The 72,089-nt window shown below is 39.8% G+C and overlaps 1 pseudogene; it reads right to left on the reverse strand.

Moving 5' to 3' along the window:
* Window positions 1-44,510: 44,510 nt before the first annotated feature.
* LOC122910193 lies at window positions 44,511-44,882 on the reverse strand (annotated as a pseudogene).
* Window positions 44,883-72,089: the final 27,207 nt, after the last annotated feature.

A 72,089-nucleotide genomic window follows, 5' to 3' on the forward strand; every position in this document is an offset into this window, starting at 1 on the left:
GGTGATTGTGAGATTAAATGAAATAATCCATTATAGCATTTAGTAAAGTGCTTATCTCTATGTATTCGTATTCCTATTAGTTATATATATTTTATGATCATCTCACAATGTTCCTCCAACAGAGAGATAATAATAGAAATGAAAACTGATATGGCAAGTATAAACTGAGCAAACTTTATGTTTATACTGTCCTAGAAATGTTAAGTGCATTTGTTGATAACATACCATCAGGTTTAACAATCTCTTCTTTAGATACAGTTAGGAAGCCTTAGTATGGAATCAGACACACTGCTGGGGGTTTTGCAAATATTAAATTACTTAACCCTACTGGCAACCAAAAAACATGACTCTTAACACTCTTCTGCGGACCCCGAGGAGCCACAGGATTATGTAGTCAGCTCCACTTCCAATGGATGGAAAGAAGAGCCAGTTTTCCAGGAGTAGGCTCAAGCTATAGCCAGCTCCTTTTTTCATGGTGATTCTTGCTTGTTAACCAATTCCTCTCCTCCCCTCCCTCAGACAGCACCTATCACACCAGGCAAGCCAATGACTCTTCCATGAGTAAAATATTCAGGACAAAAAATTTAATTGGGGTAAGAATATTAAACTAAAAAACAGTATACATTAGGGTGTTTCTGTTTTCTACCACATGAATAAACACAAGAAATAATTAACTTAGTAATTAGTTTTCTAACATGAAGGGCCAGAGCTCAATTAACCTACCAATAGATGAATAAAGATGAAGTTCATGGGGTTTGAGGGAAAACATTTCCCTTCACAAGTGGATTATCTAATCACAGGCAAAACCTCATCATTCCTTTCAGGAAGTGGTGATGAACAAAATGGCACAAGCTCATAGAGCCTTCTGTACAAAGGTACATCCCTTGAATAACATCATCAACGTGAATCCACCAAATGATCATATCATAGAGAATTCCAGGAATTTGGGTCCCAGATCTCAAAGATGCAATACCTTCTCCTTGAGAAAACTGGTAGTGCTACCTTAATCAAAGATGTACTCATGGAACAAAATCATCTACTCTTCCACTACACATATAAACCTCTCCCTGTGTCTAACGTGCCCATGACTGCAAGAATTACCGCTTCCACTCTTTCCCTGAAAGAACGATCTTGGGAGACAGGTTTTGAATCTCATGATCCTTTTTATTCAGGCTACGACACAACTAGTTGTGGACATTTGATCCATGGATAGCAAATCCATAGCCTGATATGGCCTGGGGCTGATAGCTGGGTCCACCCTGAAAAAATTATTACTAAGCCAATCATATTCTTTCTCTGAGGACATTAGATTAGAATCAGGGAACCAATAAGGTAAATACGAAAGAGAAAGGGAACACACAAAGAGAGCAAACAGGACAGTGGTCAAAACACAGTAATGGCAATACTCTTGGTAAGGCAGTTCTACTCAGTGCCTTGACACCAGACCTGAGATCTGAGCCTGCTTCAGTCCTCACACTTTTGTTGCTGTAAGAATTCACCTCCTTGGGCGCCTGGGTGGCTCAGTGGGTTAAAGCCTCTGCCTTCAGCTCAGGTCATGATCCCAGGGTCCTGGGATCGAGCCCGGCATCAGGCATCAGGCTTTCTGCTCGGTGGGAAGCCGGCTTTTCCCTCTCTCTCTGCTTGCCTGCTTCCTCCTCCTCTCTCTCTCTCTACCTACTTGTGATCTCTATCTGTCAAATAAATAAATTAAATCTTCAAAAAAAAAAAAAAAGAATTCACCTCTTTTACTGTGCGGTGAGGATGCCTACAACTGCCCTCTTCCTTTAATAGCTGAGTCAGTTTATGTGAGTTACTCTCCTCCACAACCAAGAATAACACTAAACAATTATGTCTATAGAAGCCCTTATAGTTCCTCTTCACAACTAAGATCACAAAGGGGAATCTACACCACATCCAGTGCGTTCTCGAAGATTCATTTATTCAGTCTTTTTTCTCTCTCCTCCCTCTCTTCTTCCTCCCTCTTCCTTCAACTAATACTTACTGAGGACCTACTGCCAGATGTTTTGAGGGATTTGGAAGTGTCCCTGGAGTTGTTCTTACCATGTGTCAAGCACTGTGTTAGATATTTAGAATGTACTGATGAACAAGACAGACAATATCCTTGTCTTCATGGAGCCTTTAGTATGGCTGGGAAGCCAAAATGCAAACAAGTTATTAAAGAATGTACTCAGAGAGCCAAAAGGAGGCTGAATTCTGGTGGGACCTGCCTACTTAGAGAGGTCCTCCCAAAAGATGTGACATCTCAGCTGACACCTGAAGGGACAAAAGGAATTTGCCAGTTAAATGGGACTGCACAAGAAGAGAAAGGTGGTATTATATGCAGAGGAAGAGACACGTGCAAGGTCCATTAGATCAGCAAGAAACCATCACCAGTCCTCCAAAACATGTAAGAAATGTGAAATGTATATAAGAACAAGAAACCAGATTTCAGTATGAGAACTAAAAAGGGTGAGGATGGACCCCCCCCCATGTTTTGATGAGGCATCAGTTTCAACTGGCAGCACCATTTTTTTCTTGTAGGTTCCAAAGACATCAAAGGGACTAGAGCAGAGGCTTAGAGGGTGGTTGGTGGTTGGGAAGGACTCAGCCACGCTGGGAGCGGAGATAAGGCATTCACACTTCATGCCTCAACCTTCATGCTATGGCAATTATCTTATGCTGTCCAGAGTCACTTAGACTGGAAAAAAAGCAATTATTTACCAAAACTATCATCAGGATCACAATTATCTTTACTTTGGGAGGACACTTAATAGTTTACAAAGTGTCTTAAATGCTTGATCTCAATTAACATTTACAACACTATGAGAACTGAGAGATATTGTCCCCAATATTCACCTGAGAAAACAGGTTCTCAAAGAATGGCTAAGCTAACAGAATGAACAAGAATAATTATAAATACAATCAAAGTCAAATATATGCCTGCAGAAAATGAAGACTCAAAGGAAAATCATGGTTCTGTACACACATTCCTTTGGAGACTATTACTTTTTTCCATTAACACATGACCCTTTTTTTTTTCTTACCTGGATCAGGAAGAGGCATAAATCCTCTCAGGAACACAGAACTAAGAATAATGTCTCTACTCGAGCATCAGGGCAGGATTGCTACCCTGCTCCTACCTGAAAGACTCCGAAGTGCCAGGTATAGTTGGGTATTAGGGTGTGGTCAGTAAGTGCCTGAGGTTGAGCCTATAAGGACCTTCATCTACAACCTGGAGAATTCAGCTGGATACATGTAGCTCTTCTAAACATAAACAATGTCTATAGATTATAACTTGAGAAAGATTAGGAAAAACCTCTCCCTACATCTTAAAAAAAGACACCTGAGAAGCAAGTGCCTATAACTCTTTCATGAGACCTGTTCCTTTAGTTTCAACATTGGCGTCTCTGCAATGTTCTTTGACAGGCAGATACTCCAAAGGCAAGTCCCTGGAGAGTCACTTATGCTATGGAATAAAACAAAACAACCATGCAAGTATGGTATATAGATAGAGGGGCTCCAAGAGGTATATGCAAAGAGAGCACAGATTTTCGACTTCAGAATTTTGACAAGACCCTAAATTGCAAGAGTTTGCCATAATGTTCTAAATCACTTTTTGATGGATTTTTTACTCTCTCCTTTTTCATCATCCCCAGAATCACCCAAATCCTTATCATCATTATCATCATCAGCAGCAGCAGCATCTTCTGAATTTGTTGAGCACTGTTTATAGCCCAGGCACTGTGCAAAGAGGTTTACTTTCATTAAGTCATTTAATCATTATGGCAACCCTTTGAAGGACGAACTATTATCAATCCAATTTATAGATGAGAAAAATGAAGCAAGCAAAGTTAAATAACTTGTCCAGGTTTACCATGCTAGTGAAGAATAAAATCAGGATTCAAATCCATAAGTAATACATTTTGCTTTGTTTCTGTATTTGTGGGGCCAAACACCAACTGTCTTAATAAACTTGGAAATGCATTAAGTGATGAGTCCAATACTATATTGGGGAGTTGCTCTTTATGAAAAGTGTATTTATTGATTCATATTCCAGTTGCATATGATTTTTGTCACTAATTGAGAGGCTGGAAAGTTATAATTAAATCCACATTAATGGAGCTCTGAAATTACATCAGACCCTCAATGACAGATTGCTGCTCATAATTTAAATAACTTGTATGTTAGAATTCCCTGTCTTGTTTATACTTGGGGGGGGAAAAAAAAGAGTTGTCTGACTCATGCACACAGATTTTTTTTTTTAAGAAAATAGGAAAAACGACCATAAAATAAGATTAAATTATTGGCTTGATAATCACAGTCTTTTCCCATGTATCTTAATTGAAAAGATCCTGATTTTTAATTAGAACCAACTTTATCTTGTTAATTAATAACCAACAGAAAATAAAACAATATAAAAGACAACTGATGTGTGTTATGTTCATCTCTAAATGCGGACACTCCTTGGCATTTTCAGAAAAGGCTTCAAAAATATATCTTAGTGGGTGAGATAAATACTGCAAAATAGGATAGTATCTGCCTTTTAACGTTTCTTTGAGGATTAAGAATAGTACAGGGGCGCCTGGGTGGCTCAGTGGTTTAAGCCTCTGCCTTCAGCTCGGGTCATGGTCTCAGGGTCCTGGGATCGAGCCCCACATTGGGCTCTCTGCTCAGCGGGGAGCCTGCTTCCCCCTCTCTCTCTGCCTGCCTTCTGCCTACTTGTGATCTCTCTCTATCAAATAAATAGATAAAAATCTTAAAAAAAAAAAAAAAGAATAAGGTACAGCAGGTGCCTGCCACATTGAAGGACGCAACAAAGTATACCATTTAAGAGAAGATGGTTTGGAGGGAGAGTGCTCAAATCTTGGCTTTGCCATTTCCTACAATTTTGTTCTTGATGAGTTAGTTAACATCCCTGAGCTTCGCAGTGAAATGGAAATGTTAGTCATATAGATTTGACATGATGATGTATTGAAGGCACTGAAATACCATCCCTCATATGAAACTTGCATGAGAAAAGTAGCTCTTCTTACTTTTCTCATTAGGGGTTTAAAATGGTGATATATTATATAATATTACATTATATTATATTATTGCTTTATTTTGTTATACATGATTGTAAATGCTATTAATATCAAGTAAGCAGAATGATGTTTGGAAAACATAGTTTAGAATTTAGATTCAGGGATGAAGATTATGCAAAGCAGCTGCTTTCATGTAAATAAAGTAGTAGCCCTACCGCTCCTGTATCAGATACACTGCAACTCTGGATTAGCTGGTCTCCTTTGGGAAGGCAGAATGGGTTGTTGCAGAAATGATATAATAAATTTGAGATGATGTCAAAGAATAAGAATTAGAGGAATCAGGCAATGTGACCTAGCAGTTATTTCTAGAGGGATGGAATCTGGGGCGCAGCATCATGTTATTAGAGGACTATGCCAAATGTCATTTGCAGAACTGAAGTCCTGTTGATGCCCTTACATCTGTACCAGTTCTGGTCCTGGATGATAGATATGTTTGGGTCCCCACATTCCATTACACATAAATCCACAGGTGGAAATCCACAGCCTTGTAAATAGCAGAGAGAAGAAAGAATGTACTGACGATATTTTTTAAAAAGGAAAAAAAAAGAAGAAGAAGAAGATGACAACGATGACCAAAGTCCTCCGACTGGCAAAGAATTAAAGTAGCAAAATAAGTTCTCAGTGGACACTACCAACTTAGTGTTTCAGAGTAAGTCTAAGAAATAGGATAAATTTAATTTTTTTTTACCATTTCCAAATGATGTTTTAAGAGATTAGCTGGATCTGTTCTATCATCAGGGAATAAATGAAACAGACCACTGGAAGCAGTACTATACCCTAAATTTGGGGTTTGACTCAAAAGACAGTGAGAAGTCCCTAACCTCGCTTAAGTAGAGATCAAGAATTAGGAGTTATGCTTGAAGGTCTTTGAAATTAGCTAAAGTTTTCATTGAAGGCCTGACTATTATTGTACATCGAACTTTCAATCTACTGTATCCATGAGCCTTTCCTAAGCAAAGAACACATAAATACAGTGCATTTTCCCCCTCAGGCTATAGATCCAAAAGCAGAGGTTGTCTTTAGAAGTAATGCCACTGCATAGTGTCAGTCCACAAGGCATCATTCAAAATATGAGTTATTTTGAGAAATAACTCAAGTGCACAACTGTGGACAAATGATATGCCTATGATTCTTCCTTCATACCACAGCTTTTCTTTACTGTCTCCTCTCCCCATTGCAACACAACTTACATCCTTTGGAAAAAAAATCAATTTTAACAGTTTGGTGGTATACCTTTGTTTTTCTCTATGCTCAGACAAATCTCTCTGTCTCTCATACATACACACATCACTGTATTTCCCTTTTCTATTTTTTAAAGATTTTTTAAAAATTTTATTTGTTTGAGAGAGAGAATGCACATGCACGTGTACAAGCATAAAGGGTGGGGAGGGGCAGAGGGAGAAGAGAAAGAGAGAAGCAGACTCCCCTATTGAGTGCAGAGCCCTACATGGGGCTCAATCTCACAACCCTGAGATCATGACCTGAGCCAAAATCAAGAGTCCAATGCTGGGGCGCCTGGGTGGCTCAGTAGGTTAAGCCTCTGCCTTCAGCTCAGGTCATGATCCGAGGGTCCTGGGATGGAGCCCCGCATCGGGCTCTCTGCTCAGCAGGGAGCCTGCTTCCCACTCCCCCCACCTCTGTCTGTCTCTCTGCCTACTTATGATTTCTCTCTCTCTGTCAGATAAAGAAATTTAAAAAAAAAAAAATCTTTAAAAAAAAAAAAAAGTCCAATGCTTAACCAGCTGAGCCATCCAGGAGCTCAACTCTTTTTCTATTTTTACAAAAATGGTATTATGATCTATATGCTAGTTCAAAATCTGATTGAATAAGTTCATTCAAAGAATGAAAGTCACCTTCTTCCATTTAACAATTTATCAAATATTAAGAATGAGACCCATTTTTTTTTGCACTTGACAATTTTACCAAAGACAATTACATATACTGACCTCCAGGTCAGTGCATACTAATTTAACTCATTCTTTTTAATGGCAGTATAATATTTCACAACATGTGACTCAAACAGTAACAATTTCCTATTAATGGACTTACTAATTGTTTGCAGTTCTTTCCTCTACAAATGATGTTGCATCAATATCCTTGAGCATATATCTCGACATACACTTTTATTTCTACAGCATAAATACTGAAAAACAGGGGCACCTGGGTGGCTCAGTGGGTTAAGCCGCTGCCTTCGGCTCAGGTCATGATCTCAGGGTCCTGGGATCGAGTCCCACATCGGGCTCTCTGCTCAGCAGGGAGCCTGCTTCCCTCTCTCTCTCTCTGCCTGCCTCTCCATCTACTTGTGATTTCTGTCTGTCAAATAAATAAATAAAAAATCTTTAAAAAAAAATACTGAAAAACAAAAGGATTATGGTTCAAAGATTTTAAAGAGTACCAATTTAAAGCTGCTCTCCATAGAAAAGGAGAAAGTGGAGTATTGGTTTGCTCTGTCATATCAATTTATACCTTTTGCTGATCACTTACTGTTTACCAAGCACTGTGAAAGGCACTAGTGGGGAACACAGAGAGGAACAGAACAAATTTCCTGCCGTCTAAGAGCTCACTCTCACGGTCACCACGCCTACAGAAAAGATGCCTCAGAGCAGCTCTTCACTGCAATGCATACACATAACATATATTTCCCTTCGCTCTTTCCGCTCTGATATACTTTCTCAGTAATGAACCTTCTTCCATTTCTCTGCTCTCATTTCTCTCTTTTAGCTCTTTTAAAAGGTAGATCAACTAATGTAAGTGACTTTTTTAAGTTTGGGGGGGTTTTGTTGGGGAGGGGGGGTTCAATCCCTTAGTCAGTTTCTCTTCCATAAAGGAAAAGCTAATCACTGATTTGCAAGCAAAAGCTCTTCCACCTTAGAACCTTAGAGGCCTAGAAGAGAGAGATGACTATAAATATTTTAGGTGTAATAAATGTTCTGCTATTCCTCTCCCTCTCTTCTTCTTTCCCTCCTCTCTTTCTCTCCCTCCCCCCCCACCCATGATCTCCCCCCACCCATGCCACACACACACCAAGAAAAAAACAACTATAATGCACTGTGATCAATTCTCACGAATAAAACATAGTGGAAGCCCAAACAATAGGATGAACTATTCCATTTTGGATACAGAAAGGGGAAAGAAACAAATATGAGAGAAATCCTCATGGAGGTAATATTTAAACTGAGGTTAAAAGACAAACACTTTTTCTAGGCTTGGGGTGTTAGGATGGAGAAACAGCAAGAGCTTGGTGGTAAAAAGTACTTTTGAGTTTGGGAGGGAACCTGGATAGCTTACGGTGGTGGTCCTCCAAATTTAAAGTGCACAGGAATTATTTAGGGAGCTTGTTTAAAATCCAGATTCCCAGGTACCCAACTACCCAATATTTTGAGCTGATGTCTGGAAGTCTACATTTTAAACAAATTCATCTGGGTTTCTTATATTTTGAAATATGCCAGCAAAGGTGGTGTGGTGAGTAGTGACATGAAATAGTATTGTCACAGGACTAAAAAGAATATAAATTAACATGTCAGGTAAGTGACAATATGAGACAATAAGAGATACCAGAAAATGATGTCAATTCTTTGAATTATGTTTTGAGAAACAACATCTTGGCAATGGAGCTATTACTTTGACCAAAAACCTCTGCTCTTCCACAGGGAATGTTTACTGAATGGCTGAATGAATGAATGAAGGAAGGAAGGCAGAATTCTGAGAAAGCCGACTAGAAGTATCATAGACTGCGAGCACTGTTTGCTTTGTTTAACCTGGCTGCAAGGAAAATTGTTTTAGAATGGCCATCCCAGAACAAGGTTCAAGACTTCCAAATGCTGCCTTGATGTATGATAAATTGATATATCTGTGCATTTTTATGCAGGTCCACAGACAAGGCAAATGTGATTAGCCTGTGGATCATCTATGTAAACACGCACCAGGGTTGCATAGCCAAAGCCAGATCTTAGCCCTTAGAGCTAAGAACTAGGAGGACAGAGCATGCTCTTACATAACTTCCGAGCTAGTCAGTGGTAGGGCCTGTGATTAATGCTACATGACAGGCTTTGAACTTTCTGTTCAGATAGGTCTGCTTGCCCCTCAGAGCTCCTAGCAAGAGGGAATGTGCGACCTGCAGATTTCACTCTGAATAACCATCATCTAAGCCAACACCAACATTGCTCTGTGGCCCTGTGTGACTACTTCTGTGCCTCACCCCTTGTCAATAGGTTGCCATAGGGCTGTCACAGTGTTTTGTTTTGTTTTCCTTTAAGGTGGACAAAACAGAAGAGTAACAAAACTTCAGAGAGCACAGTGGCCGAAGAGAGCTAAGCAAAGAAGACTGGGAGCTGGGGAGAGGTTCTTCTGGGAAAAATCGCTAGAGCCCTCGAGGAGTGGCCAGGGTAGAGAAATTGTAACAGGGAAGGAAAGAGTCCTGCCCTTCCCACCATCAGCATTCACAGCGTCCCAGCGCCTCCGTGGAGCTCCCGAAGGCCAGTAGACCACAGCGCTTCCTGCATCCCAGTCCGGGCGGGTGAAGAGCTGTCCCCATGCTGATCAACTTTCGAGCTTGGTCAAGTGGACGCCCAGCCTTCCGAGAGTCCCTCCTTTACAACCTTTACCTCCCCCCATCCTGCCCCCCAAACACACACTCCCGCCCTCCGCATTAGTGCAGGTGAGGCCGAGAGCCCAGCGGCGGCTCCCCTATCTGCTGCGCCCCCCACCTCCCATCTCCCGGGGAGGCTCCTGACAGCAGCCCTTGCGAGTGTGCCCGCGGGAGAGGAGATGACACCTCTGAGCGCTTGCAAATCCGGTCCACACTCCCGCCGCCACGCGCGGTCCCTCCAGCCCGTCCCCGCCAGCCCGGAACGGCACCTTCGGAGAGGGTTGGTCTCTGGCCCCGGAGCAGAACTCAGGGCCTGCGGCGGCCGCGAGCAAGGACGCCCCTCCCGACCTCTCCGCACCTGACGACTCGCAGCCCGGCTCCCCTCCCCGCACACAGCCCGCACTCACCAGTTCCAGGGCTCGCAGGAAAGCAAGGGGCTCCTTCAGCGCCCGGAACGTGCCCGCGGAGGCCAGCTTTGGACGGACACGAGAGAGAGAGAGAGAGAGAGAGATGGCATGAGGAAGGGGCTGCGGCGCCTCTCCGGACCGCCGGGTCCCCAGCCCCTGCCGCCCTGCCCAGGTGCGTCCTACCTGACTCACGGGGTCCATCGCTCGCCTGCGCGCGGTCTTTTCCCTTTCCGATGAAGTTCGGAGGGCGCCGCAGCGTTGTCCTCGGGGCCAGAAGCCCCGCTTCGGGGAGCGCCGGAGGGGCGAGGTCCGGGGCGGGCAGGAGGCGGCGGGGCCCCTGGAGAGCGGTGCACGCGCGGGCTGGCTAACGTTCGGGGGGCCGTGCGCTCCGCGAAGCCTGCGCTCAGGGGCGGCGAGCTGAGCCAGTGGGGTGGCGGGGAGGGGGCGCGGAGGGGGAGAGGCGGCGAGAGAGGGAGCGCCTGGCGAGGGCTGCCATTGGCCAGCTGCAGCCGGGCGGGGAGGGCGGGGGGCGGGCGACGCCGAGCGCCAGACTCCGGGCAGCCTGCGGCGCGCGCGCCCGTCCCCTCGGGTTCCGGGGAAACTTCGGGGCTGGAGGTCGGGGAAAGCCGGCCCGCTCCATCAGCAGCGTGGTTCCCAGACCGAAGAAGGGGTTGCAGGTAAGAGAAGGGCACCTACCCCTTACCTGGGCACGTGTGTGTGGTTTCCTGACTTCCGAACACCGAAGCAAGCCTGTTGACTCGTGGGTTCGCACACGCCTTCAGGGACCGCCCTCCGCGTGGCCAGGCAGCGCCAGGTGCGGGGGTGCCTCCGAGAACCGGGAACACGGTGCCTGCCCCCAGCACTAGAAGGGAATCAGGACCGACGGACGCGGCTAGAGGGGAGAGAGGAGAACAGAGTCATCTTGAATATGGGCCATTGCCCCAAACGGGTAATTCTCGGGGTCACTGTGTGAGGTCAGGAGCAAGTTATCATGCCCACTTAAAGGTCAAAAAGAGACTTACGGCGTCTGATTTAGCCAAGGTATACCACACAGCTCATGAGGGGTCAAACAGGGATTGAAATTCAAGTTTCTCTGTAGCTCATTCTTTTCCACTGAAATCCTTTGCCCGAAGAAATAACCCCCAAATGAAGCTCCTGAAATTCATCATAAATAGTACTGAGCCTTTGACTCCCAAACCCATACTTTTTTCCCTCCCTTGGTCCGCTAACCTTGCCGAAAATAATAGATAACAACAAAACAATTGAGTTCCTTTTGTGAGTCAGGAATTGTGCTAAGGGCTTTACAAACATGACTTCACGAATTCACAAAACCCCCATGGGTTAGTATGCTATTATTCTCGTTTTAGAGATGAGGACATTGAGGATCATGGAAGGCAAGTGGTCTGCTCTAGTTTAAAAACTAACAGAGAATGAAGCCAGAGCTGAATTCTAAGAGTCAGAAAAAGAAGAGGAGGAAGAGTGCTTAGCCACTAAATCATCTTGCTGATATGCCCCCTTCCTTCTCACTAGCTTTGGACAGGATTCCACATTGGCAGTGGTCTCCCAGCAACACAGATACCCCATCTGTTTACTACAGAGATTTGCCAAAAAGGTTTGGAATTTGGGGAGGGGAGTGGGGCGACTAATATTTAAGAGCAGGGTATGAAGAGGGAAATGAATAGTTAGGAGGCTGCTAAGGGGAGACAGCAAACCAAACATGAGTAAGAAAGAGTACATGTCCCCTGCCCATGGATTTTTTTTTTAGAGAAAACTAGAAATGTAGTAAGAACTCCAAAGGGCTAGTTGCACCATCTGTAGTCAGCCACTTTTGTTCCTACTGCTCTTCCTACATACAGATAGTCTAAAACAATTAGGAACTGTTGTTTCAAAAATAAGCTATTATGCAACTTAACAAGGGCCAGGGAAGGGAATTAAGTTATCAAGTATTTAGTGTGTGCTCTACAATGTATATATGTTATCTTAACCTGTGAAGTTACTTAGCCTATTCAAGACCTCAGTTGTTTGTTTTTTTTTTTTTTAGTCTGTAAAATGGAGCCCACAACATCTACCTTAGTTCCTTGTTGTCAGGACCCCATGAGATTTTGTAGATAACATATCTAAGGCAGTTTGGCACAACATAATCTCAAAACAGGTATTAGTTATGTTTCTCAATGCCCACACTTCTGAAAAAGCAGAGATGAAAGCTCAGGGGTCCTCAGTGGAAGCTTGGGCAATTGTAGCACTGTCTTGACATTCTCTGCAGTATTCCTCTATATATCCTTGCCTTTTTGAATTCAGCAGTTGCCATTTTACTTGCTTTGGCCAGTGAAATGTGGGCAGAGGAGATGGGTGCATTCTGGGCAGGAGTTTTAAGAACCTCTTAGTGATTGGCCATCTTGTTTATTTTCTTACACCACAATGAATACAATGTATGACACAAAGGTTCTTGGACAACAGCCTGGGTCCTGGCATTGCCATGCCATTAGCATGGAAACTGGACTTTATAAACATGGAGCTGAGCAAGAAATGCATTTGAGTTTCAAGTAATGGAGATTTTTAAGTCTTTTGTTACTACAACACAATATAACCTAGGTTGATTTGTAAAAAAGTTCACACAGGGGTGCCCGGATGGCACAGTCAGTTAAGCGTCTGACTTAAGCTCAGGTCATGATCTCAGGCTCCTGGGATGGAACCCCAGTTGGACTCTCTGCTCAGCGGGCAGCCTGCTTCTCCCTCTCTCTCTGCCCTTCCACACACTTGTGCTCTCTCTCTCTTTCTCTCTCAAATAAATAAAATCTTTCAAAATATGTTTCACACAGCTAGTACATAACTGAGCCATGATTCCCCCCTGAACCTGTATGACTTGGTTGTCCTTATATTTTTGCTCTTTCCGTCAACTACCTTATGGCTATAACATCCCCTGCTTATGTTTAATAATGATGTTAATTATTATAATAGTTTATATCAATTCAGTTCTTACTGCATGCCAGGCATTGTGCTAAATGTTATAAGTATATCATTTTAACATGACCTCAATCCCCTCTTTAATGGATAGTGCCTCCAGGTCTGGAGAGTCTAGGTAACTTGCCCAAGGTTGTTTAAATGTAAACATTAAACTTCTTAAACATATCTCTTTAGACAGAGAGAGTGATTAATTTAAAATATTGCCCACTAGCATTTCATTTGAGCTGAGAACTTGGCACATTTGAAGTGTGAGCCAGTTCCCCCTGGGTCTTTCTTTACACTCAACATTTCTCCTCCCTAATACGGTGGCAGATTTTTCCAGTCTTCCAAACACCATGTGAAGGAAGCCAGAATTGTGGCAAATGGCAAATGTGTCATAGCTTAGGCAACAATTGCACATTGTCACAGGATGCTTTTCACGTTCCAGAAATGTATGAGCTTCCAACAGCTGCACCACCAAAATAACCCAGAGTTCCATATCACATTTGCAATGTTAAATATCTTGTAGACTTTGGGGGTTAGAACCCCTGTCTTCAGGCTTGGAAATAACATTGGGTTCCCTAAAGAACTAGATTGGGAGAGGTAGGAGGAATGATGTAAACATTACCACAATATTACTCTCACTGGCTTAGGGTGATGCCTTCTCTTCTGCCACAAAAGGACAAAAATAACTTCTTTTTTACTGTAACAGATTATCACATTGACTCAACAATCATGTCAACTAGGGTGGGACATTAGTGATCCATTTTAGTGGCCCATATTAGTTATGTGTATCAGTTTCCAAATTCTTCTTTTGTTTTTGACCAGGGACCTACAGTTATGAAGACTTTCTTTGACCTGTCAAGGTAATTTATTCACTTACTGCACTAGTTCTCAACAAAGGGTGATTTGGGCCCTTCCCTCCCCCAGGACACACCTGGCATTGTTCAGAAACATTTTAATATGTCACAGCTGGGTGGGGAGGAGTAGAAGATACTTTGGCACCTGCTGGCGTCTAGAGAGTGGAGGCCAAGGATACTGCTCAACATCCTACAACACAGGAGAAAGCTGCACTCAGTGAAGATTAATCCAGAAAATGTCAATAATAATAATGTCAATAAACTTTGACTTACTCACTCAACAAGTAAGGACTGCAGGCCTATTTTAGAGGAGTACTGTTCTGGGTGCTGTAAAGTGCTTGACAAAATCCTGCCTTCACAGAGCTTACACCGTAGTGGGACATCCTATAAATGTAATATGTTCAAGGTCAGTATTTGGTAAAACAAACAAATAAACAAGATGCAAGTTATAAAAACAACCATTTTGAATCTCAAAGGGGATCAAAATTACAAAAACTGAAGTACCAAACTGCCACTGATGAACATTCATTATTCAGGCAAATTCAATCTTGCTCTCAGGGAATAACATACTTGGGTTTCATCTTCCTATGTCTCTTCTGGCAAAGAGGAGAAAGTGGTTTAAAATTTTTCCATAGCAACTTAATACAGTAGGAAATACTATCCATATGTTATGATATTTAAGATACTGGAAATAAGTAATGAGTGAAAAATGTTGTATATTTAACTCTGCTTATGCTGCTAACCTAACTTTACAAATCTTTCCTAGACTAGTGAGTACAAAAGCAAAGGGCAGTAGCATGTCTGTGTAATTATTTGTATATTTGGCTTGTGTGGGGCCACTGGTACATAGTCTAGGAGTTGGTGTGGAAATCTTTTTAAGAATTCTAATTTTACAATAAATGACAGCATTATCTATGAACCCAAAGGTCAACTAAAGCCACCTTTACTTACTTATGTTTCAGTCTTAAATGGCTGCAATGCAATATACAAGGTTGTGTGCATGTTCCCTTGGTTTAAAACTTCTTAACAGAATAAGATTTCATAGGCTCCTAAGGAATTGTAACATTCAAATTGGATCATTCTTAATTAATAATCATAACTGATATAAAAATTCAAATGTGGATGGCCAATGTGAACTCACATCATGAAATGCTTTTACCGTTTCTGTTTGCATCTTTGTCTTAAACAAAAGTTGTCTGTGTAAATATAGCCATGCTTGAATACATGCAAATTTAGAGGACCAAAATGCATGCCAAAGGATTCACCATGACCTCAGGGAATAAAAGCTGTAACAATAATCATAATAATGACTTCCAGGATTAAGTAGTTGCTGGATAGAAGGCTAAGTGTCCCTATTGCCATAACTCAATATCCTCATCAACTTCATAAGTATGTATCACTGTTCCTCGCCTTGTGTAGACAAGAAAACACAGGCTCAAAGAAATTAAAAATCTCAGCTAAGCTTTTATAGATAGTAAACAGCACAGTCATGATTTTTCTCCTACCCTTCTAACTTTCCAAGAAAAAGATTTTATGCAGTTTCCGTTGCAAATTTGAAAATGTCACAAGCTTTAGGCAAAAATATTTTTCTTGCTGAAACATAAACAAAATGTCTCCAGAGAAATAAAGTTAAGATGGACACCACTGTCTGCTCCTAGTACAACTTCTACCACTATTATTCCATGAACATGATTAGAAAACACTCGCCCCTTTCTCAAAGGCTCAATCATTCCAATTATTTTTGTCTTTCATCCTTAGCTGTGTTTTCTAAAATGCTTACCGTCCTTGATGTTTTACTTGGCTCATTCCCATGTTTTCAGACTCCTGGATCACGACAGCTTTCCATTAATCTTATATCACCCATTGCAATTTTTGAATGAGGTAAATTCCAAAGAATGGATACATCTTGCCTAAAGTCTTCCTGCCTGAAAAAAAGTCTAGCATAAGAGAGGGTGACACAAATTCTAGAATCAGATTGACTGAGTTTATCATATCCTGGCTCTATCACTCCCTCACTGTGGGACCTTGAACAAGGCACTTACCCTTGTCACTCAGTTTCCTTTCAGCAAAATGGGGATAATAACTGAACCATCCACCTTACTTTCTAAGAAGGAATATATGCGTTAACACAAGTCAAGGACCCAGAAGAATACCTAGCATTAGAGAATCTAATACAGAAAGCTGCTCAAAGGCCAAGATACAAGACCTATACCAGTGGTAGGGAAATGGCTTATGAGTTAGTATCCCAAGTCATACACCATGATTTACCATAAACAATTAAAATTATTTATTTTCTTTCATCTCCCTTTTTTCTTTTCGAAATTCTCATTATTCTTCCCTCCAAATGTTTCTTTTTTTCCCCTTTCTCCTTAACTCCAAGCTTGTCAGTTGATCTTAGAAATTTTCCTTAGAGTTTGGTAAGAATATCAGGTTATCTATAACATTTGTTTGGGAGGCTTCCTGATATACATACACTTTCCAAGAACATACAATTCAACATTTTTTTTTTAAATTTCTTTGATGTTTGTAAGTGGAGCTTTGACATGGATTGTTATGATTTTCTTAAAAATAGTTTTACTTGGGAATATTTGCGATCTCTAGTAATTTTATTCTTGTTTTAGTGAATAGTAATATAATAAAAAGAATCCTTAGAGATGATAAAGATAGGAAAGATCAAGTGGATTCTTTCATATATTTAATAGAAGTATATAATCCAAATTATACTGCATGCTTTTCATTTTGGGAAATTCTCCAGATGGTCTTCAGACCTTATGCTCCAAAATGACAAAACGGATTTTGCATCTACTCTAAATGAGCCCAAAGAAAACCTCACCCTGTTCAACAATTATAAGAATACATTTACTTATTCTTTACTAATTTAAACCCTTAAGTAAAAAAAAAAAAACTCAAATTAATTCAAATATGAGACATTAGAAAATTGACTCCTTTTCACTTCATGGTCATATTCTCTGTGAGCCAAGGTTCTTTCCCACAGCTTGACAAGTGTGTGTGAGGACACTGCTGGATCCACTCACACAGAGAAGCCCAAATCCAATACCTAAAATTAGGTTTTTACTAAATTATATTGCACTGCACTTTTACACCTGCTTTGCGAATAATACCCAGAAGAAAGGTACAATTTGGCAGAAATAGAAGACAGATTAAAATACTCCCCCCACGGGGGGGTGAAAATCACAGAAAGAGAAGGAAGGAAGGAAAGAGTATCAGAGAGGAAGGGAAAGACAACAGAAAATGAAAAAGTCTTTTCCCGACATCATGGTCAGCAAATATCAACAGCTTCATTATAAGTTACTTCTACTGAATTTGCTCTACAAGAATTTGCTGTATTCCAGGCATTGTGATAAGCTCCTTATGCCACCACAAATTAGTTGTGGTGATCCAGATTTTGAATATAATGGAACTGAGTCATGGACAAGTAATGACTTAACACAGGTTCATACAGCTAAATGGAAGTGAAGGCATTTGAAGCCAATAATTCTTCAGAACTTGAACTAATTTTATACATTCTAATTATCCAAAATATAAAATATACATTCCTCAGACCGCAACTGGAAATTGGAGATACTCATAAGACTTTTAGTCACCAAACCCACCTACCCAATTAAACAATAGGGACAGATCATCCACATTCTCATCTTTTTTCTTTTTTTTTTTTTTTTTAATTGTGGTAGGAAAACACGTGAATATCCAGTCTTTCCAACACTGTTCGCTGAAGAAACTGTCATTTCCCCATTGGGTATTTTTGGTAATCTTGCCAAAGTTCAATTAAATACATGCCTGGGTTTATTTCTGGACTTTCTATCATGTTCCATTGAGTTATGTCTGTCTTTATGCCTGTACAAACTATTTTAATTATTGCAACATTACAATATATTTTGAAATCAGAAGGTGTGATGCCTTCAGCTTTGTTCTTTCTCAAGATTATTTTGGCTATTCAAGGTATTTGTCTTTCCATATGAATGTTAGGATTGTTATTATTTCTGTGAAAAATGCTATTAGGATTTAAATAGGGATTGCATTGGTTGTAGATTGCCTTGGGTACTATGGCTATTTTTAACATTACTAAGTATTCCAATCCATAAATACACTTGTCTTTCCATTTATTTGTGTCTTCTTCAATTTCTTTCAGTGTTTTGTAGTTTTCAATATAAAAGTCATTCACCTCCTAGGTTAGGTTTATTCCCAAGTATTCCACACTCTCAATCCTTATATGTCCTTTTAGTTTCAGTTTTACTACTACTGATTTTTGCAGAATCACTTATTCGTAAGCACCTTTCCCATTTATTTTCAAGATTTCTAAAGGATTACTTTAAAAGATTTCTTGTTTTACTGTAGTGTTATAGGTTGTTAAATACTAATGAGGTGATAGAAATATGTTTGACTTAAAAAAATTAATCAAGGGGCACTTAAGTGGCTCAGTGAGTAAAGCGTCGGCTCAGGTCGTGATCCCAGGGTCCTGGGATCAAACCCCACATCAGGCTCTCTGCTCTGAGCGGAGCCTCCTTCTACCTCTCCCTCTGACCTTTCCCCCTCCTACTCCGCTCATTCTCTCTCTCTGTGTCATACTAAAAAAATTAAATCTTCAAAAAAAATTAATCAAGCTATTAAGCCTTGAAAAGACACGAAGGAATCTTAAGTGCATATTAAATGTTGGAAGTCAATCTGAAAAGGCAGCACACTGTATGATTCCAGCTATATGACCTTCTGGAAAAGGCAAAACTATGGAGACAATAGAAACATCAGTGGTTGGCAGACGTTATGGTGGGGGGAGGGATGACTGTGTGGCACACAGAGGATTTTTAAAGCAATGAAATACTCTGTATGATATTATAATGACAGGTACGTGCCATTATACATTTGTCCAAACCTACATTATATACAGTACCAAGAATGACTGTAATGTAAACTAGGCACTTCGGGTGATTACACTGTGTCAGTGTAATGTCATCAGTTGTAAAAATTGTACAGCTCAGCTAGAAGAAGTTTGATAATGAGGGAGGCAATACTTGTGTAGATGTAGGAAGTATATAGGAAATCTTTTTGCCTTCTACTCAATTTTGCCGTGAACCTAAAGCTGCCCTGTAAAGAAAAGAGTCTTAATTTTTTAACATGATAGATCTGGCAACCCTAGGTTGGCATCCTGAAATTTAAAAAAAAAAAAGAAAAAAAAAAGTCAGCCATTATTAGTGCTATAATTTTCCTCGCTAGGGATCCATCATGTTCAATGATAGAATGAAAAATAGGGCATGTGTATGAATGTCTGTGAGTAGTGAAATGAATGTTGGATTACTTTTTTCTTAGCATGATCTATAAATTAAGCAAGAAAAATGTTATTTTCTCTGCATGGCTTTATTTCTATATAAAGATTAATTAAAAGTAACTTTTTGTTTAATATATGCTATGTGTGTGTTCATAGGAGTTTACAAAGAAAATATAAGCATGTTAAGACTCTGACATCTTTCTCTTTATTTTACAAATATTTATAAGAGTAATACACATAAAATTTCAGTAATACAGAACTATGTAAGGTAGAAGTTTTCTTTTTCCTACAGCCTAGGTAAGAGAATATACAGTTTTCTGTATAGAAATACAGGTATGTGAGGGTGCCTGGGTGGCTCAGTGGGTTAAAGCCTCTGCCTTCGGCTCCAGTCATGATTCCAGAGTCCTGGGATCGAGCCCCACATCAGGCTCTCTGCTCGGCAGGGAGCCTGCTTCCCCCTCTCTCTCTCTCTGTGCCTGCCTCTCTGCCTACTTGTGATCTCTGTCTGGCAAGTAAATAAATAAAATCTTTAAAAAAAAATAAAAATAAATATAGATATGTGAATGTATGTATATGCATAAATATGTTTATATTTCAAATATGTGAAGTACCTATTATATCTATTTCAAGTAGCACATATATGCTTTTGTTCATAGGAGTGGGTTAATACCACTTATATTATTATATAGCCTACTTTTTTCACTTTACATTTTATCAGGATTACTTTTCCTTGTCTTTAGATTATCAGTTTACTTCCTCTTTTTCTTCCAGCCATGTGGCATCCAGATGTGATGACAGGAGCAGGAGCAGCCACCTTGGAGTCAAAGGTGAATGTCATGTCTAGAGGATGATAGCATCATCTGATCTTTGATCTGTTACAAGGTAGTACTTTTGTTCACGCCATTATGTTTTGGAGCTTGTTAGATTGCCTTAGACTGTACACTAATAAAATGTCCCTTGTTGCTTAGTTCAAATGGCATCTACCCTAGGAAATCTTCCAGATTTCCACCTCCTCTAGTCATATGCCACTCCAAACTGGTCACTCTTATCCCAGTCCTCTTTGTACTTTGAAAATATTTCTTTCAGCTTATAATCCTCTGATTTTATTATACTTCTTTTAATGTAATGTTTGATGTTAACATAGAAGCCCTACCTTATATTTTGGACTAAGTTAGGTACCCTTGCCTTGTGCTTTCAAATCACCCTCTACTTTTATGTAACGATTATGGTCAAATTTACGTTTTCACTATTTACCTCCCCCACTATATTGTATAAGCTCCATATGGACAGAATCTTGGATGCCTTTCTGGTAACTGTATCTCCAACTTTCACAGGAAATTTGGCACATAATAGGCTCACAGCAAATGTTTGTTGGATAAATAAATGATCTCTTTAAAGGTAGGAAATATGGATTACTCATATTTGTAGCCCATTCATTGCTAAGCTCAGTGTCTGGTGCCTCTTTGGTGGTCTATAAATGTAGACCAAAGCAAACTGGTTTTGAAGGGGGTTTTATTGGAAAAGCTGAGTTGGACCAAAATACGAGCTCTGTAGAGATGCCTGGGTGGCTCAGTAGGTTAAGCATCTGCATTTGGTTCAGGTCATGATCCCAAGGTTGGGATCAAGTCCCTCATTAGGTTCTTCCTCAGCAGGAAGCCTGCTTCTCCCTCTGCCTCGGCCCCTCTCCCTGCCTGTGTGCTCGCTCTCTCTCTTTCTGTCAAAATAAATAAATAAAATCTTTAAAAATAAAATACCAGCTCTGCAAAGAGTAGTAGGTGGGAATTTTTGGTGAAGAAGCTCCTGAAAAAAGGCTTAACTGCCAGTGTTTCCATCAGCAAATACTTTAAAATTCCTTTATATCTGGGAAATAATCAACGGAAGTAACAATAGATGAAAAAAGAACCAGGCAGAAATACCTGTTACATAAATTCTGAGAGGAGCCTTCTATAATGTAAAAGCAGATGTGTGAATATTCATTTCAACTTGAAACCTCACACCCACCTTTCCGTGGTCAGGCATTTGTGAGAAAATTCATCATGTGTTGATTTTCTTATTCATAAGCAAATCATATCCTTATATTATTAGGAAAATAGAACTTTTGTTTATAATTGAGGAAATAGATAAATGGTATACTTAAATATGTAAATGGATTCTCAGTCATTTACTATTATTAAAAGTTATTTGAAAAATATTTTCATTAATACTTTATATTAGTAAAATTACATATAAATTGAAAAATACTTTATATTAGTTAAATTACATAGGAATTGATAGAAATTTCTAAGGTTGATATGCTAAGTGATGTAAGTCAGATGAAGATAAATACCATATGATTTCATTTGTATGTGGAATCTAATGAAATCAGACAAAAAGCCCCAGACTTTAAAATACAAAGAACACATTGGTATTTGCCGGAGGGGTGGGGGTGGGGGGGTGGACAAAATCGATAAAGGGGATTAAGAGGCACAAACTTTCAGTTATGGAATAAATAAGTCACAGAGATGGGAAGTATAGGATAGGAAATATAGTCAATAATATTGTAATAGCATTGTATCATGGCAGATAGTGAAAACATTTTAAAAAACCAAGAAATTTCTAGTGTGACACAGCAAAGAAACTTCAAAAAGTAGCATTTTGGGGACATTTACTTTGAGTGCTGAACAGTTCCATTCAACTCCCCCATATATAAACAGGTTTGATACTAAGTTCTCTAAATTTTCAAAATATTTTCTACAAGTATTTTTATGGCAACAGAAATGATCACAAACACCTGTGTTGTATGTATCAAGACTAGTTTGATTAGTCGACCCGTAGTCCACAAAAATAAATGGGAATTGCCTCCATATCACTCAGGCCTCTCTTTTTGCTCTCTGGATGTCCTGCTGTCATTGACTAGTATCTTCTTCCTTCAAAAGGCTCTTTGCAGACTCTCTCCCCTCACTTATAACATGGTATATAGAATCATGAAGTAAATTCATGCTCACTTTATTTGCTTGTTTACATGAAGAAAGATTATTCCACGGTGTGAAATAATGAATATTCAAGTGATGGGAAATTGGAATTTGTGAAATCATTTCTGGAGGTATTAACTCTTTTAAAATATTTTCACTGAAATGGATGATACTGAACAAATTGCCTCTTTTAAGGGGGGGTCTCCCATGATTCCTTTAAATTTCTTCAGTTGCAGGGAGTTCCCCAACGCCGCTGAAAGAAACTGCAGACGTGATTTTGAATTGCTCTCTCAATACAAAGTTATAGGTTATTTACAGTTTTCCTGATCCTGAAATTTATAATTCCCTGTCTCTTATAATAATCAAAGTAGCAAAACTGAATAAAAGTTAAATCTTTCCCTATGCCCGATCCGACATGGTGGAGGATGGTGTGGTTTGCTGCTTCTTTATTTCCCTCCTCCTCCTTTCTCCCTTACTAACAGCTTTCTGACAGAAATGAAGATAGAGTGAGTAGAACAGGAAAGCTCCTACTTGACTGACACTGTTGTAAATTGCCTTCGCTCCCTCTCAGCCTGGAAGATTCTTCTTCAGAAAGACACTCCCAATCCTGGCAGTTAGGGATCACTCAGCCAGCCCTCCTCCACCTGAGGTGTGTGCCTCTGCCTCAGCTGCTCACGTTCTTCTTCTGCAGCTTCGTAGACTGTGGCAAACCCTTCAGGCTGAGAGGGTCCTGTGAGTGCCCCCTTCCATGTGGCTCATGGGTGGCCCATTGAAAAAACTTCTGAATTCTTTTCCTCAATAAATATTGAGAGAGCAGCCCATGCAGAGTTTCCACCATTGACTATAACATCCCTGCCTTTAGTAAACCCAGTATATTTCTCAGAAAGTAGCTAGACATTATTTTTTCAACTGCTGGATACGCACACTGAACTCCCTCTTCATGTCTGTGGATTTTAAATGAGCTCAGTGCACATCTATAACTTAATATACCAGTCCTTAAAGCATCCCAAGAGAGCCCAGGGCCATATTATCTTTTTGGGCCCATGGCAGCTTTTTAGGCCCACGGCAGCTTACCTTTATGGCCCTACTCTTTATAAAAACATATTAAAATTTGTATATTGTAACTGTGTTGGCATAAAGATGAATGTAATGTAAGCTGGATCATATTCATTTTTTCATCTGATTTTAAAAGAAATAGAAACATCTTCATGAGCTTCTTTCTTCATGGTTCCTAGATACCGTGCTTTTGGGCTGAGTGGAGAAGTCAGCGCTGAGTTGATTTAATCAATATATTTAATATATAATATATTTAATATATTAATATATATTTAATAATATATTATTAGTAATCAATATATTTAATCGTTACATTGAAAAAATGAGACTCCCAGGAATGTAGTAACAACACCACTTTTTTTTCCACTCTTATTAACAATTTATTGAGCACCTATCATGTCTTAGACATTGTAGTAGTAAAAAACACAACAGACACCTGATATTTTCAACACTTGAATGTTCTCAGGTGATATAAAGGTAATGAAAATAATAACAGGGCAATAGTGCTTTAAAAAAGAAAAAGGAAAAGAAAAAGTAACTACAAATGCTCGGACTCATTGATGTGGTAAATTCCACTCTTTTCTGGGCCAAGCTACATCTGGGGCCATATGGGAATGTATCTGACTTGGTAAGAGTTAGATGTGTTTCCTTTCCCATTAATAACCAGTATCTCAAAGTCCATGTGCACTTGGATGGGGAGCTCTGCTTTGGAGCTCTGCAGCATCTGTGAACTTTGGCCAAGTGTGCTAGATTCTGTGTTACTAGAATCAGTTTCTTCATTTGTTTAATAATAATAAAAAAAAAAGTTTAAGAGAAGTGGTTTCTAATGCTTCCCAGTTCTATAACAATTAAGGAAATGATGCAAAATACATTTTTAACTATTGATAAATCTGATTTAAATCTAATAAATGGACATCCACCATGACTAAATATTTTTATTAACATATAGTGTATTATTTGCCCCAGGGGTGCAGGTTTACGAATCATCAGGTTTACACACTTCACAGCACTCACCATAGCACATACCCTCCCCAATGTCCATAACCCAACCACCCTCTCCACACCCCCTCTCCACCCAGCAACCCTCAGTTTGTTTTGTAAGATTAAGAGTCTCCTATGGTTTGTCTCCCTCCCAATCCCATCTTGTTTCATTTTTTCCTTCCCTACCCCCCACAACCCCCCGCCCTGCCACTCAGATTCCTTATATCAGGGAGATCATATGATAATTGTTTTTCTCTGACTGACTTATTTCGCTCAGCATAATAACCTCTAGTTTCACTCACATCATTGCAAATGGCAAGATTTCATTTTTTGATGGCTGCATAGTATTCCATTGTGTATATATACCACATCTTCTTTATCCGTTCGTCTGTTGATGGGCATCTAGGTTCTTTCCATAGTTTGGCTATTGTGGACATTGCTGCTATAAATATTCGAGTGCACGTGCCCTTTCAGATCACTACATTTGTATCTTTTGGGCAAATACCCAGTAGTGCAATTGCTGGGTCATAGGATAACTCTATTTTCAACTTTTTGAGGAACCTCCATGCTGTTTTCCAGAGTGGCTGCACCAGCTTGCATTCCCACCAACAGTGTAGGAGGGTTCCCCTTTCTCCACATCTTCTCCAACATCTCTTGTTTCCTGACTTATTAATTTTGGCCATTCTGACTGGTGTGAGGTGGTATCGAATTGTGGTTTTGATTTGTATTTCCCTGATGCCAAGTGATGATGAGCATTTTTTCATGTGTCTGTTGGCCATCTGGATGCAGAGTGAACATGCAGAAATGCCTGTAAATGTCCTCTGCCCATTTCTTGATTGGATTATTTGTTCTTTGGGTGTTGAGTCTGATAAGTTCTTTATAGATTTTAGATAGTAGCCCTTTAGTAATATGTCATTTGCAAATATCTTCTCCCATTCCTTCAATTGTCTTTTGGTTTTGTTGACTGTATCCTTTGCTGTGCAAAAGCTTTTGATCTTGATGAAGTCCCAGTAGTTCATTTTTGCCCTTGCTGCCCTTGCCTTTTGTGATGTTTCTAGGAAGAAGTTGCTGCAGCTAAGGTCGAAGAGGTTGCTGCCTGTGTTCTCCTCAAGGATTTTAATGGATTTCTGTCCAACATTGAGGTATTTCATCCATCTTGAGTCGATTTTTGTGTGTGGTATAAGGAAATGGTCTAGTTTCATTCTTCTGCATGTGGCTGTCCAATTTTCCCAACACCATTTGTTGAAGAGACTGTCATTGGACATTCTTTATTGCACTGTCGAAGATTAGTTGACCATCAAGTTGAGGGTTCCTTCCTGGGCTCTCTATTCTGTTCTATTGATCTGTGTGTCTGTTTTTTTGCCAGTACCATACTGTCTTGATGATTACAGCTTTGTAATAGCACTTGAAGTCTGGAATTGTGATACCACAAAATTTGGTTTTCTTTTTCAACATTCCCCCCTGGCTATTCAGGGTCTTTTCTGGTTCCATATAAACTTTGGGATTGTTTGTTTCATTGCTTTGAAAAAAATGGATGGGATTTTGATAGGAATTGCATTAAATATGTAGATTGCTTTAGGTAGCATAGACAATTTCATAATATTTGTTCATCCAAACCATGAGCATGGAATGTTTTTCCATTTCTTTGTGTCTTCCTCAGTGTCTTTTATGAGTTCCTTATAGTTTTCTGAGTACAGATTCTTTGCCTCCTTGGTCAGGTTTATTCCTAGGTATCTTATGGTTTTGGGTGCAATTGTAAATGGGATTGACTCCTTAATTTCTCTTTCTTCTGCCTTGCTGTTGGTATATAGAAATGCAACGGTTTTCTGTGCATTGATTTTACATCCTGACACTTTACTGAATTCCTGTATGAGTTCTAGCAGTTTTGGAGAGGAGTCTTTTAGGTTTTCCACAAAAAAGTATCATATCATCTGCAAAGAGTGAGAGTTTGACTTCTTCTTTGCCAATTTGGATGCCTTTAATTTCTTTTTGTTGTCTGATTGCTGAGGCTAGGACTTCTAGTACTATGTTGAATATCAGTGGTGATAATGGACATCCCTGTCATGTTCCTGACCTTAGGGGAAAACCTCTCAGTTTTTCCCCATTGAGAATGATATTTGCTGTGGATTTTTCATAGATGGCTTTGATGATATTGAGGTATGTACCCTCTATCCTTACACTGTGAATAGTTTTGATCAAGAAAGGATGCTGTACTTTGTGAAATGCTTTTTTGGCATCTATTGAGAGTATCAGATTATTCTTGTTCTTTCTTTTATTAATGTATCACATTGATTGATTTGTGGTTATTGAACCAACATTGCAGCCCAGGAATAAATCCCACTTGGTCATGGTGAATAATCTTTTTAATGTACTGTTGAATCCTATTGGCTTGTATTTTGGTTAGAATTTTTGCATCCATGTTCATCAAGAATATTGGTCTGTAATTTTCCTTTTGGTGGGGTCTTTGTCTTGTTTTTGGATCAAGGTAATGCTGGCCTCATAAAATGAGTTTGGAAGTTTTCCTTGCATTTCTATTTTTTGGAACAGTTTCAGGAGAAAAGGTAGTAATTCTTCTTATATGTTAGGTAGAATTCCTCTGGAAAGCCATCTGGCCCTGGGCTCTTGTTTGTTGGGAGTTTTTTGATGACTGCTTCAATCTCCTTACTGGTTATGGGTCTGTTCAGGTTTTCTATGTCTTCCTGGTCAGTTTTGGTAGTTTATACGTCTCTAGGAATGCATCCATTTCTTCCTCATTGTCAAATTTACTGTCATATAGTTGCTCATAATATGTTCTTATAATTGTTTATATTTCTTTGTTGTTGGTTGTGAGCTCTCCTCTTTTGTTCATGATTTTATTTATTTGGGTCCTTTCTCTTTTCTTTTGGAGAAGTCTGGTCAGGGGTTTATCAATCTTATTAATTCTTTCAAAGAATCAGCTCCTAATTTCATTGATTTGTTCTACTGTTCTTTAGGTTTCACTTTCGTTGATTTCTGCTCTGGCCTTTATGATTTCTCTTCTTCTGCTGCGTTTAGGCTTTCTTTGTTGTTCTTTCTCCAGCTCCTTTAGGTGTAGGGTTAGGTTGTGTACTTGAGCTGTTTCTTGTTTCTTGAGAAAGTCTCCTATTGCTGTATACTTTCCTCTCAGGACCACCTTTGCTGTGTCCCACAGATTTTGAACAGTTGTATTTTGATTTGTTTCCATGAATTTTTTCAATTCTTTAATTTTCTGGTTGACCCATTCATTCTTTAGTAAGATGCTTTTAGCCTCCATGTATTTGAGTTCTTTCCAAGTTTCCTCTTGTGATTGAGTTCTAGCTTCAGTGCATTGTGGTCTGAAAATATGCAGGGAATGCTCCCAATCTTTTGGTACCTTTTGAGACCTGCTTTGTGACCCAGGACATGATCTATTCTGGAGAATGTTCCATGTGCACTAGAGAAGAATGTGTGTTCTGTTGCTTTGGGATGGGATGTTCTGGATATATCTGTGATGTCCATCTGATCCAGTGTGTCATTTAAGGCCTTTATTTCCTTGTTGATCTTTTGCTTGGATGATCTGTCCATTTCAGTGAGGAGTTGTTAAAGTCCCCTGCTATTGTTGTATTACTGTCGTGTTTCTTTGATTTGTTATTAATTGGTTTATATAGTTGGCTGCTCCTATGTTAGGGGCATAGATATTTAAAATTGTTAGATCTTCTTGTTGGACAGACCCCTTAAGTATGATATAGTGTCCTTCCTCATCTCTTATTGTAATCTTTGGCTTAAAGTCTAATTTATCTGATACAAGGATTGCCAACCCAGTTTTCTTTTGTTTTTTTGTTTTTTGTTTTTTTCCAGCTTTCTTTTAATGTCCATTAGCATGGTAAATTGTTTTCCACCCCTTCACTTTAAATCTGGAGGTGTCTTTGGTTCTAAAATGAGTTTCTTGTAGATAACATACTGATGGGTTTTGGGTTTTTGTCCGTTCTAATACCCTGCGTCTTTTGATTGGGGCATTTGGCCCATTTACATTCAGGGTAACTATTGAAAGATATGAATTTAGTGCTATTGTATTGCCTGTAAGATGACTGTTACTATATATTGCCTCTGTCCCTTTCTGGTCTACTACTTTTAGGCTCTCTCTTTGCTTAGAGGACCCTTTTCAATATTTCCTGTAGGGCTGGTTTGGATTTGCAAACCAAATTTGCAAGAATTTGCAAATTCTTTTATTTATTTTTTTTTTCTCCTGGAAGTTTTTTATCTCCCCTTCTATTTCAATGATAGCCTAGCAGGATATAGTATTCTTGGCTGCATATTTTTCTCATTTAGTGCTCTGAATATATCATGCCAGTTCTTTCCGGCCTGCCAGGTCTCTGTGGATAAGTCTGCTTCCAGTCTAATATTTCTACCATTGTATATTACAGATTTCTTATCCCGAGCTGCTTTCAGGATTTTGTCTTTGTCACTGAGACTTGTAAGTTTTACTATTAGATGACAGGATGTGGACCTATTTTTATTGATTTTAAGGGGGGTTCTCTGTGCCTCCTGGATTTTGATGCTTGTTCCCTTTGGCATATTAGGGAAATTCTCTACTATAATTCACTCCAATATACCTTCTTCCCCCCTCTCTCTTCTTCTTCTGGAATCCCATTTATTCTAATATTGTTTCGTCTTATGGTATCAATGATCTTTCGAATTCTCCCCTCGTGGTCCAGTAGTTGTTTGCCTCTCTTTTGCTCAGTTTCTTTATTCTCCATCATTTGGTCTTCTATATCACTAATTCTCTCTTCTACCTCATTTATCCTAACAGTAAGAGCCTCCATTTTTTTATTGCACCTCATTAATAACTTTTTTGATTTCAACTTGGTTAGATTTTAGTTCTTTTATTTCTTCAGAAAGGGTTTCTCTAATATCTTCCATGCCTTTTTCGAGCCCAGCTAACACCTCGAGAATGTTGTTCTGAACGCTAATTCTGACATATTACCAATGTCCATATTGATTACGTCCCTAGCCATCGGTACTGCATCTTGTTCTTTTTTTGGTGAGTTTTTTCAGCCTTGTCATTTTATCCAGATAAGAATATATGAATGAGAGAATAAAGTGCTAAAAGTATGGCAAAGACCTCAGAAAAAAGTACGCTAATCAAATCAGAAGAGGTCCAAAACCAGGGGTAAAAAAGAAATAAAAACTAAAAAATAATATATATATATATATATATATATATATATATATATATATTAGACTGGTGAATAGAACAGAACCACCTACTTGATTTTGGGTGTATTTTGGTCTCTTAGAAGAAACCATCTCCCAAAACTTTAAAGAAAGAAAAAAAAAAAAATATATATATATATATATATACCCACAAAAATAAGGGTAAACACGATTAAGGGATGGATTCTGACTATAAAGATGAAAATTTTTAAAAATAATTCTAAGAAAGGAATTGATAAAATAAGATGGTTGGAAAAAGAAGAAAAAAAAAAAAGAGGGAATGTGATCAGGCTGGAGACTAGAACAAAGCCATGTGCTAGATTAGGGTATATTTTGATCTATTAGAAGAAACTGTCTCCCAAATTTTTTTAGAAAAAAACCTATATGTATATAAAAAATAAGGTTAAATACAATTAGGGGATAAAATATGACTATAACAATGAAGGTTTAAAAAGTGTTTTTTTTTTTTTAGAAAGGTATTGTTCAGATAAACTAATTAAAAAATGTTAAAAGAGGAAAGAGGAAAAGTTAAAAAAATAGAATCAGAAAAAAATAAAATTAAAAAAATTTAATTAACTTTGCAAGACTAAAAAATCATGGGGAGAAATCCATGAATTCCATGCTTTGCTTTCCCCTCCTTGGAAGTCTGCTGTTCTCCTTGATCAGTGAACTTGGTCTTAGCTGGATGTTCTTGCTGATCTTCTGGTAGAGGGGCATGTTCCAGTGATTCTCAAATGTCTTTGCCGGAGGCAGAATAATGCCGCCCTTGCCAGGGGCCAGGCTAAGTAATCTGCTCAGGTTTGCTTTTGGGAGCTTTTGTTCCCTAAACGTTTTCCATAGAGCTCTGGAGGATGGGAATGAAAATGGCGGCCTCCCTATCTTCGGCCCCATAGGAGCCAAGAGTTCAGGGCACCACTCCTCAGGGCACCCTCAGAGAAAAGTGGTCAGTCCCTCCCATCTCCCTGGTCTCTGGCCGCACTCCGAGCTCTCCTGGCCTGTGACCAAGCATCTCTGTCTCTGGCGCACAGCCCCATTTGGAGTCTCTAAACCCAGCAGATTCCTGCCGCGCTGCTCCTCCCAGAGCAGGAAGGGGAGTATGGTTGGATCTGCCACTTGTGAGGTTCCTGCTCAAAGAGCAGTGGCCCAGCTGTGCTTTGGGTCATGGTTTAAGGTAACCCCGATCTGAAAGCTCACTCTTTGGCTCTGTCTCTAGTTGGCTTCCCACTCCGATACCTGGGAGCTTTGCCACACTCAGACAACCCCAATCTCTTTGTGACCCTGCGGGACCTGAGGCCACACTGTCCCGTGAGGGCTCCACTCCCATCTAGCTTCTGGAGGGATGTCCCTTAGTGGAGCAGACTTCTAAAAGTTCTGATTTTGTGCTCTGCTGCTCCACCACTTGCTGGGAGCCAGTCCCCACCCCCACAGTCTTTCTTCCCAATGCTTCAGAGTCACTTCTCCGCTCATCCTACCTTTCAGAAAGTGGCCAATTTTCTGTTCCCAGAATTGCTGCTCTTTTTCTCTTCTATCTCCTGTTGAGTTTGTAGGTGTTCAGAATGGTTTGATAACTATCTAGCTGAACTCCTGGGATCTGATGTCATTTCAGGTTGCTACTCCTCTTCCATCTTGCTTCTCCCCCTGAAAATAAAGTATTCTGAAGTAAGCTGACTGAACTCCTTTTATGATTCAAGATTGTTGACACTGTCTTTGCTTTCTGCTGCTTCACCAGTAACATCAGGATTCATCTTGAGTTTATCTGATCATAGACTGGAAACCCTCTGGGCAGAAAGACTGCATCTCAGCATTTCCATAAGCACTGGGGAATATGCTCTTCTAAAACCCAGGGTGTTCTATGAGGCAAAATGGCTATGCAAATTGCTTTACTGCTGCCTGGGCTCAGGATTCACTAGGTTCCACAGCAGCGCTGGCCAGCAGCTCACACTCCCTGGCCGCCCCTGGCTGCCTCTAAATATTATATTTTTAAAGAGAATATGGTGACTTTAATCTGAGTTTCCATAAAATGTAAATGAATCTTCTTTTGATCTTCAGTTTCTAAATGTATAGAGTAGACTTTTTCAAGGATCCCCAAGGGCCTCTGCCCTTATATTAGTTATTTGTTTCTTTATGGCCAAATTACCTCAAACTTAGCACCTGAACACATCAAGGCATTTATTGCCTTGCTTCTGTGGGTCAGGAATCCATGTGTGGCTTAGCTGGGTCCCTCTGGCTCAAGGTCACACGGAGTTCCAATCAAGCTGGGTGCTGAGGATGCAGTCTCATCCGAAGGTCTGACCGCTCCCCTCCCATGCCCACTCAGGTGGTTGCCGGCAGCATTCTGCTCTTCAAGCAGGCTGAGAGACTTAGGGCCCAGCACTTGTGGACTCTTGCCACATGGTACCTTTCCATGGGATGCTCACAGTACAACAGCTTGCTTTCCCTGCATAAGTTACCAAGACTACAGGCACCACCCTCCAGAACATCCCGTTCCATTTTGCTGAGCACCACAATCTGAAGGGAGCCCTGCCACACCCCAAATGCCAGCACCAGTTCTGCTACCCTCACAACTTCTCGGCACACTTTGTGCACTCAGTCATGTGGCCACCTCATGTGCTAGCCAGCCACCTGTACTTTGACCACATTGAGCTCTAGCGGCTAATGCTGCACAAAACTGTCTACGTCACCATCCTGTGTGAGCCAGCCACCATGTTCAGTATTATTTCTTGAAACAAATGAAGCATCTCATTTATTAGTAACTGTCTATTGAACATCTTCTCAACACAAAGACTGTGCTAGGGACTGGGGTTACGATAGTGAAGGCAGAAGGCATGTTCCCACCCTACATGGAATGTAGAAGTTTAGTGATCAAATACTGTGTCCTCTTCTCCACTTGTTGGTGTATTGAACATGTGGAAGCAAAGATATTTATTACTGACTAGACAATAATAATAGTCCTTACCCTGATTCTTCAGATCAGAAACGACAGGGAGTCATTTTGTTTTGTTTTGTTTTAAACAGAAAGCCCATGGGGCACCTGGGTGGCTCAGTGGGTTAAGTCGCTGCCTTTGGCTCAGGTCATGATCTCAGGGTCCTGGGATCGAGTCCCGCATCAGGCTCTCTGCTCAGCAGGGAGCCTGCTTCCTCCTCTCTCTCTCTGCCTGCCTCTCTGCCTACTTGTGATTTCTCTCTGTCAAATAAATAAATAAAATCTTTAAAAAAAATAAAAAATAAACAGAAAGCCCAAATTTCAGTTAAAGAATTGCATTGGATACCAAACTGCCACTATACACCGTATGCTTAAAAATGCATTTAAATTATATCTATGACTTTGAATTGCAGGAAGAAGTCTGTTGGGTCAACAAGCCAGTGATGTACCTTGTACTCTACTGAATTTTAAACATTTCTCTGTTTTCTGTTAGTGAGCAAGGGCTTTTCTTACAGGGTAGAGGTGAGTTTCATGTTGAATGTCTAAGTACCACTTACATTTACATTACAGAAAAAAAATATGCTGGACTCTATTTAGCATTCAATTCTGGAGACACAATAAAAAAATACACATAAACCTGCTATGTGCTGATAACAGTTGTTTTGGCTTTTAATAAAATTACTTTTTACTTATAGTACTTTTCCTCTTAAAAGCTCAAAGCGTTTCATTGCGTGCTTAATGGACATGTGCATCTCTATCTGGAATAATTTTTTCAGAAAGGCTTAAGTCAGGAGTGACTTTCCCATGTATTATTATTTTGCTTAAATTCAAGCGTCATATTGGTCACATATCTGTTAATCTTTCCATATTTCTTGCACAGATTACTGAGCTCTTCACCATCAGATAAAATCTCTACCCATATTTTTTCAATTTATGAAACCCTTGGGTCTTTTATCCTCAAGCAGCAATTCCAAGCTATAAATTATGAAGGATGTGGAGTTTTATATGCACTAATCACAAGTAGAGACAGACATGTAAAAGCTGTGTGCCTTTGGGCAAATTATTTAATCTGTCTTTGTTTCCTTTGCCTTGCCTATAAGATTAGGATGTATTGCTAGAAAATACACCTCATGTTGTTGTTAGAAGATGTGGTAATTTTGAAACATGACCCCCAAATTCTTTGACACTTTTTCTCATCAAAGAGTGAAGCCAATGTCCCCTTCCATTTAATTTGGGCTTTAGGGCTACTTTATCAATGGAATGCATTGTGTCAGATTCTGGACCCTTAAGAAACTAGCAGCAGATAATGAGTGGAAACTCATTATCTCTTGGGATGCTTGCTCTAGGAACCCAACTGCCAAGCCATGTGAGAAGTCCTAGAAGCTTATGGACAGACTCACATGGAGAAGAGTACAGGACTCCTTGCTCATGAAATTTGCGGAAAACAGTTCAGCCCGTAACATCCAGGATGATATTTAGGATGCTAAATATCCTACAATATGAAGGATAACCTTCTCCTCCCTGGACACACACATAGTAAAAGATTACCTGACTCAAAATTTGAGCAAGGCAAGACTCTGACCTACAGCCCAGGCTTAGCACATACCTGGGGCTCAATAACTTTGTACTGAATAATGAATGTGTGCCTAAAAATATATAACTGAAACAAAGTTTGATAAAATAATACATAACTCTGTCTACATATGGTATACTTAATATTTTCTTTTTGTATTTGTAATATTGGTTACCACCACTAAATTGGTTTTTAAAATCATGTAGTTCCATATTTAAAATGATATATAGAATGCTACTACTATGAGTCATCTGACTGCATTTTAGCAGAGAGGCTAAAACTCATTCTTTAAATTATTATTTTAAAGCAGCCTGGTAGGCCATGCAGTTGTTCAAATGATAGTGCAGTTTTTAAGACATTGAAGAGTTTCTTTTCAAGGAATAGATGTTCTTTCCTCCAGAGTTTGTAGAATAATCATATTATTCTATCATTACTCTACTTGTTTTTTAACTGTACACTTATTATCTCATTGAACAACTGCCTTATTCACCATACTTGACTCTAAATGGCCGTTAGCTGCTATTAAACTTTAAATGCACCCTCAAATGATGATTACTTAGCACCTGTTAGAACACTTAAAAAAAAATATGCTATCAGTTTTAAAAGCAATTCCCAAAAGATGGCTTACTAAATATTTTTAGTGAGTTAGAATAACTGCAAAATGACTTTGAAAGCAGCCATTCTTGTCTGCGTATTTAAGTTCTTGTGATATGTTCAGTGTCTGTTTACCAGCATGTATGAGCATAGATTCGGACATATGAAAACGTATGACTCTGTCCAGTTCTTCAAGTCTTATGTCTTTGTTCTGATTATCAACACATTTTTAGAAAAATTATCTGTACCTTTGTGATGAGAAAAATTGAATGTTCACTTTTACAGAAATGATGGAGGGAGAGTTATTTTTCCTTAAAGGCACATTGCAACACCCTTTATCACTGAAAAAGAAAACCAAATGAGTTCTCTTTGTCAGCTTTATGCTACACTCAAAAAATATTTAAGACCCATGTGTTCATCCCTTATCCTGAAGTTATTGAAATAAATGTTCCATAAATTGAATTCCCATTCAATGTAATGGATCACAAAACATGGTGTGACGATGAAAAGGATATTTTATTATGCATTATAAATATATTTTATAACAGTAATATATGCTCTTGATTTGAAAGAAATCTTCATAAAATGTTATAAAATAAAAAGCCTCAGTCTCTAGAGGAAATCAGTTAATCATTTCTTCCATATCCTTGAAACATTTAGAACATACAACATTGTTATGCAAATGGATTCATACTATTCAAATTGTTTTTTCCCTTGCCTTTTTTTAATTTAAAATTTATCTTGCAGATCTTTCATATTGGAGCATATTTATTTCCCGCATTATTTCCGATATGTGTTACTCCATGGTATGTGAAATGAGAGACTATCTCCTTCCAAAAACTCAGGTAAGGAAGACATTCGACTATATTTATTTCTCTGTCACTCAACTTAATTTTATCTCAAGGTCCAATCCCCTTGGGTGGCCAAAACATAATCTCTGCCAGTTCAGGGTTTTCCTGCATGGTGTTTTTCTTAGTTCCATGAAAACTTACGTAGAGCCAAGGTTCTGGGGCATGGTGTGGCATCTGGTTTGCTGTTGTCTTTCCTTGCTCACAGATGCTGAGATGTGTATACTGTCCCATCTGACCCCCCAGCAATGCTCCATGCAGATCTCTGATGATCATCCCTGACTCCTACTCCATTTCCCTCAGATCCTTTGAATCTCCCTGATGTGTCTCCATCACTCTTCAGACACAGGGGATTACTGAGTCACGCTACCGTTTGGAAGCTATTTCTCTTCTATTCTTACCCAGGATGCCTTCAAAATAGGTGGTCATGGGATAGTCATGGGGATTCTAGTCATATGCAGGCATCTTCCTAGGAAACAAGTGTTCTTTTCTCTTAGACCCAGCAAAATGATCTGTAGCTTGTTCTTCCTATCCCTGAATTCAGCCTTAAACGGAGGGTTCTTTTCTAATGCACTTATATGCTCCCCTTATAACTCCTTACCTTTGCCCAACCCAGGAAATTTTTATCTAGGGGTGCACATAAGAAAGTTTCCCGTGGTGTACAAGCTTTTGAAACTCAAAAGCCAAACATCCTCTGTGTGTATTTGTTATTTGTATTCTGCTGTGCCACTTGTCCTCTGAAGCAAGGTATCCAAAACACACCAGGTGAAAAAGGGATTCAATCAGCCCTCCCAAAATACAGGCAATATTACAAAATGTTAACTCATCACATGTGTCTGTGTCCTACATGATTCTTAAGGTAGTAATTCCTGTTATTTCCATTAGTTGTTAAAAGCCACAATGAACATCTTTGCCCAAATTGCTTAAAAATTTATGAAAGCATATTGACAATAAAAATGCTAACTTTGGAATTCCCAGGGAAAAGGACAAGGGAAAGTGTCATTTAAATACTGATGGATATCATATTTCCCCTCCAGAAAGGTTATACCACCACTGTCTTGTATAGAAGTGCCTGCTTCTCCATAACTTGAGGCACTAGGGTTTTAACACATATTTAAATCTTTTTCAGTCTGATACCTGCAAGTATTAGTTCCTGGTTTTCTGATTTCCCATGTCTTTAATTCAAAGGGAGATTGAACACGTTCTCACATTGTTTTAGCCTTTTGCACCTGATGTTTCCTGAAGTGCTTATTGACATGAAAAACGTTGTGTTAAATAATCCTAAAATGGGGGCGCCTGGGTGGCTCAGTGGGTTAAGCTTCTGCCTTTGGCTCAGGTCATGATCTCAGGGTCCTGGGATTGAGCCCCACATCAGGCTCTCTGCTCAGCGGGGAGCCTGCTTCCCCCTCTCTCTCTACCTGCCTCTCTGCCTACTTGTGATCTCTCTCTCTCTGTCAAACAAATAAATAAAATATTTTTTTAAAAATCCTAAAGTGGTTTAAATAGAATTTTTTTTCAAGAGTTATTACATATTTGTTTATTTTTGTTTCAGGGAGAGAGATTACATAGAATAGTCTCCTTTTTATTTTTATTTATTTATTTATTTATTTATTGACAAAGATCACAAGTAGGCAGAGAGGCAGGCAGAGAGAAGGGAGGAAGCAGGCTCCCTGCTGAGCAGAGAGTCCGATGTGGGGCTCAATCCCAGGACCCTGGGATCATGACTTGAGCCGAAAGCAGAGGCCTTAACCCACTGAGCCACCCAGGCGCCCCTAGTCTCCTTCATTTGACAGCAACTGAATAACTATTATATAGGGTAGGAACAAAACTGAGTCACCAACACAGAGCTAATAATTTTGCTTTGACAATGTTATAATATCTCCATGTTGCAAATATAGAACTAGTTCTTATCAAGATGGCATTTGTCTCAATGATCACATGATAGCAGCCACGAGAGCTAACAAAATCAGTAAATGTTCCTTGAGCATGTGTGATTTTTGCAAAGATCCCAATAACTAATTAGTACAATGGATTTTGGTCTCCATGCACTTTGCTGCAGAGAATCCATTTCACACTTCCTGTGTTGTGGCTGCCTCAAAGTCGCCACTACAGCTGATTTGCTACTGTGTAAGAACTTCAGGAGGAATAAACAAGGCCTGATTGCCAACTGAGTGACTGATTCTTCCACACCTAAATTATGTAACATCTCCAATGTCTGAGTTTTCACTCTGTGCCCAGTTCTGTATAGTTCCTATTTCATACTCCCTTATCTTAGTGAAATTAGCATACAGTCTTCCAGCTGGAAAGCACCTTCCAATATGCATAACTCCTTAGAGTATGAATCAGCACACTTCTTTATCTTGATAATTGCTACCATGTCCTGAAGCCACACTATGTGCCAGGCAACTCTGCTGGCTAATTATCATCACCCCCATTTTACAAGCAGCCTGACATTCAGCGAGGTTGCAAAATTAGCCCAGAGTTAAAACCCAGTAAGTTGTAAATCAGCATTAACAGGTTCTGGGGGTCTGATAAATTCTGCAAGGAAAAAGGAAGGAGATTTTCAACGCGAGCTGTGACATTTCTTGAAATAGACTTTGCTGGAACTGCTGCTTGATACCTAGCAATGCCAGGGCCTCTTGTACATCACTTTGCCTCTGGGCAGCTAGCTGTCCCTTCAATGCCCTGACCAGTTCTGTTTAATCCTTTTTCAGGATTATAAGGATGAGTAAGGCAGCCTGTTTTACATGCCCCTCTGACAATTTTTCAAGCATGGACAAAGAGGCTTTAAGATTAGGAATAGACTAGATTCCTGATTCCCTATCTCATCTTTTGGCCATATTTCCCCCAGGGAGATGGTCCTAGGGGGACTCCTTCCTTGACGTCCAGCTCCTTTAGTTACCCCCCACTTCCAGTCTTTTGATCCTTCATCTCACCATATTTAACAGACTTACCAAGTGAGTTTGGGGGCTTTCCCTCAAGAGAAAGAAAAAGAAATGGGATTTGGAGAGAAGGGTTGGGTGGGGAATTACTCCTGTGGATGAGGCTCAGTGGTGGTCAAGGTGTTGGAGTTAGATTTGGATGATGGAGCCCTTTGAAAATATCTCAAGAACCCAGGTGTTTAAGGAAAGCAGTGCTCTTCAGGTAAATGTAAACTTTTTAGGAGAGCACCTTGGCCAGATTGTTAAACTCAATAGCCGGAGAGCTCGGCCACTGAACTCCATGCCTCATAATTCAGCCCAAAGCAAGCCTGATAGTCTAGTGTCTCATTACCCTTATTAGAAGTAGTTTAACATTTTGTTCGGGGGTTTAAAATAGGAATAGTAGTTCTCATCCTACCTGGAGGCTTTAGACCACAATCACTGATTTAATTTAGTATCCTCATTTTGCAAAACCTGAGGTTCAGGATGGTAAAGGAGCTTGTCCAGGACAACACAGAAAAAGAAGCATTTCTGCTCACCTAATGATTTCTGACTAGTATTTAGAAGAGCATTCCAGTTCAACCCACGTGATCGATTTAATATGTAAATGTTGCAGAAAATTCAAGTGCCCCAAGAAGCATTTTTCCCTTTAGTAACTAACATTTATTGAACTTAAGCACAATGCCAGGTACAATGCTAAAGTCTGCCTGTAATATGTCATTTAATTTTTACAATAATCCTGGGAAGAAGGAAAATTATAGAAATACCCATTTTATAGAAGAGCAAAAAAAGGCTCAGATATTAAGTAATTTGTCAATTGCTTATATATAGCATCTTATCCAAGCTTTTGAATTCCAAAGCTCAGGCAGACTCTTAACTTCTGTTACATGCTGAGTTGCTCCACAACATTGGAAGTATTTAAAGGGAATCCAGAGCTGGACCTCAAAGGGCTTACACTTGTTTCTCCTTCCACCTGGAATATTCTTTCTCTGATTTCTGTAAGGTATAAACTTGCACTTACCCCATGTCCCTCACCTTATCAATAGCACATTTCTGACCACTTTGTGTAAAATACGCATCCCCCACATTTGGACACTTCTTTTTCCATTTCCTCTGTTTCATTTTCCTACATAGAATTTATTATCATGGGACATACTGTGTATGTACTTCTGCAATTGTATCTGTCTTTGCTCAGAAATGTAATCTCAGTGAAGTCCAGAGCTTGAGTCTCTTCCCTGTATCTCCAGGACCCCGAAGAATGCTTGGCACATAGTAGTTGCTCACTAAATATTTGTAGAATGAATGAGTGAGTGAATGAATGAATCAAGCAAGTGCATCACATCTTCGTCGTCGACCTCATGTGATTTCTACCTGGGGATAGATATCTGTGGAACTCCAGGCAGTGTGGTTTTAAAGGTATCTGATTTATTTTTAAAAATCCAGTTGAATAAAAGAATACTGAGTTATATCAGTGGCTGATATTAAAGCATACAAGAGCATAAATTTTTTTCTCCAAGCACTGACAGGTGGCAGAAGAATGCATCCGTCTACTCTCCTTGTCTGTCCTTGTGCTCTTGTGTCTTGTCCTTGCTTAGCTCTGTATACTTAAGAGTCATTGGAGACACTCAATCTGAGAAATGTAGAAGCAGCATTTTTTTTCCTTTTCATAAGACAAACACTTATTCCCAGTGGGTAACATTTAGCAATGAAGTGTCTTTTTTTTTTTTTCACTCCAGCACTTATCAGTGTTTGAGAAATATATGGTGTAATTAAATTACTCAGAGGTTGTGCTTTAATCAGGAGCAAATTTAATGAATATTCAAGCTGTACATTGTTAGGAAATGGGAAGAGATTGACGGAATATTTTCATTATAGCCTCAAAAGTCATCCAGAAGAGGGTGCTAATGTTCTTTATGAAATATGCCATGAGTGTGTGTGTGTGTGTGTGTGTGTGTGTGTGTGCATGCGCACGTATGCACACACACACTCTCTCTCTCTCTCTCAACAAAGCTTTCTTAGGTAATTGATACTTTCTTCAGTAAGTGATACTAACTGTATGCATTGAATGTAAAGAAGAAAATGTACAAACACAGGCAGTTCAAAAGTCAAAATCATTGCCTGTTGATAGCACAGAAGTTTTTGAGAATTGGGACAGTTTATAAAATCTACCTTAGTTCTGGACACATTAGTTAACAATTGACTACACCATCACCAAAAACAGTGTATTTATTTCCCATCACCAAAAATTGCCCAACAGAGTTAATACTGTGATGTTTCATTAAACCATGAATCTCTATCAAAGCTAATAGATGAACAAAAAATATTTTGGTTCAAATTTAATATTATAGACAACTATATATTTAAAATGAAAGTTGGGACACCTGGGTGGCTGAGTGGGTTAAGCCTCTGTCTTCGGTCATGATCTGGTCATGATCTCGGTCCTGGGATCGAGCCCCACTTTGGGCTCTCTGCTCAGCAGAGAGCCTGCTTCCTCCTCTCTCTCTGCCTGTCTCTTTGCCTACTTGTGATCTCTCTCTCTCTCTGTCAAGTAAACAAATGAAATCTTAAAAAAAAAAAAAAGTTAACAGTGTTTTTATTTGACTAATAGGCATATTCTTCAAAAGCCTTTCTTTTGATAGTAAATAAAGATGACTATTAGTTATTGCTTAAGTGCGATTCAAGAAAAATCATATTACAGTTTCTGGTTATCTACTCCCAAATGAAAACACAGATTTGGCATTGATGCCTTTTCTCATTCAACTGGTCAAAAATAAAATTTCAGAAAGGATGAAATTTCTATGAACTAAGTAGTTCTCAAAATTCGTTTCTACTTATGCTTTAGTGATAGAAGTTGAAGATACCCATGGCAAAAACACCTTTCACTTACGTTTAAAATGTGCCTTAATTTTTCTTCCGTATCCTAGGTTTTCGGAGCTCCTGTCTTTATAATTTAAGCAATTTGTATTTTGATGATTCCTTTGAAGTGGAGCAGTCATGTGAACTGTAAATTTTCTGTGGGCAAAATAAATGCAAATAAGAGAAGCTTTCTCTGTATGCCTACATGAGTTACTTAGAATACAAATAAGAAAACCCAGGCTGAAAGGCAGCTAAAGCTATTATTTTTACATTCCACTATTAGCGTCAAGGCAGAGCAGCTTTGAGACGATGTATACATTGCGAAAACTCCATAGACGGATGGTCTTCCGTGAAGTTCACGTTTGTAGAGCTAGTACGGCAGCACTCCCATCAGAAAGAAGCAATGCCTGTGCATGAAAGAGGAATCAGTTGAGTCATTCCCACAGAAAATGCATGTGCCACTTTCACACCCACATGGGCTAGCAAGCTAAAATGGAGGAACTCAGGCAGATGGCAGTGTTAAAGAACAGAGGAGACCCTGAGCGGGCCTCTGACACTTCAACGTCTGCCCTCGTGCTAAAAGGCTTTGCACTAACTCTCCGGAAGTCATCAGCTGGGGGCGGCGGGGGTTGATCACTTGCCTACTTGTTCTGAGATCCATTCTCGGCCCTTCTCTGCCTGGGTGTATTGCAGGACACGATATTTCCCATGCTGTTTTGCCTTCTGCTTCTAGGTGGGTTTAGCTCATGGAAGGCTCTGGTGGAAGTGTGGAGAGCTAGAGAGGGATAAAAGCCAGGATATCCCCCCATTGCTCCTGGCTCTGCTTCAGGTGGCAACTCCTGGAGATGCTGCAGTAGTGGGTCGCTCCAGTTCCTGGAGGATGTCCCCTCCTTCCACCATCTCAGTTCTGACGAGACAGACCCACCATGTAACCCTGACTCCTGCACTCTGGTACAGCTGTCTCCTGCTTTTTTCACTCCAGCCCTGGGTTGGTGGTAATTTCCTTGGTTTTGCTAAATGCAGGGTAGCTTCACCATGCTTTTTGGTTCTTTAGCTATTCCATCCCTAAATAAGCAATTCCTTGTATTGGATATATTTTTTTTTTTTGGTTGGGGGGAGAGGTTAAAATACTTTAAGAGCTCTTATTTTACCGATAGAAAAGGCCATCTTTTTTGCTACAGGAATATTTGAAAAGGAATCACTGTTCCAGTTTAACCTGCATATTTTATTTTGCCACTTCTTCAAGTTAATCTGGTTGGGCAGTGAAAAACAAAGATTCTGTTCAAAACTATTTTCTCCACCAGTTTCTGCCCTGCTCACCACGTACAATATGACCATATACATAACTCTGAGAAACTTAAGACAATGTGACATGTCTGGTGCAACTGTATTTAACAATTATTCTGTATATTATTCAGTTCTTTAAATGTTTATAGCTTATTAAATGCATCCATCAGGAAAGAAATAAACAACCCCCCAGTTTTACTCTTGGTGAAGAGAGCTACAGGTAGAATTATGCCTCACTATTTTGAATATATTATTCCATTGTCTTTTGTCCATTATTCAATACCCTTCTGTGAAATACGGATAGCAATAGTATCTGCCCTGTCAGGTTGCTGTGAACAATAACTTAAGAAATACTTAAAACAATGTTGAGCCCATATCCATCACTGAGTAAATATCAGCTATTATGCTGACTATAAGTCTTTGTCAATCTAATTGTCCTTCCTTTATAGTAATATGTATTTTAATCTCTAGTAGGATTATAGAATTTGGCTTCTCTTTAGCATTCTGCAGTTTTACTACAATGATTCTTTTAGGTATGGATTTGTTTTTAGCTCCTTAAATCTTAGGATCAATGACTTGTTTTTGAGTCCTGAAAAATTCTCACCCATTTTCTTTTATAACATTACCTTGCCCATATTCATTTCATTTTATGCTAGAATTCCTATCAGACATATTTTAGACCCTGTCGTCCTTTCTTTCATGTCCTAGCTTATCTTATTATTTCTCAACTCCACATTCTAGGTCATTTCCTTAGATCTATATTCCAATAGATATATATATACACTTTTTTCCTGTATAATTATCTTTTCTATTTCCTCTTTACCTATTTATACATTTTAAAAAATAATTATTGTAAAGCCTCTTGTAGATGATTTTCTATTTCTCATTCTTAATGTATAAATTCTTCTTTTGGTCACCCCCTGCCACACTCCATCCCAGTGATTCACTTTATCCCGTGGTTCAAATCTTTGGCTTCCAGGTCATCTTCAGTAGAGACTGACTTTCATGGCATCCTGGTTCCCTGAGCTATGGGAATAGCCCCATTGGGGTATATTGGCTTTGCCTCTTCTGAGAGTCTGTGGTTTCACTATTTCTGGGTCCATTTTTATGTTGATTTGTCAGTTAGGAGCTTCTGCCCCATAGTGTTGGTGTGAATTTGGACCTGCTCATTCACATGATGGTGTGTTTGCATTTTAGGAAGTTGCTTTTTCTAGTCTCAACCCCGCATATGCAACACACTTCCTTGATGCTTTCCCTAGCTGGCAGGGGCGGAGCCTTCCCTGTATCTCAGGCTTATGGGAGGTGTCTCAGCGCTAGTTCCCTGGATGAAGGGGGTGTTTCCTAGATGACCTTCTCTGCACTAGTGTCCAAACCCCTAAGTCCAGCTGAACCTATACCTAGAACCTATACCTGCCTATCATAATACCACTAATACATTTTAACTTAAGCTCCTTCCCAGCCTTCTGATCTGAGTTTATTTCACATTTCTGGAAATGAGTATTTCCCTCTTTGGCTTAAAATTTGTATATATATATATTCACATATCTTTTATTCTCTTCCATAATTTTTTATGAATTCAGATTCTAATTAAGAATATCGTTCCTCAGTGTTACTCCCCATATTGACTGTGTTGAAAGAAATGCTGGATAAATATAGAAAGATTCTTCATCCTCTTTTTCTTCTTCCTCCTCCCCTTCCTCCTTCTTCTCTTCCTCCTCCTCCTCCTCCTCCTCCTCCTCTTCCTCCTCCTCCTTCTTTTTGTTAAGAAAATTTTTGTGGTTTTAGTGTATCATGAGACTTTGAAACATTCAAACAAATCAATACCTGGGTGGTAAGACAGCTGCTTTTTCCTTCACTTCTCTGGGTTACGGAGCAACTGATCAGTAGATTTAAAAAAAAAAAAAAAGAAAGAAAGAAAAAACGATAACCTTTTGTATTACTTAAGTCTTTCCAAGGCACATGCTGGTACAAAACAACCTTCTGTCGGAGGCAACTAGTCTAGCATCCAGACATCATGCACAATACGTCAGCAGCAGCAGCACACTGTGCCTGCTCCCACCACGGCCCTGCTCATTTGTGTATGATATCTGAAGCATGTGGAGGATGGTGAATAGTATCAGGAAGAGGAGGGAGGAGGAAACAGCATGAGTGCCTGGCTGGGAAGACTTCAGCTGAATTTGTGCAGGGCAAGCCTGAACATGTCATTGGTGCAAACCCAAGCACCACTGATGTTCTTTAACAGGAACATCTAGTGGAAGCCTATGATGGGGTCTCCATCAGCCTTGAGCGGGCCCACAACGATGCTGCTGACGCAGCTGTGTGACGTGGGCTGATGATCCTGCACTGTGATGCTGTGCTGCATTTTCTAGAAAGGAAGTCTAGACAACCTCCTCACAATGGCAGTTGCTGTCCTTCCCACATTAGACATGATGCCTCAGTATAAATTGTGCCTCATGGGGTTCTGTCATTAATCAAATAACTGGTATTAGTGTTGAATGAAGTTGGATCCAGTCTGCTCCCAAATTGGCTTGTCTCTCATTCTGGACATCATCTAGCCTCGTTGAGATCCTGGGGGCTGGCATGATGGTGGCAGCCTATGGAAAGATTTTTTGCAAAGAATAAAGTCTATGTAATCTCAGAAACACCTAAAAGAGGACGTAAGTATAATCCATTACCAGAAAGAAAAGAATTTAATTCTTAGCTGATCATGAATCCACAAGGAGCTCATGAGATCATACAAAATATTTTTTCCATCAGGTTATTTATTCATTTGGCATGCTTTTTTGCTGGAAGTAACAAAAAATTCAACTCTAATTAGGTTAAACAATAGGAAAGATTTATTTTCTTATCTATCCAAAAGCTAAAACTATCCATTTTAGGGTTCGTTAACTGAGTGGCTAAATCTCGTTTTTGCTCCAGTTGAAATTATTCTCAAATCTCTTAGCTTCTCCTCATGGTTATCAGATTACTCTGGCAGTTCCAGGCATGTCGACCTTAATATAAATCAAGATGTAGGAAAGGGGGAAAGAAAGTTTATTTCTCCCTTAGACCTCTCTTCTTGACAGCCAGAAAGAATTTCTGGAAGTCCTAGTGATATAACCCTCATATATCATTGATTAGAAATGTATCACATGCCCACTCCCAAACCAATCTCTGGCAAGGTAAATAAAATTACCACAAATGGCAAAGATCAAATTAGACTCACTCTGGGGTTGATAATGAGTCCAGGCTTCCCTTAAATGCAAGGTTACCCTATGACTGAACTATATAGAGAATCGATGGCCTTGGAGAGCAGGAAATAGCCATGGAGCAAGGTCAGGTCACTCAGAGACAGCATTAAGAAAGAACCTGGAGGTCCATTTTCTGGACTCCTTTACTCTTCTGTTTGTCATCTCTCTTTCTTCTTCCAACTCCAGCCCCCTGCTAAGGCACAAGTAATCTTGGAAACTACCATTATTTCTGTCTCTCTCCAGTGAGAGTAAAGGTTGGTGGCTGATAGTTGGGACCTCCCTGCAACCTGTGCAAAGCCTAGATTTTCAGAAACATCTTCAGACTGAGCCATCTTGGAGATAAAGAGGGGCCATACTCATCATGGTCCTGTTTTAGAAACTTGGTCTTTCAGAAGCCCCATGACATTGTTGAGAGGTGAATGCATGGGTGTGATTGGATGAGGACAATATAAAATGTCATGGCATAGTGGAACATTACCACTGCAGGCAGTTCGCCGGTGATGGGTCACTATGAATAAAATATGGTTTCCTCCTGATACCAATTGGAGTCCCAAGTGGCACAGGTTGCATGGTCTGCACTATGAGTAATGAAAATTTTTCATTCACACAAAGGCTGTGTGGGTGACTGGCAATGACTCCAAAACATTGTGGGTCACGGACCTTTTAACAATGTTCTTTGCAATGTTCCTTCTCTTGTTTCACTCAATGGGCATGTCATGGGTTATGGGACACTACCTTCTTGGACAAGTGTCCCAGGGTGAGGTCATTGGTGTTTATCAGTCCTGCCACTTATTTCCCCACCTCCAGATACACCTCCCTGCTTTCTTATATCCCCCACACAAAAGATGTGTCTCTTCTTTAATTTTCCTTCTAGATTTCATAGGACCATAACTCCAGAGCTCAAATCATAAGCCATAAGAAAAGCTATTTCTTTTTTCATGAGTGCAGGGAAAACTGCATTTAACATTTTCTAGGTGGTGAGGGAGAACATTTGCTTTTTCTACCGTGGAGGTAACTTCCCTGCTAAAATGGGATGAATGCTTCTAATGCAGGAAAAAAAGTGAAGATTAAAAAAAGACCTACGTTTTTTAGATTAAAGTAGATAGAAAATTTTTATCTTGCTAAATAAATAAATTTTCTCTTGGGACGTCTGGCTGGCTCAGTTGGTTAAGAGTCTGCCTTCGGCTCAGGTCATGATCTCAGGGTCCTGAAACTGAGCCCATGTCACTGTCCCTGCTCAGTGGGGAGTCTGCTTCTCCTTCTCCCTCTGTTCTTCCTCCTGCTTGTGCTTTCTGTCTTTCTCTTTCTCTCTCTCTCAAATAAGTAAATTTTTAAAAATCTTAAAAAACATTCCTCTCTTGGTAATGTTGATTGCTTTCATGTTACGGATATAATATGTTTTACATTTTTAAAAAAAACTCAGGGTGCCTGTATAGCTCAGTCATTAAGTATCTGCCTTTGGCTCAGGTCATGATCCCAGGGTCCTGGGATCGAGCCCCACATTGGGCTCCCTGCTCGGCGAGGGGCCTGCTTCTCCCTCTCTCACTCCCCCTGCTTGTGTTCCCTCTCTCGCTGTGTCTCTGTCAAATAAATAAAATCTTAAAAAAAAAAAAAACCCTCAGGGAGGGGGGAAAAAAAAGAAGAAGCTCATGAGGAATGAGGAGATAAAATATAAAGGGATAAAAGGGTTGCAATAGATCAGGCCCTTGCCCCATCTCACATATGACCCCCGCCTAATTAAACTGAACTTCCCTAGCCCAATTGGGATATAAAAAAATAAATACGATTATGAAGGATGTAAGTCTATCTCATAATCTTTTTCTCTCTCCTAAGTCTTTTGAGCATTCAGCAACTGCCTGACAACGGTAGAACAGGTGTATGATACCTGTCACACTTACCCTGTCCAGGGGGAGCAAAGGTGGATTTTCAAGGAGTAGCGTCAGAGCGTTAAATGCGAATGTCAGCAAAGACACATTTTGAGTCCACATCTGCAAAGAGAGCTGGAAAACAGTGCCACGGTTCATACTCAGTGGACAAGAGCCTGTAACTTACAGCCTAATTACCAGTCCTTCCCATAGGAAGATGGAGTTTGTGTCGTGTAATTCCTTAAAACAGTACTGCTCGAGCTTGGTTTTGATAGCACCTAAAAATCTTAATGGTTCTTTAATTGTTTAAGTTCAAAAATAAATGAAATGAGATTTAAAAACATAACAAAGTAGTGATAATTTTAGAATCTTTTCTTTAAAGATAATGCAATGGCCTCCAAAATAGGAGTATACTGAATTACTCTTAGCCACACTTCAAAACTCATTGCTATGAAATAACGTCCTCACTCACTAACGAGCTATCTGAAATTATGCCTTTAGGGCTCTATGTTGTTTCACTTTAATCTGTATTAAATACAAACAACCTCAGACAATGTTGAAACATATAAGCTCCATCAATCATTAAAGTTAATTGAATTAACACCAAATCTCTTATTTTAAATCACAGAATTAATTTAATAGCACTACAATACCACTGAGGCTTATACCTCTGTTTTACAGCTATCTTTGTGTTTAACCTAACATTGAAAGCTGTCCGTTTTGTGTTTCTGCATTCCCCACCACTCGTTTTTCATACGTTTTAAAAATCACTCCAAAATCATCCTTCACTACATGCGAGGGGTTTGGGGATGGGGGTGGGGTGGTGATGAGGACAGTGGAGGATGGAGAGAGAAAAAAAACAAGACCACTGAGGGAAAAAGCAGGCTGAAACCAGTAAGGCCAATGTTGCCTCTTCTCTATGGTAGATAGAAGTTGACTCAGAGGAAAAAAAAAAAAAAAATATATATATATATATATATATATATATTACTTGTTTAGATGAAGTTTCTTCTTTAGAACAAAAGAGATTGACTTCTGGTCAGGACAAGATGGCATAGATGAGTTCCTCTTCCTCCTCCCCCCACTAGGCACAAATATAAACCCCGGAAATGACACAGGGTTGGGGGGGTGGGTAATGAGGGAGAATGCTAAATCATTGTAAGAGGAAAGTGAGATGGTTTCCTCGGGACTTAAGGAACAAAATAGACATCTAACATAAGAGGCAAAGTGCTCAAAGTGTTACAATCCAATGTGAATCATCCATCCATGCAAAAACCAAGAAAATCACAGCTTGAATGAAAGAAGGCAGTCAACCGATTCCAACACCCACCGACATACATGAGATGTTAGAATTACCTGACAAGGATTTTAAAGCAGCCATCATAAAAATGCTTCAGCAATCAATTATAAACTTACTTGAAACAAATGAAAAAATAGAAAATTTCAGCAATGTAATAAAATTGTTTTTTTAAATATAAATTATAGACTTCAAAAATGCAACACTCACAAATCGTTCACTGGATGGGCTCAAGAATAGAGTGAAGACGACAGACAATAGAACTGGTGAACTTGTGGACAAACAATGGAATTCACTCAGTCAAATAAGAGAGAAAATAGACTGAAAAACATAAATAGAGCAGTAGGAACTGGTGACAGAGTAGCAGGGGGGAAAAAAACAAACACCCAACACATATAATATCAGCACATCAACAAGTTAAAGGAATCATATATCCATTGACACAGAAAAAGTATTTGACAAAATCCAGCACCTGTTCATTGTAAATACTCCTCACCATTTAGGAGTAGAAAGACATTAACTTGATAAAGAGCATCTTTTAAAAAGTCCATAGCTAACATCGGGTTTAATGGTGAAATACTGAACGCTTTCCCCCTAATATCAGGGATAAGGCAAAAATGCCCATCCTCACCACTCTTATTGAACCTATAATTAGAAGTTCTAGCTACCAAAGTAAGGCAAGGTAGAGAAATAAAATGCCTAAAGCTCAGGAAAGGAAGAAATAAAATGACCTTTATTTGCAGATGACAGGATTGTTTAAATAAAAAACTCCCAAAACCTACACAAATACTTCTAGAATTGATAAGTGAATTTAGCAAGCTTTTAGGATATAAGATCATGTGCAAATCAGCCACATTTATATATAACAGCAGTTAACACAGGGAAATTAAAATTTAAAATACATTATCATTGCTATCACTCCAAATAAAATTATGTACTTAGATATGCACTTAACACAACCAAGTGTGGGATCTATGCACTGAAAATTATAAAATGCTAATGAAAGAAATCAAAGAAAACGTAATGAAATGGAGAGACACACCATATTCAGGGATTGGAAGACTGAATATAATAAATTTGTGAGTTATCCCCATATTGATCTATAGGCGTAATGCAATTCCTATCAAAATCCCAGCAAGGTTTTTTTAAATTTATAATAATATTTATATTATTTATATATTTACATAAATATATAGAAATATTTATTTATATAGAAATATTTATATATTTATATAATACATAGAAAATATTTATATAGAAAAGCATGGTCCCTGGAATAGGTAAAACAACCTTAACCAAAAAAAAGAGAAGGGAGACGTTACTCTTCTCAATATTAAGGATTATTGTATAGCTGCAGTACTGAGAACAGTGTTGTGTTGTGTTGTGTTGTGTTGGCGGAGGCATAGAGGCATTAGATCAGTGGAACAGTGGAGGGTTCTAATACAAAATCATGTACGAACACCCAACTCATCCCTGACAAAGATGAAAAAACTATTCAATGGAAGAAAGACAGTCTTTCCAGCAAATGGCACCAGAACAATTGGATATCCATAGGCTAAAACATTGTTTTTAAAAAAAGAGGAACCTCAGGTTAATGTGCTAGTGCAAAAATTAACTCAAAATGGATTATGGAGCTAAATATAAAACATATTACTATAAAACTTTTAGGAAAAAAAATAAGAGAAAACCTTCAGGACCTAGGGTTAAGCAAAAACTTTAGAGACTTTAACATCAAAAAGCATGAACAATAATGGTAAAGAATCAATATATTGGGCCTCATCAAAATTAAAAACTAGTGCTCTGTGAAAAAGCCCATATGAAGAGGATGAAAAGACAAACGACACCCTGGGAGAAAATATTTGCAAACCACTTATCCAACAAAAGACTAGTATTTAGAATATAAAGATCTCTCAAAACAAAATTGTAAGAAAGAAGAACCACTTAGTTGTTGACAAGGTTTAGGGGCAGAGGGAGCATCTAGGGGGGAAAGGGAGAGTTGGGTTTGATTATAAAAGGGAAACGTGAAGGGTATTTGTGATGTTAAAACTGTTCAGTATCTTGACTAGTGGTAGACACAGATGAGTTTACTCTGGCAAAGAGCATCTATGCAGGTGATAAAATATAAAGAACTTAGTACACACATGTATACATTTGAGTATACAAATGATTACAAATAAAACTGGGAAAATCTGAGTAAGATCAGTGGATTGTATCAGTGTCAATATCCTGGCTGTGATATTATTTATAATTTTGCAAATTTCCTCCATTGGGTGTAACTAGACAAAGTATACAAGATTGCTCTGTATTATTTCTTACAATTACATGTGAATTTATAATTATCTCAGTAAAACTGAATTAAGGAAATAGCATCTCACTATCACATTAAGAACTGAAGTTTTTACTATTGCATTTATCTATCTCCTGTTACAAGTACAAAACAGCATTTTTATTAGAGCCAACCAGATTGGCACAGGACCACTGGCTCAGAGCAGAACATACTGTACTCTTTTAACAAGAACTCTGACTGCAGGCAAGTCCTCATTTGAATAGATAATGAAAAATACATTTTAGAGCTTAGAAAGTCTACTTCTCTCATCTAATAATTCCACAGAGGGGCAACTCTTGTTCATTTTCTACGCTGGGGAGAGCTAATCTACAACACCAGAATGTGATTCCTTTTCTTCTAGCTTGACCCCAAAACAATACAGGCTGGGAGTTCCTGATCAGTGTGCCTATAGTCCCAAACTTTCCCTTCTGTGGTACCCAAAGATCTGGCTACAGTCTTCAACCAAGCTTTTGTCAGAAATAAAGTAGACACTTTGATAGATCCTTGTTTATATTTGTCCTGGGTCTATTTCTCAAGTATTTCTAACTTAAGTAAAGAAGAAAGGGACTTTTGGTTAGCCATATGATTGGAAGGGGGAATGGCCATTGGCTACAATTCTTTCAGTTGCCTCTGCAAAGCAAAAAATCCAAACATGGGGCGCCTGGGTGGCTCAATGGGTTAAAGCCTCTGCCTTCGGCTCAGGTTATGATCTCGGGGTCCTGGGTTCGAGCCCCGCATCAGGCTCTCTGCTCAGCAGGGAGCCTGCTTCTTCCTCTCTCTCTGCCTGCCTCTCTGACTACTTGTGATCTCTCTGTCTCTGTCAAGTAAATAAATGAAATCTTTAAAAAAAAAAAAAAAAAAAAACCAAACCAAACATACTTGGGACGAGCGGCGTATAGAGATTGGACAGCCTGACTACAGCCTGGAAGACAACTCTTGATGCTCCTGCCTTAATGTCCACTTCATGGAGCATTATCCTTTCAGTCTTATTAATGATAACTAAAAATGATATGATTATGAAATTTGAGTTGGGGGAAAGCATATTCCATGCAGAGTGGATAGTATGTTTAAAAATGTAGAATCAGGGGCGCCTGGGTGGCTCAGTGGGTTAAGCCGCTGCCTTCGGCTCAGGTCATGATCTCAGGGTCCTGGGATCGAGTCCCGCATCAGGCTCTCTGCTCAGCAGGGAGCCTGCTTCCTCCTCTCTCTCTCTCTGCCTCCCTCTCTGCCTACTTGTGATCTCTCTCTGTCAAATAAATAAATAAAAAAAAAATCTTAAAAAAAAAAATGTAGAATCAATTGCACAGATTATTTTATGGACTCAAAGAGTTCCGTGTGGAATTTAGTGGTAGTAGTGCTGTCATTGTGAGGCAGAGACAAGAGACACATGGAAGTACCACCGCCTGGTGGCTGGGGATGTAGGGTCTGGACCATGAAGGGCCTTGTGCGCTGTGTGAAGGAACATGATGTTTATTCTTAAGTTGACAGGAAACTGATGGATTAGTTACTTTCTACTTGTTTTAAACCTAAAGATGAAGAAAAGAGAAATTCAATTCAATTTTTCTCTTCCCTCAAGATTTAGAGATTTGCGTTCTAACTAGACACTGGATTGATGAGAATACCCAGATTCGTATCACACCTCTCAGGGAGCTGGAACATCAGTTTTCAAATTCAGAGAGCTTAAGAAATCAGCTGGGTTCTCTGTTAAACCATGCAGATTCCTGGGGTCCCCTCTCAAGGAACCTGCTTTAGGTGGCCTTTTTTTTTTTTTTTTTTTTTAAGATTTTATTTATTTATTTGACAGAGAGTCAGGCAGAGAGGGAACACAAGTCAGAGGAGTGGGAGAGGGAGAAGCACACTTCCTGCTGAGCAGAGAGCCCGATGTGGGGCTCCAGCCCAGGACCCTGAGATCATGACCTGAGCCGAAGGCAGATGCTTAATGACTGAGCCATCCAGGCATCCCATGGTTTAGGTGGTCTTGAATGGGCTCTGGGAAGCTGTGTGTTTAACCACTTAATTCTGATACCTTGTACCATTGGATGATATTTTGAGAAGAACTGTAAATGGTTGCAGTGTAAACAAAACTCCTTTTACTCCTGTCTTGTGAACAAAAGATCTGAGTATACTTTTAGATGGAATTAACAAAGTAGGTTCTAGTCTCCACTAGAGGGTAGCATATAAAAACTTTGAGTTTTGAACAAAATTTGTTTAAATTGTGTGATTGTGTGTGTGTGTGTGTGTGTTTGAAGAATCAGAAGGTTTCAAACATTTTTAATGTGGATTTTTTCATATGAAGTGTTAGAATATTATTTAGAAAAGTGATATATTCCTCTTTGTTTTTTTATAGTTTAATCAAACTATAAAAATCAGACTTGCTCAGATTAAAATATGTTCTCAGTTGCTAACACGCTGTCATTCTGAGCGATGCCATTATAGGATGTTAGCAATAAGGGAGCCCACCTTCTCTATTCTGCAAATGAGGGACAGGAGCACCAGGAGGAAACTAGTTCCAGATCTCTACACTTAACAGCAAAGTTGAGCCTAGATCCCAGGTGGCCTGCCTATCAATTCAACATCATTTTCTATAAACTGTTTTATAAGAAAAGATAATTTGCATGGAAAAAGGAATACTACATTATTGCATTTTAGTTCCATTAACTATAGTTCCAACAAAAACCAGAATCTGAAATATTCATTTGAAACATTTTTGAGAGCTGTGAAGTATACCCTATTTAATGACTGTACATCGTCCAATATATTCTCTGTTAGATGAAGTTCATTTCCCTTTTTCTTTTTTCCACTGGATGAGACTAGTTGTGAGTTATAACTCTTTGATTTCTGCCTTTTCTTCTTGGACACATGATTCTGTTGTTGTTTTAAATGATAGAACTGTAACTTCCCAAGTAAGGACAACATAAATTAGGATTAAAAAGAACAACAGCAAGGTGAGCTGCCTCTGTTCATCTTATTAAAATAAAAGAAACAAGTGTAAACATTCCAGTTAATCAGCCAGGTTTTTTTTTAAGATTTTATTTATTCATTTGACAGAGACGTAGCCAGAGAGAGAACACAAACAGGGGGAGTGGGAGAGGGAGAAGCAGGCTTCCCACCTAGCAGAGAGCCTGACCTGAGCCCAAGGCAGATGCTTAACAACTGAGCCACCCAAGTGCCCCTATCAGCCAGTTTTTATATTTTAAGTGGTCCTGGCTTTGAAAATGAAATCTCTGCAAAAGGGTTGAACTTTCTCCTCTTCCTCCTCCTCCTCCTTCCCCTCCCTTTCCTTCTCCCCTTCTCCTCTCCTTTCTTTCTTTCTTTTTTTTTTTTTAAAGATTTTATTTATTTATTTATTTGACAGAGAGAGAGAAAGGTCACAAGTAGGCAGAGAGGCAGGCAGAGAGAGGGGAGAAACAGGCTCTCCACTGAGCAGAGAGCCTGATGTGGGGCTCGATCCCAGGACCCTGAGACCATGACCTGAGCCGAAGGCAGAGGCTTAACCCACTGAGCCACCCAGGTGCCTTTCTTCCTTCCTTCCTTTCTCCTTCTTCCTTTTTTTTTTCTTTTTTTTTTTCCCCCCTGACATGGCATTTGCTTTACTGAATGGCTTAACATCTGGTGGAGCCTTGTGCTTTTTTTGGCATTGTTGTCTACCCCAGGAGCTGCTAAAATTAAAAAAAAAAAAAAAAAAGGCCTTTTCTTAGAAGGCTGTGGACCACTTTTGATCTAGGGCCTAATGTTTGGCAGGCCCAACAGCGGTATTATCCCTGTGAGGAAATAGCAATAGTATTATTTCCTTATTGTGATGGAGATGGTTTCCTGAAATGAAAAACTTAGGAATTTAATTTGGGGAATGGGGAGTCACTAGGCAGTAATTTTTATTTTCCCCATTCAGTGGGAATCCACCAGTCCTTTCATGCCCTTTAAAACTGCATCTCCTAAGCATCCCATTTATGTACAACATGGGTTGTAAAACTCCAAATTCCCACAGGTGCAAACCAGCCTTAACTAAAAACTTTTATACTAAAAACTGAAATTGCCAAGCTCCTGGAAAGTGTCAAGCATTGGGCTAAGTTGTTTATCCGTAAGATCTTATTTATCCTGCATAACAGCCCCATTGTTATGCATTGTTATGCACCATTTTACAGATGATGAAATTGAGACTCAGGTGGGGTATGGAGTTAGTATAAAAAATGAAGAGGTGGATGAGCCAGGCTAAGAATGACTGCCTGCTCTTACCCACACTGGTATCCCACACTTAATTTACATACAGCTCCTAGCAAGACCATGCAGAGTGAAATGTATCCAGTGAAGGTTTATGTGGATGACCCCATTTGGAATTTGGAAACATGATGTGTATCAATCTTTTCTTTAAGGGTAAGGTGTTCTCAGGAAGGGAAAAGGATTGATCATGAACCACACCTTAGCTAGGAAGAAGAAGCCTGTAGAAGCTGTGACAGGGTTAATGTCTAGGATAAAATTCAAGCCAGACCTGATTTTCATGCTCTATTTACTGTAGCCGACCAGATTCCTTCCTTCACCATCTCTGGAAACAGAAAGAATAAATAGCAAATGTATTTAAAGAACCCAAATCTAGACATGCTGGGCACGTTCACATTAGAGACAGGTGTTATTTCAGATATATATTAAATAACATTTCTGGGGCATCAAGGCAGGTGCCTCAATTTATCATAGTTTAAAGCTCCATCTTTACCGATTACCCTGAGTGCTCACTGAAACATGCAAGAGGGAAAATAAAACCATTGGAAAGAAAGAGAAACACTGAAATCGTTTGGCCAGGGAAGCAGTAAGGCATGGGGCTGGGTGTGCAGTAGGTGGTTCTGTGCCACAGGTCGTATCTGAGATGATTCCAGATGCTACATACATACATACATTTTTATGAAGATATTTCAGCAGTTGCATATTAATTTACTAGGAACTGGGGAGAAAGCCTAGCATCTAAAACCAGTGATTCTGTGGCTATTTCTTAGGACAAACCCAAGTTGTAAGAAATGAGAGAATTTAAATTTGATTTTAAGAAAAGTATCACATGAATAATATTAATAGTGACAAATAGATATGGACAAAATTTTGAAGGTACTATACAAGAGGGATTGGAGTTTAGGAAACTTTAATATGACACAATCAGTATATGACAGAAAGGCTTCATTACTTGGGTCTCATTTCTTGTTCTGAAATGGACTAGCCACATGAATTTGGGTAAGCCATTTTCACACCTCTAATCCAGATTAGTTTTGACCATAAAATGAGAGGGGTAAAACAGATCAGGGGGTACATTCTGAGGACAGTGAACCCCCAGACGCACTCGGAGTTATCAGAAAGGATCTGAGAACATATACACTTGATAAACACTGACTGAGAACTGAATTAATACTTCTTACTAGTAAACATATGACTAGTTTACGAAAGCACATAAATGCTGTCATGGTTAATGATGAACTTAATTTGAACTAACTCAAGTGAAAGCTCTACTGAATGCATCAGTACTTGAACTAAAAAAAAAAAAAGAAAAAAATTCTAAAGGTACAATTACAGTTTCTATTTTGGGTATCAGCAAACATCCATGCAGATTTTCACCAGTAAAGCTGTTTAAACGTCCACCTTATGGGAAAATTGCAACTTGAACATTGCAAAGTAGCAGTCAAAAGAATCGTGAGTAGAAGCTGGTTAGTTCCCCTGCTATATGATAATGCCGAGAGGGACAATAGCCTCATCTGATCTTTTACCTGACTTAGAATGTCTGCATACAGAAGAGCTCCATTCATCCTAATGACCTTACATACCCAGGCTGAGTTAGATAAAGTAGATTTGTAAACAACTGTTTTGGGTGAAAATTATATTAATGATAACAGTCGTAATAATGATGTGGATTGCTCCCATTCATTCAGCACATAATTGTGTGTGTGTGTGTGTGCATGTGTATATCTATCAGATGATGTGTTTAGTACTTTATCTCTAAAATCTCAGTGTCTTTGAAAATTAAAAGCCCCTAATTGGTAGTTAATGAAACTGAAGGTCCGGGAAGTTGAGGTTTTGCCCATGGCTGCAAATTCGTTAAGTAGCAATACCAGGATTCAAACCCAGAACACTTTGGTCCCAGTATGGCAATTGTTTCTACTGTGCTACCCTGATTTCTGATATAATAAAAGTGGGGAATTCTAAACAGACATAGGCATAGGAGAAAGAATTGTAAGGTCAGCAGAATTTTCTTTACTTAGGATAGGAGCTCTTAGGTTAAAAGAAATGACAGTGCAGGACTCATCGGTGGTCACTGTTAGGATTAGGCCAGGATTGAGAGCAAGTATTAAGTTTTCACAGCTCAGGTACTATCACTGTATCTTCTCCCAATTATTGGGACGGTTTTCTCAAAAGTTAAGCTGCTGAGATCATCACAGGATTCTGAGTATCTGTTCCCATACTTTTAGAACTATTCAAACTTACATTTTCTGAAGCATCAATTGGCATCATCCAACAACATGACAATTTGACAGAGAAAGCTGATATAGAAAGCCTACAGCTCATTGCTTGAGTCAAAAATCACTGTTGTATTTCCACAGTTCCCTATGTCAAGGAATTGCCTGTGAGATAAGCCCCACTGGAAAGGCTTTAAATAGTATTTGGGGTACATGGTCATCTGAATGGTTTTCAGATGGGAGTGGCACCATTTAGATAGAATGGCTTGAGGCATGGTGTGTTTTCCCTCTACCTGCTGTGACTGGAAAGGAAAGAAACTTACTCATGCATTCATTCAAAATACATTGGAATATATTTGAAAATATATATCATGTAGAAGTTAGTAATTGCTGAAGATTGTCAGTAAATGATACAAGAATCAAGGTCAGAGGAGTCCTCAGTGGTAATTTAGACTTCTTCTACCATCATCATCAAGACTGACTTTATGCTTGAAAGTCCACAATTTATTCTCATCGCTGTTATCTGTATATAACAGTGATTTTATTATGCGATAGGTATCAGAACACTGGACAAAGAGCCAGTAGGAAGTGATCAATCCCATTTCCGTGCTTGCCAGCTGTAGGACCTTACATAAGTCATGGAAACTCTCTGGGATTCAGTATGTGTGGGGCTAAGAATACAGCCAATCAAAGAGATCTAAAGTAATGATGTTTTTCCCAGTTATATAAATACTGCTTTTTCTCCTCTATAATTGAAAGGATTCCAGGTGTCAGGAAACTTGTGTAATGACATTACTGCAAGATGACAGCAGTCAAATTATTACCTGCTTTTCTACCATTCTCAGGTGGGCAGGAAGCAAAACCAACCAGTTTTACCAAGTAAAACCAGTTTTACTTTTTTCCCTATGCAGTTTCTATAGTGGCCACGTGGGGGTGCCAGAGGGTCTCTTTTTGTTTAAGAGAAGGCCAAAAAAAAAAGAGTCCAGAAATATTAATATTTCTATGTAAGACTACCAGAGCATTCTCTCTGCTGTTTATAAATATTTTTATATTTACATATTATATTTCATAAAAATATTTTTGGGGGAAGGGTCTGGAAATCTTGAAAATGGGGAGAAAAAGAAAGGAGATATGAAACTAAGGAGTAAGGCTCAGGCTGTGTGGACGGAGGAAGGAGACAAATGTGATACCCAGTAAAGTTTCACAAATGCCAGATTCAGAAACAAATTCAACTGATTGTCTTTAATGATAAGTCAAAGAGGTGGTATAGTCGCTTGCAATTTCAACTGTTTCATCTGTAAAATGAAGATAATGATTCCTTACCCACCTGAGGTTGAGCATAATGTGACTCACTGAGGCTCGCTTCTCCCTCCAAGACCACAGATTCTGTTAAAGACACTAATCACATGGATACTATGTTTACATTAGGATCTTCTCTTCTCACGTGGTGGAAGGATTCTGAGCTAAATGGATTTATGTAGCCAAGATGGCAATTACATGTTGAAGTTTGGAGAGTCTTCATGAACCAACCACCGTGCACTCATGCCCCCCTTCTCAGCCATCCCATCTCTCTCTCTCCACCTGCTACAACAACGTCCAAGCTGGCCTCCTTTCTTCCTCTCTTCCTCTCTCTACCCAGTCCTGCATCCAACCTCCTGAATACATGAAATCCCATCTCTCCCCCTTAGAACCTTTCGATGGCCATCCATTGCATTTAGGATAAAATCTTAACTCTTTCCTTTAAAGGCATACAAGGTCCTACATGATCTGTGGTAGACACAGCGCACTGACCATCCAGTATCCTGTCAGTTTTCCCTTGTTTCTTAGGAACACTCCAATTTGGTATCAGCATGAACTCAGTTACAACAAACTCAACTCCAGACTCCTTCAGAGTCAAGAGTACTAATATGACCCATTTCTAGCTAATGAAACATTAAGTGGAAGACTTCTGGTGGGGTCCTTCTGAAAAAACTATTTTTTTCAGTATTTTAGAAAAGGAAAGACTCAGGGGCGCCTGGGTGGTTCAGTGGGTTAAAGCCTCTGCCTTCAGCTCAGGTCATGATCTCAGGGTCCTGGGATCGAGCCCCGCATCGGGCTCTCTGCTCAGTGGAGAGCCTTCTTCCTCCTCTCTCTCTGCCTGCCCCTCTGCCTGCTTGTGATCTCTGTCTGTCAAATAAATAAATAAAAACCTTTTTTAAAAAAGAAAAGAAAAGGAAAGATTTAGCTTGCATAGGTCTTCTACCCTTTGCCTATCTTTTTCCTGCCTTGAATGGGAATATAATACCTGCAGGTAGAACAGCTGTTCCATGACCATGAGGATGAAGCCTGCCTGCTAAATACGGAGGAGCAAAAGATAAAAGGATCTAGCATGAAATGTGATACCAGCTAGGAGTGTCTACCTCCAGATTTTTGCTAATATGATAATCATACATCTAAATGTGGTTAAGTGACTGTTGTCTGGTTTTTGTTTCAAGTTGTCAAAACTAATTTAACATAATATACTAGCTGTCTGGTTTTATCTTTTACTTTGCCACTTCAATCATCCCACATATTATAGATAGGGTGTGCTATGCATCCCAGATCCTTTCTTCAAAATGGAAAGGCATATTTTCCCAGCTTCTTGGATGATTGTTAACTGACAACTTTCCACTCTTAGACTCCTCAGAAGATGTTCTTAACTTGAAGAGAGCCATCCTTCCCAAAGTAACAAAGGGTCGCACCCATGCAATGACATAGAGACTCAGGGATATAAATGCTCAGCCCTAGCCCCTTCCAAAAGGAGACAGTCTTGAAAGACTATCCCAATTTCAGAATTACTGTGGAGTTGGATGAGGCCTTTGTTGAGACTATATTGTAGCCTGACTACTCTCTCTTCTCAGTTCTGCTTTGTTCCTTCCCTTCTCTTCCATTTCCTTTCAAAGGGATTGAACACCAACGCAGTCCTTAATAAACTTCCTGCATGCTAATCATCATCTCAGAATTTGTCTCTTAGGGAGGCCAACTCTCTAGAGTTAGTACAGCTGTGGTCTGAGGAATAGACACTAACGTGAGAATCTAGAACTGGGTCATCTCCCTGCCAGATGGGAGGGAGATCCCTGTTGGTGAATGGAGGATGGAGAGCCATCAGTCCTATCCTATCTTCTTAAAGCTACTAGCTCAACAGAGCAATGGAAGGGCCTGCAGAAGGCATAGCAGACTGTGGCTCAGAGACCATCCAACCTCTCAGTGAGGGTATACCATCCTCTAGGTCATAGTCTACACTCTAATTAAGGGACAATTTTTTTTTTTTTAACTGAAGTATGTTTGACATACAATATTAGTTTGAGATGTACAACATAGCTATTCAACATTTGTATACATTGGAGAATGATCACAGTCAGCATAACTGCCATCTGTCACCATACATAATTATTATAATGTTATTGGCTATATTAACTATCCTGTACTACATCCCTGTGACTTATTTCTCTTGTAACTGCAAGTTTGTACAACTTAATCCCCTACACCTATTTTGCCCATCCCCTCGCCCGTCTCTCCTCTGGCACCTACCAGTTTGTTCTCTGTATTTATGAGTCTGTTTCTGTTTTGTTTTTATTTTTTTTTAGATTCCACATATAAGGGAAATGATACGGTATTTATCTTTGATTATTTTTACTTAGTATAATCTAGGTCCCCTCTTTTTGCCCCAAATGGCAAGATTGTCTTCTGTTTTATGGCTAATACTCCATTATTTGTGTGTGTGTGTGTGTGTGTGTGTGTGTACACACATCATCATCCATTCATCTGTCAATGAAATTAAGGGACCTTTTTTGATACTATGTCAACCACATTTAGAATAATGGGTCCGCTGCTTCCATCACTCCTCAGTGACACCCTTGGGGGAAATTGTGCTTCGCTTTCCCACAACTCTGGCCTTTGCAACTTTAGAGGTCTGTCTCCAAAAGGTGGAATTCCTGTGACAAGAGACATAGTGTGACTCTCACTGAGCAAAAGTTATAGCTGCAGTCAAAGAATGTCAGAATCCTCATAACAAGGGACCAATAGAAAGAACAGATATCACTACCCTGACACGGTAATCACTCTGTTTATCAGGAGGAGGCTTGGTACACAGAGGGAGCAAGGAGGGAAATGTTTGGCATCCAGGCTACCTCGCTGGCCACTTAGCACCACGTTGCTCAATCTGGTGTGCCGTCAGGAAGTACAGCAGACATGGCCTGAGAAGGGGGTTGGCAGCCAAGGGCACAAACTTCATGAGACAGCAGTCTGGGTCTTGCCACCATATCATCCTTCCTGCCTCACTTTTTTGTTTTGTTTTGTTTTTCTTTTCTTTCTTTCTTTTTTTTTTTTTGGTTTTCTGAACTGCTTCAAGCATAAAGCTCAAATTCCTTGGCATGGTAGTCAAGGACTTTCCAAACTTCTCTCAGGCGCCATACTCTAAGACACAGCTCCAAAGATTCTGTGCTGTGTCCACACTGGACAACCTGAAGTTTGTTAAACTTTCCACGAACTTCCATGTCTCCTTTTAAAACTCCGAGCTGCTCCTTTGTTCTGCCTCTTCTGCCTAACAGCATATTACTTGGTTCAACTGTCATCTACTATGCTGAACTTATTTTTTTCTAACCTTCCTTCCCAAATAAAGATGAGTCACATCTTCTAACATACTCTTGCAATAGAAGGCCCCTCATTTCTTTTAGCTTTGAACCATAATTAATTTCCATGTGTGGCCTCCCTAATATATTGTATATGTTAAAATGCAAAGACTGCATCTTGTATAATTTTTGAAGCAAATAAAATTCACTTGTCCAACAAAAAATACATTGAATATCTACCACAGGCAAGGCACAATGACAGGTTTTATGGGCTGGGAAAAAATTAACAAATGCACATGTGAATTATGCTCTCACAGAGCTCAAACTACAATATGCATCGAAAGAAGAAAAGGTGACATAATGAGAGAAAATAAAATCCCATGGGAATGTAAAGGAGGGGATAATCTTTTGCTTGGATGGTTTCTCTGGGCAGAGTACCTATAACATTGCTATGACATTCAAGTTCTTGGATGCAAGCAACAGAATCTAGCTCTCAACTACTGGATTTTGTTAAAGGGAATTTTTCAGAAGGTTATTGACTGGCTCACAAAATTTCCAGGAAGCCTGGAGAATGAAGCTGAAAAACAGAAACAAATAGAGTCCAAACCTCACCCAAAATCATGGCAGCAGTTTGATACGAACACTGCTGTGGTCACCACAGGCTATGAAATGCCACAACTGGTACCACACCCTCGTTCCATGGGGGCCTATTAGGTGGAAAACTCTCGAACATGGAAAAGAGTTCAAGAGGTCACACAATCAAAATGTCCCCAATACCAGGGCACACCAGAGTAACTTCACAAGAAATCTTAAATAAATCAATAAATGAATAGGATCTAGGAACTGGAAACTAGTATCCAAAATCACCTCAAGGTCTCCAGCAGATGCTACTAGGGCTTGCTGAGGTCATTATGCTCCTTGCTTTCTTGGGTCACCGAAGAGCACATATCCTAACCACTGGTGGTTGGGCAGAGTGATGTGACCAACACTGGCTAGTGAAATGGAGGAGAGGAAACCTGTGTCCCTTCCAGGCTCAAGCAGCAAAACCTCCCTGTGCAATTCCTGCATCTGTCTCCTTCCTTCCCGTGAGGGGTATGGAAGCCAGGTGTTGAAATGATGAGGACCCAAGATTGCTGAGTCACTGCACAGGGTATAGCAGCCTGTGGTAGTGCCTGATCCACCGCAGATTTTGACTCCAGAAATACACTTTTACATGTTAAACCACTGTGATTTGGGAGTTGTTATCACCATGCTTAAAGCTAGCCAAGCCTAATACAGGGTTCTGACCACACAAATACCAGATGTCTTTCTAACACTTATTTTCAATGCTTTTTACTCATCAAGGTACAGATAATGTGATTGGCTTCTTTTAACCCATCGACAGCCTCCCCATTACACTTTCAGTTAAACCTCATGGAAGTCAGGAGGTATTTTGTAAAAGATGAGAATCGCCTTAAAATTTGACCTAGACCTTATACTCAAAAGCTAGTACATTCCAGTTAAGTTTCCCCCTCGAATTCAGTGTTCAATGGCTCTTGCAACAACTTCCGGAAAGTTTTTTTCCCCACCAGCCAGGTTTTAGCTGACAGTTTCCGTCACTGCCTGAGAAGATGCTGGGCTGTTAAGTCCCTTCACAACAGCAGTTCTTTGGGCCAGTGAGGGAGGAGGGTCAGGGAGGAGGGTGCGGCGCGCCAGCATGCCCGCGAGAGGCTAAGGAAGAGTCCTTGGGGGATCTGTGTGGTTCTCCAGCTCCAGATTGGCCTCACGATCCTCCGAACATCCTTTCACACTGGAAGAATCTCCCCTTTCTGTAAAACCCTCTCCATCAGGGACTGGTGTTCATCTATCTCTCTCTTAAATTGCCAATAAAGCTGCAGGGAAGACTTGAGCCCCACACGACGGGGCCTGGGTGGAGTCAAGTGGTGGTAACGTCTGCTGTGTTTCACAGCCAGCGGATGAGCTGCCAGCTGGTGGGAAAATGTCTGCACACGTCTCACAGGCATTATTTCCCCTGCTTGCCCTTCCTTGGGGGCTGCCCTTCAACATCAGGGTCATAGAATGCCCATCAGTCCGATACAGCCCACAAGGAGGAACATTTTCCCAGGGGTCCAGAGGAGACCCCCCGCCATGGCCTGGGTGCTCACCAGCCTGACTTCCCTCCAGAGTTTCTTGCATGGATGAAGGCGGGCAGTATTAGACCAATTTTTCCTAAAATGTATTCAGTTCTTTCCCATAACAACTGTTGACATGTAATGAATATAAAAGCATAGTGATCTTTGGGTCCCTTTTTCTTCTCTCTGTCTAGGTGCAATCTTTAAATCTCTTCACATTCTCTCCCGACGTAAAAAATCATCCAGCCCTGTGGCTTTAAATACTGACTAAATTCCTGAATTCCCAAATTATATTTCAAGTTTAACCTTCTCCTTGGATTACTAAGCTTACCGACCCACGTGCCTGCTTGGCATCTCCGCGGAACGGTCATCATAGTCCTCTCAAGCATAAAAATATCCAGTTTGGGCTTCCTTTCTCCACCTGCGCTCGGTTCATGTATCTCCCAGTCTTTCCCCACACGCCTGTCAATCAAATCAGAACCCTAGCGTATTGATCAGGGTCCAGCTGGGAGAGAGAAACCACACCAGTTATTTGAACAGAGAATTGATCAAATACAAAGAATTAGCTCTAAAGTTGCCGGCTGGGTAACTGAAAAGACCAAGGAACACTAAGCTGTTACAGAAGTAGCAGTCCAAGGAACAGCCACCAGCTCTAGGCCTGGAGAGCAAAGAGAAAAAGTCAGAGTTCATTAAGAAGAGCGACACTGGAAAAGCGGGCGTCCAGAGAGACAAGGCTCAGAGAGCTAGGAAGAGCAGCCGTTGGCGCTGGAATCCGAGAAGGCGGTGAGGCTGTGAGTGTTGGAAGCTGCAAAGTAGGTTTAGGCTCTGCGGTGGAAAGGTAAGGTTCTGCCCCGGTGAAAAGCAGGGAGTCTGGAGGTGACTTTCCTGGGAGGAGAAAGCCCATAGAAAGTGACGCGAAGGAACAAAGTCCCTTCTTCTTCCTGCTGTCAGTCTGTGGCGCCACCTAATGGCACACAGAAAGCCACCAGAAAGGAGGAACTTGGTATGCTGTCCCAACCCCAGTATCACACAGCAGAGTGTAGAGGGCCGACTTACAGAGGGATAAGACCCTGATCATCAGCCCATCAGTTATTAATGACTTAGTAACTGAATTATCCTTTGTTCTTTCTGCCTCATTCCAGTACCAAATCCATTAGAAAAAAATTTTTTTAAAGATTTTATTTATTTATTTGACAGAGAGAGATCACAAGTAGGCAGAGAGGCAGGCAGAGAGAGAGGAGGAAGCAGGCTCCCCGCTGAGCAGAGAGCCCGACGCGGGACTCGATCCCAGGACCCCGAGATCATGACCCGAGCCGAAGGCAGCGGCCTAACCTACTGAGCCACCCAGGCGTCCCCCATTAGAAATTTTTAATACTACTCTAAAATAGTTCTTAATTTTGTGGACTCCCCCCCCCTTTCCCATAAACTTGGTCCAAGGGACCATCACCCCTACCCTGGATAATGGCAATGTCTGTCTTACTGGACTTCTTAATTTCACTCTTGCTTCCCTCCAAATTATACATTCATTCAACAAATGTTTATTGAGCACCTACTGCACCCGAGGCACTGATCCAGGCACTTGGACTTATACCAATAAACAAAACAGATGAAGTCCTTTCTTACGGAGCTTCTGTTGTAGCCACTCACATCAACACAAAGCAGCAAGCTAACTCTTATGTGTTAAATGGTGTACCTGCTTAAACCCTTCAAAGGTTTTCCGATTCCAAATAGAATAAAACCCAGACTCTCTATGAAGAATAAAGCTAGGTTTGATATGATGACTTCAGCCTCTCCAGACTTGGTGGTGTCCCTTTCTTTCTCCTCTGTGCTCGAACATGCTAGCCAACTTTCGGTTTCTTAGACATGCCAAAATCTTTTCCTGGTCAGGACCTTCCTAAATTCATTTCTTTTTGGCTGAAAAGATCTTCAGCTCCCTTTTTCTATGTCTTCATCCCACTGTCCAAGTATCTGCTAAAATAATCAATTTCCATTTCTGATTAATATTATATATGTAGCCCCTACTTCATTACTCTACTATTTCTGTCTTCAGTTTCATCATAGAATTTGCCATAATTCGTCATTTTAAGTAAATATCTTATTTGATTATTTGCTTGTTAAACATCTTTCCCACTAGACTGTAAATGTCCAAAGTGCAGGGGTTGGATCTTATATATATTCCAGAATAAAGCACAGTGTCAGGAGCTCCATAAATACTTACAGAATGAATTCGTCAATTAAAAGCTCTAAGAATTCAGTTTAATGTTATTTAATCCAGCAATACCTAAGCTTACTTGATCACAGATCATTCTTAGCATAATACCTCTCAACCCTCCTAAAAAAACTCATGTTCTATTAATAGACATTGGATAATACAGGCTTTCATTTGTGATCTTCTCTGGCCCTTGTTTAACTTCAGGAAAAACACCTTTGAAGCAGAAGATACCTAGAGTTAAGTTTTATTGTCTCAGGGCAAAGAGCAAAGATTTACAGTTACTTTTTTATGAGACCCCAGGAGACATCCAGAGTTTAGAGACAAAGGTATGGTCTGAGTTCTAAAGAGACTAGATTCTAATGCTAACTCTTACCTGTAAAGTCAAGGTTATAATTCTGATATTTCTGGATGGATGGGAGGAGATAATGAAGTAACACACACAAGATGATTGCTACAATATACAGCACATAGTAGGTTCTCAATATGAATGTTAGCTCCCACATTTTCACTTATTCCCTTTGTCCATCTGTTGGAGAGACAAATTGCTAACAGCCTACAGAAAATAATGGAAAAATATTGACAGCATAACTGGCATATATTATATTAACCAGTAGTGGATGGTGTTATTAGCCAATGACATATTTGTAATTTTTCATCTGTGCCTCTTTACATCTCTCATCTGCTCAGCCTGCCAGTAAATATTAGACCTGGTGCTGCCCTTAAGAATACTAAAACTAATTATGGAAAAACAACCAACACAAATGAAATAACTGGAGAGAAATAAGATGCTAATAGGCACTAAAAGATGTAAGAAAGAAGGTATCTGAGGTTTCTCTCCTAAAAGACAGTGGGGGCATGGATATGCACTTTCTGTTAGGCAGCCTCCCATAACCAAGGAATTTAAGAAATGTTTTTGGATGGAGTTTGAGAAGTCTACCCCAAACAAAATGAAATTCTGATTTAGCAATGTGCCCTTCCAAGACCACAGCACATTTTAAGGAATCTGTCCTCATAAATTTCAAACGAAAGAAAAGATCTAAGCCACTTTCTAAAACCTGACTTCTCAGCAGAGTGCTTCATTACAGACCCTGGGAAGCTTAAATGGCAGGCTAATTTTTCTTCTTCCCCAAAATTGAAAACAGCTTGAGCTCTCAAAAGTCCTTGTCATCTACCAAAGCAGATGGAAACTAAGGAAGAGAACAACCTTACAACAAAATAACAGCAGGATTAACCTATGGAGAGACAGGGAATTCAACAGAACACTATTTTTGCAAAAGACTATAACCTTGGGTCTCCTTGCTCTAGTACTGTGGTATCATTTTAAAGGATAGAGACAAACTTGAAGTAAAAGAAGGCCCTGTGGTACCTTTCCCACCAGCCTAATTTATAAAAATAAATCTAGTTAGATTTGCAGAGTCTAGGGAAGAGTCTGAACAGTGACAGCAAGAATTTGTTAAATGTTAGGTTTGAGGTTATCAGTGAGGCATAATAAAGATGTCAGATATGAAGTTAGAAAATGAAAAGAGTTAGTTGTCTATACATAGTATAAAATTAAACGTGCGGTTTTTCAAATGGGTTCTGTTGAACTTACACTTTATCGAGGGGACAAGGAAGAGGGAGAATGGACAGGTCACGTGTCCACACCCCTCCCTCCGCCCAAGCAGCTCCAATCTGTCATTTTAATAGTTTAATTTTGTGACTGAAAAGTGGGTTCCACTGCTTTAAAAAGAATGAAAATCACAGTTCTAGGTGATTTATGGCAATGTCTCCAGATTCTAAGTGTGACTCTGGAATTGGGAGAGTTTCCAATGCAAAACAAACCATGCCTGAGATCCCTCTATAGATGGTTACCATCTGGAATTAGGGCTTTTTTTTTTTTTTTTCTTGTGAGGTGGTATTTTTTCCCCATTATATTTGTTAACTTCCCCATAACCTAGCGACTCTATTACAGCTTTCTGTATTAGAAAGGCAGAGATTTTGATAATAAAAAGACAGCACTAATAAGTTTTACATGTGATTTGACAAATGAAATAGAAGTGAAGTCCTAAGTTAACCAACAATGCATCTTTAATATTCAGTTTTTGATAAGAACATGTCTTGGGCATATATGCACTTGAGAATCCACGAAACAATATTCATATTGTTGCTGAGAGGCACCAACTAAACACACGTCCGATATGTACTAGGAAGAGCAAAAGGAAGGGATTACGGGAAGAGGGAAAGAAAGAGAAACAGAGAAAAAGGGAAAAAATGAGGAAGGAAAGGAGGCAAAGAGGGAAGGAAGGAGGGCAGGAAGGAAGAGAGTGAGGGAAGAAGGCAAGAAGAAGAGAGGGAGGGAGGCAGAGATAGAAGGCGGGACAAAAAGTGGGGAGGAGGAAGGAAGAGGGAAGAACTATAGAAACAGCTTATACAAAACCAATGTAGGTGACATAAATTTTTTTTACTAACACCTACTAAGTTGTTTTACCTCCTCACCATCATGCCTTTCTTCAGCCATTCTTTTATTTCTCCATTCTCTGGACAGAGACATCAAAAGGCATGAATAGTGAGAAAAGGGAAGGAAAGAGAATGGAAAATAAGTAGGGTTTGTAGGAAACCAGACCAACCAAATCGACTTTGCTTGCCCTGAACATGGTTTAGAACAACTTTGCAAACTCTAATGATCCGGAGATAAAGAGGAAAAAAAGGATTAAAGGAAATGACCTTGTATATAACCAATTTTGTCCATAATATATTTCACTTCAATTGAATGAAATTTCTCTTAGGCCCCAATCACCCTAATTTCCATGAGGAGTCTTCCATTTCAGCTTGATGACCTGTTCCTTGAAGAAGGGAACAATTAACATTAGCCTTTTCATTATTCTCAGCACCCAGCACGTAGTAGACCTTGCTGCTGAATTAAATACAAGTATTTAAGGGGCGCCTGGGTGGCTCAGTGGGTTAAAGCCTCTGCCTTCGGCTCAGGTCATGATCTCAGGGTCCTGGGATTGAGCCCCACGTTGGGCTCTCTGCTCAGCGGGGAGCCTGCTTCCTCCTCTCTCTCTGCCTGCCTCTCTGCCTACTTGTGATGTCTGTCAAATGAATAAATAAAATCTTAAAAAAAATACAAATATTTAATAACTTGTGCTGGCCAGAGATATTTAAGTCAAGAAAAGAGTAATTTTCGTTGGTAAATAAGAGGTACAAGTGAACTGAATCTCCATTTTGGTTATACGAAACTAACACTCATAATTTACTTAAATACTCAAGTGGTTTCTACAGTTATATTTGTCAGTTCTTTAAGTAAAAACAACATTAGAGGGTAAAAAAGAAAAAAAGTGTTTGCTAAGTTGTGTTCTATGAAGTTTTCCAAACCCTATTTAGTTGTGAAATAAAGTCTGAACTAATCTGACAAATATTTATTGAGTGCCCCAGCACAAGATTTTAGGCAGCCCTAAGCCAACACCAACATTGTCCATGTCTCATGGAGCCTCCAGTGGGTAGAGGAGATGGATATTAAACAAGTCATTATCTAATTATCTGGAGGAAATTGTTATGAATGCTACAATGGAGATGTTGAGGAAGTGATGAGGTTACAGACTCAGGCATTCTTTCCTGAAAAATAAATTATGTTTTAACCCGTTTGAGAGAGTTAAAGAAAGATAAAGTGAGTAGGGAGAGGGAGAATGGCTTTTAAGCAGATCGTGTGAAGAGACCAAAGTGAGAAGGAGAACATGCTGGTGGTGTTATGCCCCAGTAATGAGTCTGTGATTAAAAGAGCGAGACTGATATAAAGCGAGGGTCAAGCAAAGCTTTATTTTGCGCCAAGAATCAAGAATTTAACTGAACGTTTGGGGATGCACCTCTTACAAGAGAGGGCGACCCTTCTCTGTTTCACAGTCTAGCTTTTAAGGGCAAAGGCCATGCGGTTGGGCCTGGCCATGCACAGGTGACCAATGAGATTGTAACACACACAGGAAACTCCACAGTGATGCTAGGTGACCAATTGAGTTGCAATTTACCCTAGTAGACATTTGACCCAGCCTATTACACCTTGATTAGGAGTGGTGCCAAAAAGGCTCCCAAGGGGGTAGGGGCCTACTCCTTGATAGCTAAGGAGACAGTATGCAGCCCCCCACTGATTGATGTCTCCACCTGCCTGACCCACCCCTGTTTCTGGGCTTTGTTACCTGGAGCTGGTTTTGGGGACTTGTTTTTAAGTGAATCCCCTAGGGGAAGGGGAGCAGGGACAGTTTAAGGGTTAAACAACAAAGTTATTGTTTAACCTCAATGGAAGCCTCTGGCTAAAACAAAAATATAAAATAGGTCCTTACAGTGGAACCAAAGCAAGGTAGTATGGCCAAACCTCCCAGCAAGGGAGAAGTAGCACCAAGAGTAGGAGAGGACGGGAGAAGCCCTTGAGATTGGGAGCAGCTTTCCGTGACTGTATTTCATTTTTAAGCTGGACGCCCGGATTACTCAAAAGTTTCTGTGTTTGACTGTATGTGAAAATTGTCAGTGTTGGCTGTGTGGCATAGCTGGTTCTGGGGTATGAGGACTTAATCTACTTTAAATTCTCCCTTCCATTATTTCCTTTTTCCTAACCTTTAAAATATAAAATTATGGGTAGATGGATTTTTTTAAAATAATGGCTGAGTTACACATTTTTAAAATTCTTTGTTGAAGGAATAAGGTAAACCTTAGAGGAGAACAAAGGGACAATGATGCGGGCCACCACTTGCCAAATTGTGTTCTGTGGAGGTAATATGATATTACCTTAAAAACAGAAAAATTCTGTGGTTAAACCTTTGGGGAAATAGTAGGTTAAATAAAGGTTATCATGTTTCAGTGTGGCTCAGTGGGTTAAAGCCTCTATCTTCGGCTCAGGTCATGATCCCAGGGTCCTGGGATCAAGCCGCGCATCGGGCTCTCTGCTCAGCAGGGAGCCTGCTTCCTCCTCTCTCTCTCTCTCTACCTGCCTCTCTGCCTCCTTGTGATCTCTGTCTGTCAAATAAATAAATAAAATCTTAAAAAAAAAGAAAAAAGATAATTAAAAAAAACACACACACACCAGATGAGACCTTGTTTCCTGGAGGACAAACTAGACGACTTGGAGGGTGCCCTTTTCAAATGAAGGAGAAGCATCCTTCGAAGACCCCGTGTGTCCCAGGGTAAGAAATGCTAACTCTTTCTGCACTGGATTTGACCGCCAGTTCTCATGATTAGCATCAGAAATCCACATCTTTCCTCAGACCAGCTCTGGAGACAGATCAGTTAATGTTTCCCAAGCAATTTAAACTTCATGCCCCTTATGCAATAACTGGGTCATGTTGTGTCTATATTTATGCAATTTTAATTCAAAGAAAGGTATCACTCTAGTTGTGAGGCTAGTTAAGACAACCATTTCTTCATTCTGACAACAGTTGTATATTCTGGAAGTTGATGACTCTGTGAGTGTGTGTCTGAATGACAACTTTATCTTCTGATCATTTCCAACTCAAGATCTTGTCTGAAGTTCTTCCAGGAGAACAAACATCAAGTTATCATTGCCCAAATAACTGAAGACAATGGGCATTTGGCTGGGTAGAGCAATGGAAAAGGCCTTTTAGTTTCTATATTACTTTAGGCTCATTAAATTTCATCATGATTGATGTTGGCATTTACATAAAGACTTTTCTTTCATGTGTTTTTCTAAAATTCTGCTTACAG

The sequence above is a fragment of the Neovison vison genome, chromosome 6 (assembly GCF_020171115.1).
Source record: "Neovison vison isolate M4711 chromosome 6, ASM_NN_V1, whole genome shotgun sequence".
Classification (NCBI taxonomy): Eukaryota; Metazoa; Chordata; class Mammalia; order Carnivora; family Mustelidae; genus Neogale; species Neogale vison.